Genomic DNA, 72,089 nt, shown 5'->3' on the forward strand with positions numbered 1-72,089 from the left:
TGCGATGTTTGTATCTGAATCGTGTATTTACGGTCAGTATTAGCAACATTATGGTTTAAGAGTATGCCACTATCTAACTTTGGAAAGCTCCCTCAATAGGATATGAAACAGAACAAGGTCTTAAAAAAAAAAAAAAAAAAAAAGATTATTCAGGATGAGTTTGGTACAATGCTCTTGGTGATGTTCCGTTTGTGTTGAGAGAGGAATGTACTCTGAATAATTAGAAGTGATAAGGTGGGCACCTGAAGGAAATAAGGAGACCATCAAGTCAGGAAATCGTTGAACAAAGTAAACTGAGAGGTCTATTCCACCTAAATCCCACCTATTGTGAATGGAATGATTAGGTGTCAAAATCAAATCAATATGTATGTAAAGATGTTGTAACCTCCATGAAAACTGTACAAAATACCTAACTTTTCACTGAAAACATGGAGCTAGTTTGTCCAGTGCAAATCAGCTAGCTCCCCAACATTGCATGAAATAAATACCTTTGCTCCTTAAAGACAAAATTTGCCTCTGAGCAGTTACTCTGTGCCGTTTTGGCATCAGATATGCTAAAATGCTGAAAGACACTATGAGTACCAATATTATCCTTTGTTCGCAGTATATCTACAGTGATTATATGAAAGATTTTTAAAAAATACAATAATCCTGATAAGGATGTTTTGGGAAAAGCATATATCTTCCACAAGGGAGGCAAAAATCAAAACTTCTCAACTTAAAGAAAACATGAAAAATCTGCAACAATTTCAGATCTTACACATAAATAGCAATTAATATACATATAACTCTGGAAAGTTTTAGATAAATCCTCCTAGATCACAAAGGAAACCGTTAACTCTCTTCTCCAAGTAGAATTTTACAGTTACCAAATGTAGAGGAAAACTCACTTGACAGGTTTGACATTAATTTGGTTATAGTCAATACCATTTGCTTTCATCTACAAATACCTATAGATACTCCAAATAGGATCCCTTAAAAACTTTCTGAAGAGTGAGAATGTTGGAATCCATTTTCGGTGAGACAGTTCAGTCCCTTTGAAGTTAATACTAACTACTCTTCCCTTCTCTTAGTGTCTTTCTGAAGAAAGGCTCATCAGAATACACATTACTGAATTTAGCAACATTGGCTCTGCATCTGGGAACCTACTAAAATTTGAAGCCAACCCCGAAAGCAGGGCTAAAATTTGCTGATCTTGCCATTTAATTTGTCACATACAAGTGACAACTAACCTTCAATAGCCTCAGCTGCAAAAAGGACTAAAGACCTTGTGAAGTTAACGTGGGCTAAAAAATCGAGATATATATATATATAAAGTCCTTACTGTCAGTCAAATCAAACTATTGGCAATCTCATAAAAGAATTGCATTATTTCAGTTAGGATACTAATATTCATAGTCCAAATATTGCCAGTACTCAATAAAAACACAGTGAAATCTGATATTCACAGCCTTTCTAATATTTACCATTTCTCTGAGTCTTACACTCATCTTTCATATAAACTACACCTGGAAAAACTGACTGTCTGTTTTCAAAGATTTTTTCACCTTCATTTTGGAAAAAAAATATGACTCTTTTTTTTTTTTTTTTTTTTTTTTTTAAAGCTTTCTCTCCACTTTAAAAGATAAACTTGTTTAATGGTGGTTTTATTTTTCTTCTTGATAATTTCCTGATTGACTTGGCTTACCATAAAGATTTAAGTACTTCATATACAAATTCTTAAATAAAACAATCCCCTTTTCTGAAATAAGGACAAAGATACACATGGTGGTATCTCAGGGAAGTAGGTGCTCAGATCTGGAATGAGACTATAAAAATAATTCTTGTGGTCCCTATCAAGGAGGAAGGACTGAAATAAATAAATTGTGCACATACTGTTCACTCGTCTCAGGTCCTTCAGCAATTTTTTTTCTTCTGATTATGTAGGTTTAAAAGGTAACTTGCACGCTGCAGAAGAGCATTTTGACTTTTAGGCACATTCACGTCTCACAGTCATGATTGATTGCAAATGTCTAATTGTTTTACTGTTCAAGTATCTTGCTCAGTCTTTCTTGTTGTATAAAGATATTGTGTGGTTAGAATATTCTTTGCTGGACAAGAGCTCTCCAAGAATATTTTATAAATGAGTTTATTCTAATCATGTTTCAGGAATAAGGAAAATTGTAATTTCTTGTATAATGAAATAAATAATATTTAACAAATTGAAGATAAAAATGTTGAAAAATGAAATTTACAATAAAAGTATTACATCAGAATCTGTTTTCTTCACATTTTCAGAAAACTGAAAAATTTTGAAGGAAATAGTTGATTTAAATGTCTTCTAAGTGGACTTCTAATTTGACTTTATGACAGTCCATATCAGTTATCTTTAACTTGATGTGTAAAAATGATCATCAAGCAGCTATTATAACCTGTCATATGAAATACACCTAGAATCATAACACAAAGTTATATATGTAGAATAATTTTGTACTCCACCATGTCTTTAATAATAAAGAATAACTTACTTGATTTAAGCTGAATTTAAGATACTACATAAAAAAGAAATCTGTCAACCAGAAAACCCTCACTATTAAAAAATATTTCTATAACTCAAAATTTATATTTCATAGAAGTATAGGTAACTGTGCTGTAAAAGGTTTAGTTGTTCATTACTCTTATGTGGATACATTATTTTAACTTAATAGGGAAATAAAGTATGGCAGTCTTATGGAACTTTACTGGAAACAGGACACTTGCTCCCTAATTTAAAAATAAGGAATTCTTTTTAAAGAATTCAGAACAGCACATGATATTACCTTATCAGCTGGAGATGTGTCCTACATGGAGGCATGAAGATATTATTCAGATGGAGAGAGCCAGGAGCTTGCTTTTTTTTTTTTTTTTTTTTTTTTTTTTTTTTTTAATACCAATATAGACACATACAGATAGTCTTGGAATCAAAAACACTGTTATGATTGCTTTCTCTCATGGATAAAAACCTCCCTAATCTCAATTATATTTGCCATGTATATCCATCACCACGTTGCATCTTGATTTTCCCTTGATTGACTGAATAGACTGAATGTATTAATCCCAGGTGGCAGGGTTACATTTCCAGCAACATAAATTTTTCAGTTCTTTTTTTATTCATACAAACTTCCTGAAGCTTGAACAAAAGACTGATAAAATATTTGAGTTTCAGCATAGCAAGTGCTGTGCATGGAAAGAAGGTCACATCACCGTTTTTGTTCTGCAGCTCCTTTTTGTACATCAAGGGATCACAGCAAACTTGCAAACCACAGGATTGCTCTGTGAGTTCATGTTGAGTTGACTATGATGTTCAGACTCATTGCCTTCCAAAATACTCTCTGTAGTAGGTGTAGCCTGTACTCTTTGTTTGCAAGCCTTAATTTGATTAATTAGATTGTATTGACACTTTTTTTTTTTTTTCCAAATATATTTTTTTACTTTTGGCATGTATTTTCATAAGAAGTAGACTGTGGAACAAAATAGTATGTGTAACATAGAAAACAAAACATTAAAGAAAATGTATAACACTTTAAAGTACTTAATAGAATCATATAATCATTTAGGTTGGAAAAAAGCTTTGAGATCATCAAGTCCAACCATTAACCCAGGACTACCAAGTTCATCACTAAACAATGTTGCTAAGGGCTGCATCTATGTGTTTTTTAAATGCCTCCAGGGTTGGTGATTCCACCACCTCCCTAGGCAGCCTGTTCCAATGATTGACCACTCTTTTTGACAGGATGAGAGACAATGTTACAAAAGTAATATTCTGTGTTTTCTTTCTTTGGTTATATATATCTGGAAGAGGGATATAAATCAAGGAAAGTGGTAAATGTTTTTTTAACCAGTCAACAGTTGAAAGGAAACTTTATAAATGTCTTTATAGAATTTCCCTGAAGTTAATGTTGGCATCATCACTTATTTCAGACGTCTATCTGAAAGATATGCTATTAGTAATACTGAAATGATTCCGGCTGACCCTTGCCTATGTTCACCTTACTGAACAGTCTCCCATCCACCTCCCTTTGTTTCATGTGGAAAAGAGTCTTTCCCACATAATTATTTACCTTGCATGGTCTGACCCTTAAGAGAGATTTTTTTTGTTTTGTTTTATTTTTTATGAAGAGGGAAATGGTACTGCTTTAACTGTGGTTTGAGACTGTCTTCATTCTATGTGAAGCTATTTGATTCTCTGTGAGGATATTTAATGGCAAAAATAAAACATTTCAATGTTCCTTGTCACATAAGATGAAGATCAATGCTATAGTTTGAGAATGAAATACTAGTTCATTCCGATCTTTATTTTTTTCCTATATTTGCATCACATTCAGTGATACTCGTACAACTAGTCATTCCTAACAACTATGTTCCTTGCACCCTTAATGAGTACAAGAATATATTCATTGCCTTCAGTTTTTCCATGTATTTACTTGCAGTACTCCACAGCCTGCATTCTACAATTTTTAACTGAAATTCAGTTATCAAAAGCATTTAAACAAAGGAGGATAGATCTCAAAATCGCAGGAAACAAGGGTTTTCATTATGCGTCTTTATTATCATGGGATGTTTGGCTATTTAAATGTCATGTTTTTTCTTCTTACTCAGTGGACAACTGCAACATTTTACAGAGGAAAAATACTACATTATAAATAGCAAAAAACAAAACCTGATTTTGTTAAAAATATCCAAGACCGTCTAATATCGAAGAATTTCTAAAAATTATTAGTGAAAATTTTTGATGCAACTTTCAGGAAAATTTCCATTAAAAAAGCAAGTAATCACCAAAATATCTACACCACAAACTATTAAGTTACACAAATCTAGTAATTACATAGCTATTTTCATAACTAATTCATAACTAATAACATTAGAAAAAACTTTCTCAGAAAATTAAGTCAACTTTGTAGCACTCATTTTACTGTAGAAAATATGGTCAAAAACTAGTTGAACACATTAAAAAATACTTCTATCTAATTTTAGGGATCTAATAAATTTTACTTTTGCTAATGTTGCTAAGAAAAAGCAGCTATTCAAAACTATCCTATATAATATTCTGTCTAATGTGTTACTGGCATGTAACTGTCCAGTAATCCCTGATTGCAAGTTTATTAGATAAAATTGTGGTTGATTTTTCAGATCTAAGTCAAAACTGCAGGGCTAACGATCATAGAAATCACCCTTTGACTTACAAAGAAAACAGTTGCCTTATGGCAGGCTTTGAGAGAAGGATATGTATGGAACCCCATGATGTCATTGTCATTCACTCACCTTTCAAAGTGAATCAATGACAAAAATTTCTCAAATTGTAATGATCTGAATAATATTTTTGCTTTAGTGCCATATATACAATTACAGAGCTTATCTACTTATACAAGTGATATTTTGTTGCTGTCTCTAAATAAGAATGTATATTAGATTTCGGTGCTTGTCAGTAAGTAACATCCGTTTGTTTCATCATCTTAGAAACAATAATGGAAGATTCCTTATTGTTATTGGAAGAAACAACATGCAAGTCTTGAAAAAGATTACATATAAAAAAAGGAATGCTGTGAATTACTTTGATAATATACTTAAATATTTTGTCAGACCAAGGATTTCTGTGTATTTTCTAAACTGTGTAGCAGGCATTTACAAAGAAAACACTTTCAGTTGCCAGTATTTGGTATATAGAGGTACCTCAGGCACTGCTGTTTTGAACTGTGCTTTCTTCAACATTGGCAGACAGACAGATGGCAGATGGGCAAGCATCTGCTTATTTTAGCTCTTCAGTTAAACAGGCAAATCATTGCCATTTTTGAAATATATTGGTTTAAGCCCAACGTTTTGGACAGTGAAAAGCCCTGAAAATAAACAAATGAACATACTGCTTTATTACAATAACTTTCTTCTACAAATCATTGTGGTTTTCTTTTTTCTTTTATCCCCCTATTGTCCTAATTTCTGTGACAGTCTATTTTAAGGCTATTATGATCCATTGCACTAAGTAGGGCATAATATTTTATCAAGAGCTCCTTGCAAAGAGCTCATAATTCTTACAGAATATCTTTCAGAAATGCATTCTAAATCAATTTACACTATTATTTTGTTTTAAGTCTTTGTCTTGAAACCAGAGACAATTGTAAATTCTTCCTGGGGTTTCTAAATTGCAATTGTTTTAGAGGTAAAAGTAGAAAAAAGTCAGCATCTTCTGATTGCCACTGTTGATACAAACTTTTCCATAAATGATGTCAAATTATTGTGGAATGGATGAAAAACAGGACTTACTTGTGCCTGGGCTTTATTTTGTGTGTCTGTTGCTGGTACTGCTTGAAAAACACCATTGTTGATTTAAGAATAGTCAAAGATTAAGTAATATCATTCTGGAATACTCTGCAGCTTGGTACTTGTAATTTTCTAGAGAAATGGAGACACTAATTTAAATACCTTCAGGTAGAGAAGGCAACTGGACGTACCTTTCTGTCTGTGCAGATGGGTGCTCTAATACAAGATGCTTTACCCTAAAAAACTGAGAGAGTTAATCTGATCCACTTAAAGAGACTGCTTCAGTATCATGCAGCTCTATTAACCAATGCAGGGTAAGACTTGCCTACTTTTACTCTTTTTGTGATATTTGCATAGCAGTGCAATATCAAGAGCATGAGAAGAAACATGAATGTTGAACCCTATGAAGGAGAAAGAAACAAAACAAAGTTGTGAGGACATCAAAATGGAAAAACTGGACTTTTGTGTAGCAGCAGTAAGAGTCTGAATGAAGATTTGATTTTTGTTCTCTATTTGAGCAACAGAAGGTGTTTGCACTTTGAAGAAAGTTGTATGTCCTAATCCCAAACCAAGATATAACCCAAAGATTCTTTGACACATCATTTCTCAGGAGAACCAGAGAAATGTGAAGCAGGCAGCAGACCATCTGAGGAAGGGACAGAATAAACTGTAAAAAATAGAAATGACTGGCATACAGTGATTGCATTTTTGAGGAGAGCTGAATGGTCTGGAAGTTTTTAAATTCATAGAATCATAGAATATCTCAAGTTGGAAGGGAGCCATAAGGATCATTGAGTCCAACAGCTTGCTCCTTGCAGAACTACTTAAAAATAAATTATATGACTAAGAGTGTCATCCAGATGCTCCTTGAACTCTGACTTGCTTGGTGATGTTACCACTTTCATGGGGAGCCTGTTACAATGACTGACCACCCTCACAGTGAAGAAACTGTATGACCTCAGTTCTGTCTAGTGGTGGTCTGTCCCTAGAAAAGTCTTTTTTTGGTCTCCTCTTGAAGAGTATATCAAACTGACATACTAGATATAGGTGGTAGAGAGAACGAGGTTCAAGAACAATCTGAAACCTTAACATAGCAATTGGAGAGAGGACAAATCAGGGAGAGAAGCTACAGGGGAAGATGAAGAATATTTGAAAAGCTTCTTGTTTCTTTTTGGTGACATCCATCTAGGTCTTCCTGAAAGTAAAGGATGTCCTTTTGTTAAGCAGTAAGTGACAGTGAGATGCACAGAAAAGCTCAGACTACATTGGCTAAAACCCCCTCCACATGAAGACAGTTTGCTGGAAGAGATGTTTAATAAAATAGAAACAATAAAAAAAAAAAAAAAAATCATAATGATAGAAGAAAAAAACCCCTGTGTCTCAGGGAGAATAAGGAATCTCTTGGAGCTATGATGCCTTTTCTTGACCTTTATTTCATAGGATGCATTTCCCTCCTAATTTAGCCAAAAGCCTAATTTTAGGTAATCTTAAGCCTTTCATGATTACTAGGCAAGAAATCTGTATTGTTTGCTCTCTGATCTCTAATTTGAGACTAACAGAAAATGTAAAGACTGTATCCTTTCCTTTCATTCTTTCTGTCATTGTTTCAGTATTTTAAGGGTTTTCCAAACGCTATAAATCACTTCTATGAAGACTTTTGATCACATTTACTGCATAGTGTTTCTTTCTGAGTATTTTAGTGAAAATAAATAACCTATAACTGAATATTGGTGAACCTTCCCTCTAAAAATGATGTGTTCATGGAGTATACGTGGTCTGGGGTACTTAAAAGTCATACACATTACTTTTGGTTGTTTTTCTTTTTTGTTTCCCAGGTGCTATTTAAATTTCCCTTTTGATGCGCAAGGAAGACCTCATGATTGTAAACCTCAGGGAACCAGAAATGTTAGATCCAATATTGGAGGCCTCAAGAGTAAGGAGGAAGCGGCCTCTTGCGGCAAATGAAGAGACGGGACATAGCTTGATGCAAGCAAGATGTTGATTTATTGTACACAATCACGAGTTTATATATGTTTTCAGAAGCTGCGGGCTTTAAACAGATTGGTTCTTTAAGCTAAGCATTACATACTAGGCAATCCCTGATTGGTTAAATCTTAAGCGTGAACTACACCGATTGATTATCTTCTAAGACACATAATTTAAACAATAGGTACTGATTAGTCTATCTTATCTTAGCAACAATCTCTATTCTAAGATTAGGGGTTTTTTTTTCCAACTTGACTTTCCTGAATAACAAAGTTCCTCATCAGCACTATCCATTCCCTTATCTTGCTGTATGTCCCTCTTTGTCCTGCTGTATGTCCCTCTTTGTCAACAGCTATGGCTCAAAAGTCCGCTGTTAACTTGTTCCTTTGTTCCCAGGGCTTATGCCCTACAAGTTCTAACAGGTCTCCATCAGGCTAACAGTGCTCAGACTCTTGTCCCTGAGGCCTTGCTCTACAGCCTCTCAAGTTTAACATGTCTTTAAGTGACTTTTTTCTCATTTGAGTTCAGTTTTTTGCCTTCTTTTTATAGGAGTGGTGTTACTGAAATCTGTGTCAAATGTCTGAACATTTTACCTGGCCAATGGAACATTTTTTTGTTAAATAACTCCATGACCTGTCTTCACTTTAATTACTTTAATGAAATGATTTGATGTCACTTGAAATAATTTAATTATATCATGGTGACACATGAAAGGGGGGGCATGGAATCTTCTAAACCCCACGTGTTTGATCTGTCTATCAGCACCCTAGGAAAGATGAGACCCTTGTGCCCGACCAGTCTGTCAGCGTCTCATTACAAGGACCCTTCACTGAACAGTCCCACTGGATCAGAGAGTGACTCGACTGCCTTGTTCAGGGAAACACACCAACAGCATCAGGAGGACCCCTCGGCGGGTCTTCGCACTTTGTTTAATGTGTTACCCACTGTCAGCAACTGCTGGCACCCACAAAGGGCTCTCACACATTCATTATTATAAATAAGGACAAGTTAAGATTCGTGATTGCAGGTGATAGGGACTGTCTGCAAAAACAAGCTTGAAATGATACACAACCAAGCTATATACAACCAAAACCTTAATTACTAATGACAGCTAGAATAAGTGAGTTATTTAGCATGCATAAGTCAAAGTTCTCTCCTAAAAGGCGCCACTGAGGGGGAGAAGACAGGTTTAGCCTGTCACCTGATCCCAGAAGTTATGATGGAGTCTTCCCTAACTTCTCCTCTCACTCATTCACTTTTTATGCTTTTCTTTAAGTTGAGCTTGAGTGACTCTAGTCATACATTCTTTCATTATTAATTGGTGTAAACTTACCTAGCTTTCATTTAAAGACATAGTTGATAAGAAATAGAAAGCACGTTCTCTGTGAGGGTGGTTGTGCCTTGGAGGTCTTTGGGATGGAGGTGTGTGTTAGTATTATAATGAGATTATAATAAGAAAGGTTCATCTAAGGAGAACAGTTTCACCACAGTTGTTGGCCCAGCATTGGACATCTTTTCATATATTTTCCATTTGACAGCCGCTATGCAGCTTATCAGCTGTATGGTACCATCAAGTTCCCAGTCCTGCAGGGAGTACAGCAGAGCCTGTTCACAGTGTCTCCACTCCACTCCACCCTCCACTGCTCCTCTGGGGTAGCAGGTTGTGTTGCCTAGGGAACCATGGTGGAGTAGATGCCATGCATGCCAACCATCCGAAAATGGCAACTGTATTTTTCCATAAAAAGGCTGTTATAATACTACAACTTCTATTAGGTCTCTAATTTCCCCCCTCCAAGCAATTTTCCCACACATGGAGTCTGAAAAGCTGCTCTAAATCTGTACTGCTCAATTGAGGCCTAACCAATTACTTCAATGTACATTTGCATAATTTTTTAAAAGATATGCTAAGCAATGCATTTTTCTCACTTTTGGAAACTTGCCCTGAGGACCATATAATGGCTGGTATGTCAGCTTTTCATTGTTAGTGGAAGGGTGAAATTGACTTTTGCTATATGCAAACTAGATCTGTACTTTTTCTTGACTGATTCTGTTTGCATAACAGAAATAAAGCAGTTCAAGCAATTTCTGAAGTATACCTCCACACACTACGCATGCATATGCACTGTGTGGATGCACAATCAAGCTCAGTTTCCAAAATCTCTTGGGGTGGTTTTTGTTTGTTTGTTTAATTTTTAAAATGGTCTATAGTCCAGTAGCCAAGGAGAGACACATGGCCAACTACTTGGCTGCTTGTCAAAAGGTAGAGATGATTTAAGGTCTTCCTTTGACCAACTGTATTCTTATTTGTTTCTTTAGATTTGTTATGAATTTGGCTGTGGTTCTGATGTTTCCTCATTTCTTTTTCCTTGAAACAGGATATAAACGTTTCAACCAGATATTTTCTGTACACAATCACAGTAAATTGTTATTATTATTTTTTAAAAATTAGTTTAGTAATAACATCTGACCTGGACTACCACATAAATAAGTTTGTAACATGCCTAGAAATGTTCAAATTCCCTTTGTCGAGTATCATTCAAATGCTAGTACTAAGTAACTCAGATAGTTAGCTATGACACTACTTAGTAAGGTTGTAAAACCTAGACTAAGAATGTATGCAAGGTATTTTAAAAATAGGAACATTAATTATTCTATTCAGAAGGGCGTCACATTGAAAATATTAGAAATAAACTAGATCACTTTTAGTACTATATATATTTTATATTTATATAAATATATACATATATATATGAATTTATAAAGTTGGCAGGAAAAAAAAGGACAATATAAACAGATGATAATGCGATATAAACTGCCTGTAAACAGTTTTGAAAAGCTGAATCTCAATCTGTTCTATTGACAGTCACACACCACACAGCTGTGCAAGGAATGAAATAGACTTAAAATGTCACACAATGAACAATTCTATAAGAAAGAAGTACTGATAATAAATGCCAGTTTTTTTCTGCTTTGCTGGGATTAATGTTTTATATGAAATTCACCACAGAGAGAAGCAAATCCCAGTAGCTTTAGTTTCAGCAGGCAGAAACTTGTCTTTAGAGGTGAAGCAAAGTAATGCGGAAGAATTACATCTTGAAGAGTGGGCTTTTAAGAAACATACACACACAAAAGGCAGGAAAAAAGTAAACACAGGAAAAACACACTTCTCTCAGTCACCCTGAAGATTATAGTCTTTGGGAAGAAAGCAGGTTTTCTATGTTGAATTCCTTTCTTCTGAAACATTTTTTTTTTTCTGTCATGCTTTTTCTCCACTGAAGAGACAAGTTATTTATGCAAAATACATATTTTTATGTCTTACCATATTTATTAATCTATATAGATTCTGTACACCTATACTACTTTCTAATTTGATCACATGAGCTGTTGTTAACTTTGTCCTCAAGCAAAGCTATTTTAAAACACTTCCTAGAAGCCTAGAATGTCAGTCCAGACATTTTCTGATTTACATTAATTTGTCAATTAAGATGTCGCAGGTGTCTACTCATCTTCTACTTATCCATTGACAGTTTTACTTCAACTGTTTCAAAATACCTTGTAAAACATAGTTCTCTTCCATTTATGAGTCAATTCTTAGTGTTTAAAAAAGATCGTATACTAGATATCTGCAAATAATTGCATTTATTGAAGATAATAGGATGATAAAAGAACTACTGCAATCATAGGACAGCTTGTAAATGTTGAGTTTTGAATGCCAATCCCTGCAACCAGAAAATGTACCTTTGGTTTGGAACAGGTCTGTGCATACCCACAACATCACTGACATATCACCAAAAAAGTGATCTCAAAGGGAGAAATAAAGAGCAAGAGTTCCTCACTTATTTGTTGTGCATGAATAGGACTACCATATATGCGTACATCTGCCTTGACATGTTCTTTTCTATCCAGGCCTCCCCTTGGGATCTATAGTCTACTATCCATGTACAGACTTGTGGTGTAAGATACATATTTGAAGTTTATACTTTCCAAATGCACTAGCCATGTTTCCCACACTTTGGCACAGACTAGATTCAAAGTTTGTGATTAGGTATGCTTATTTCTGCCCTGTAAATCTAAGAGGAAAAGACAAGAGGTCTGTATATGAGGCAGTACTGGAAGACACTAATAATTACTCAATGGTTTACATTAGAAGAGTTCACACTTGAAGTACCAGGCAAGTGCGAAAATTGGTAGAAACCCACTTTTTTTCAAATTTATTTTTAGGTGCTTCAGCCCTTGCCATCCTGTCCAGAATCTGAGTTCAGGATTTCATATCTTGATGGAAAAATAGAAAAGAGGAATAGACATTGATCAGATTAGAAGAAAACGTTGAAAAATTAGTGAGAGTAGCAGACATTTTCATAATGCTCATGCTGTTTGTCACTCTGGCTAATATTGGCACACCAGGAAGAAGAGACTGTTTGTTCTTTCTGAAGTGTCTTTCATAAAAATAGGTGAGGAGTCAGGCAAATTGTCAGCATTCCTTCATGAGCAAATTAATATTCTCATATTGCGTTAAACAGAGGGGAGTATATGAAGTTAATTACTGATCAGCAGGTGACCAGTAAGACATTTAAAGTTTTCTTTGCCAAATTATACGTTGTAATGTCCTGCAGAGCAGAGAAAAACTCATTCATATTTTCAGTGAAACGCTTAGAAATCTTCAGCTGAAGTAAGCTGCATGGATTTGCTAACTGTTCCTGTTTCAAAATGAAAGGTCATACAAGTAATAAAGCTAATAAACAAGAAAAACTTACCTACTGAATTTTAAAAAGGGCCTTGTTAGTCTTTCAAATACCCCTCTGAAACAATCTTCAGATATGAAGTCTTTTCTTTTTTAACAGATAAAGCTCTGTGAGAGTTTTTTTGCACATGTCCTCTTACCCAATTACAGGGAGATCTGGAGATCCCTGTGGGAAACTGGAGTCTAGCTCTACAGTGTCATTTGTAGATTTGGGGTCATGGACTGAAAAAAACAAAACACCAAAAAGTGGAGTCTGTGCAATGTGAAAAATTTATAGTAAAATAAAAAAAAGATGACAACATTTACAGAAGCTGAATGTTTTCTCTAATTCTGTACAGGACATTTTACCACAAATTGCCACTTTTGAAAAAAATAATGTTGTAGGGTTTTTAGTTTGGGGCATTTTTTCATACTGTAGAAACATATCACAATGTGCAGACATAATAGAAAGTGGTAAAAAAGAATACATTAAGAAAAAAGTAGAAAGCAGAAAGGTCAGGAAGAGTGGCAGTATCAAAAGCAATAAGCTTTATTGAGCTGTAGCACATAAGCAATAAATTTATTTTTTACTTCCTCTTACTCCCTTTTTTAAAAAAAGGTTTGTAACTGTTAAAGAAATGAGTAGGAATTTTCTTGGTGTTGAAGATGTTGGAACTTCATTGCAATAAAGGCATTAATGAGCAGTCTTATTCCTAATCCCAAACTGTGATATTAAAGATAACTGGTAGGGCAGGTGAACAGTTCTATGCTACAACTCGGTACAATTTATTTTTCTTTTTGTCTAGTACTTTGTAGCAGAACATTGTCATCAAGACTGGGAAGTTGCTGGGGAGGCAATTCAGCGGTCCACATTTAGGGTGGTGGGTGGTGGTGGGGTGGGAGTTAGAATACAGATTCACTCATTACTTTTTGCCCCTATCAAAATACGCCAGTTTTTAGGGTTGACTAAGTCTGTAAAGTTGTGTGCAGCTTAGGAATTCAGTGTTCTAATGGGATCTGTTGTTTCATGACTGCGTGAAATCTAAGTAACTCATGCTTGTTTATCTCTTAAAGGAATATCATATACCTCATTCAAAAAAGGGTTAGAAAATTTACACATAATTGCATGAGGTAGACTTGCAGAAGAAGGGGTATCTGATCCGCTGACGTACTTAATGGCTATGTTACACAGTAAGCTATGATATACTGTCTTTGTCACTCTAGGGAAGCCTAAGTAGAACCTTCTACTTGCTAAGCCATTATTTCATCTTTACATTGTCACAAACATGGTTCTTTCCTTGTATTTGGAAATGTTGGACTCAGATGGTAATGGAATGTTGAATTACTTAAAATTAAATACACAAAATTAATTTTTCCCTTAGTACAATGTGGAAACTTACTAGAGGAAAACATTATGACCTTCATTGTGCATGATAACTCGCTAGTTGGACCAGGAGCTGTGTCATAAAAGTTTCTGGTCATGGAATAACTGGTGGGAAAGAACCTCAGGAGGTCTGTAGTCCAAACTCTTACTCAAAGCAGGATCAGCTATGGGATCAGATCTTAGTGTTTACTGTTTCACCTAGCAGATGTTTGCAACAGCTATCTAAATGATCTAAGAACTCTCTAAACGTTGGAGGTTTTTTTCCAATGATGTCTCTGTGCTTTCAGATCTCTGTGCCCCACATGAAGTCACGACTCTGAACACTGGGATTTCAAGAGTCAACTTGTGCAAATCCTTTTCTAAATTCTGCTGTTCTAGGATTTACACATGAGTGAGCTTCAAGTTTCCACTTGTTTTTAGTATGATAAGTAGAGTTCAAAGAAGGGCAGAGGGACTGGTTGAATATGAGCTGAATTTCCCTGAATCAAAATTTTAATATGGGGTGATGAGAAAAATCTATGAACTGTAGGGCAAGCAGTGCCTCTCTCTATTCAAAGGGAATAAGTTTATGTATGCCTTGAACATTATGCCTCATATCAAGAGCAATACCCCTAACTGTTAATTGCTGGCAAGGAGTTTGTTTCTTTGTGTTTAGTGGTACCTAAGTGGAAGTCTAGTGTTACAAGATATCACTTATGAGGGTGAACAAATGTCGACATTTTGGTAAGCTGCATTTTCCATTTTCTGGGAATTTTTAATGTCTTGATCTCAGCATCCTTGGAGGCTGATGATGGCATAGGCTTACTTGCATTGTCTTCACCTGTCATTAAAGAGTTTAACATTCGTATTCAGTAGAGGAGTTGCTTCTTAGCATATGTTCATACAGCATCTAACACAATGGGATACTTGATTTTACTTAAAGCCATTAGTGCTGCCACAAAGCAAATAATTGCAGGTTTATGCTACCACATAAAACCTTATACAGAAATTGAACTGGCAATGAAAATATGAGAAATACTAATGTAAATAACCTATATATAAGGTTTAAATAAGTACATTTACATTGGAATTAAAATCAAATCAATAACACTATTCACTACCTACATAAAAACTTCCTTTTGATGTCAAAAGGTCATGAACAGATTGCATATTGATTTTAATACAATTTAGATGCAGTCTTTTCAGGATATGACTTACCATAAATTTAATCATCTGGTGCAAGTGCAATAAAACTTCTGCCTGTAAATACTATCATACTGTTATAAAATTCTGGATTACAGTATATTCCTTATAAATAGCTTATTTTCATTCCTTGAAACGTTTTACAATTATTTTTTTTGGTACATGACCTCTTACAAAAAAGTCTTACAATATTTCATATGCATGATATCAAATGGGCATTGTTACAGGAAAGTTTTCATAAAGATTTGTAACATTTTAATGAAGTATTTTATTTCTACTGAGAACTTCACTGTTGATCTTTTGTTAAAAACCTAATGTTGCAGTGCAATATTCTATTAATTATGAGATTCTTTTTGTGCTTTTCATTTCTGTCAAAGTAACATTGTTTATTCTTGGATTGTGATCATGATTTGAGAAACAGTGTGCTGCCAGAGAATTGAACTGAATGTACTTAAGGACCAGTCTCTAGCACTGAGAAATTTTTTACAGTGAGGGTGGTGAAACACTGGAACAGATTGCCCACAGAAGTTGTGGATGTCCCATCACTGGAAGTGTTCAAAGTCAGGTTGGATAGGGCTTTGTGCAACCTGATCTAGTGAAAGATGACAGAGAGGTTGGACGAGATGATCTTTGAAGGTCCCTTTCAACCCAAACCATCCTATGATTCTACAATCCTGTGTACATGACCAGAAAGATATGCCCTGAAGGTCCTTAAATTCTGTCAAAACTCCCTGCAAATCTGACCAGACCCATGGTGTCCACATTTATACTGACTAGTATCCATGAATTCTCTCTGCTACTACTTTGTAACTATATCAGGTTTCATGTGTTGACTGCCAAAACATTATATTATGTTATCACAAAATCTTCTGCCTTGTGCTGCACCCAATAGATGAATTTCCACAAAAGTCACCTGGTCATGCCCCCTTCTGCATAGTTAAGTTGCTTTTCAGAAGTCAGTTGAAGAGGAAGTACTTTATTATTTTAACATGCATCTACTTTACACTAAGATTGGAGTCAGTTGAATCACCTTTGTCTTTCCCTTTATTCCTGTCCCTTGCAATTAAATTTAAACTTGTTTACATTCTTGTAAAGAAGAGTAAATAGACATCCATAGTATTTAGAGGGGGAGGGGGAAAGAAGATGAAACTTTCAGTATTTACGAGTGTAGGTAAGTGTACTGCAAAGCAGCCGAGAGCTGCTTTGGACCTTTTCTTAAACAAACTTTAAAAAGTAGAATAATGTAGAAATTCCATTTGAATTTTTTTCAAATTATGCCTGAATTTATTCTGGCTTCTCACCATGAATTCAATTTTCAACATGTCTTGAAGGCTTGAAGGTAAACTTGTAAGCAAATGGAAGGAAATATTCTGAAAGAAAATTCTTTCTTTTGAAGTTGCTTTGCAACCAATTCACTTGAAGATCAAGTGGTTAAACAAATAGAGCATAAAACTGGTAATGATAGGAGTGGCATTAAAGAAAACCATTGTAGTAAAAGCTTGAATTGAAGACTTTAAAGCCAACAAAAGTATTTATAGTGGGAATTCTGGAAAGTTAATGGCTAGTTGCTGTAAATTAAATACATCAACAGTACTAGTTATGCCTGTATTCTAGAGAGATAAGCAATAGGTAGAAGTATTTCTGCTATTTTTTTCAGGAAAAAAAAAAAAAAAAGAAAAAATGTTGCACAGAATTTGTTCCTTCTCTCATTTTCACGTTTCTATTATTTTATATGAATTACTGACTAGAACTTTAACAATTCCACATCTGCACTTTTATGACAAAATAAGCTCAAAGAAACCATGTAAGATATACATTTTGCATTTCTTTGCATTAAGAAATGTTCCCTCTTTCTCATAAAGATGAAGACATTTATAGCAAATATTCCAAAGGAAGTTATGGAAAAGGTGAGCTTTCTCCTCTGCTTGAAATGACTTCAGATGTGCAAGATGCAATTTGGTACTTCTGCAATAAAACAATCTGAGAGGGCAAAGGCCTTAACAAAGTGGAAAAATATTTGCTTGACAGTTTATGAATTGCAGTGCAGACACACTTAGAAAAATATAGTTTCTTTTAAAAACTGTGACTAATCAGGACAAATGGGCCTCACTTCTACAAGTAGATTTTATAATAAGAAAAGTGATGTATAAGTTTTATTTGTTGATTATAGTTATATAATATTGTTCAGCAAACTGAACAATAAGAATCTAGAATCTAACAATCAGATGAACACATGTGCTTTTCTACCAAAGTATTTTTGGAAAGGGTTTGTAAAGTCCTTGGTTTAAAAAACAAACAAAGCCACAAAAGAGGGAAATTATCAGTTTCAGCTGATATTATTTCTGAGCGCACACATTGTTTTTATGTTTAAAAGTGCTCTGGAAACAAGCTGTTGCTGTGGTCTACAAGGAAGTCTAAATTTAACATTGTGGTGCAATCACTATGCTAATTGATACCACTGAATAATTCAACTTCAATAATAATAATTCGCCTTATTATTACTGGAGTTTTGTCTTGAATTTCTACATTAAATATGGTAGTAATTTACTTCTAACGTCTAAGGTAAGCTTTCTTCCTTCCTCCTCCTTAAGAAGATGAAAAGCAGAAAAATCTGTGAGTTGACAATATTCATTATGCCCGAAGAGGAGGAAGATCTGTTGGTGTGTCAGAAGTGAATTAGGCCAGTAAGTGGAAGATTTTTTGGTGGTTCATTATCTTCTCTCATATAGTATCTGGCAAGATTTGCGGAATTGGAATGATCAAAGTCCATTGGGCTGGGACTTTTAATACAGGTGACTAAATGTGAAAAAGCAAAAGGTGTTAACTAAGTAGCCTTTTTTTTTAAAAAAAAAAAAAAAAAAGCAAGCTGTTTTGATTGTATCTATTATTCTTTCCCAACTATTTGTTAGCTACTCATTTAAGAATGCATAAATTTAAACTGTTGCCTGGCTTTTGGAAGATTTCTTTCTTTTTTTACATTTGTTTGTTTTGTTTTCTTCTGGTTGTTTTGGGTTTTTTTGTTTGTTTGTTTTTTCCCTAGCTAGCTGTGAGCAACATGTCATTTAAATTCAATTACAAATTTTCATAGACTATGCAGGCAGACCATGGTATGTATATGTGTATTATTGATCCTTTAGACAATATCCTACAGTCTCATTTCTCCATACTTACTTGAGTGTAAAGGCAATATAGAATAGGCAATGTTTTAAAAACATTGGGGTTTATTCCTCTATTAATGGCTATTAATTATTTTAAAATAAAACCTCTATTTTATATATATAATTATATAAATATATATCAGTGATATATATATCATCAATAATTATATCGGTGATATTATTTTGTGGATTTTAACAGAGTGAATCATTAACTTTAAGGATTTTACATAATCTGAGGATATTTTTTTTTTGCAGGATTTGTTTACTGACAAGAAAACTCACTTTAATGTAGCACTTTAAAACTACTTTAAAGTAGAATTAAGTAGAGAATTATTGGTCTCATGTATAAGAGGAAAAGTATACACCATATATATAAGTATTCATTCCTTTAAATTAAACTAGGAAGACTATATTCTTTCACAAAGAAATGCTGCAAGAAAGAATTCTAAATGAAAAATGTTAGTTTTTTAGTTTTCTAGTTTCACTTTAAATTGGTATGTGCTTGGACAATACTGGTCTAGTATAAGAATTTAAATAGAACATAATAGGCCTGAGTAATCGTAAAACTTTTGGATTTCAACAAAATGCTTGTTACAGAAGACAATGCAGACATTTTTTGTCCTGCAAAAATGATGACAATGAGTTAAAGACACAACTGGAAACATTGCTGATTAGACCATGGATAATTCTGTAAAAAAAAATAATAATTATTCATTAGTTTAATAAAGATTTAGTAATGCAAAACAGGGCAGTAAAAGAGCAAGTGTAAACCATAGTAAAAAGCACAGTGAATAAGGATGATCCATCAAACTTATTATTTTTAAACCAATTAGCTTCTATGAAATTATGTAATTAATCTTTTAGGAGAAAGAAGAAATAGCTGCATTTCCCCCAAATCCAGAGAGCTATAAATTTCTCATTGGCTCTAGTTCAGTTCAAGGATTCATTGCAACCTGATAGGAATTAAAAGGATTAGTGCAAAGCGAGCCAGCCTTCTGTCTTCTCCTTTTGGTATCTTTCCCTAAAAGTTAATGTGATTGAGACTTCATAAGACATGAAACATACCTAATTAAAGAGGAGTGTTATAACAGCCAGCTGTTATCAACACCTCAGTTGCTCAATATTATAAGAAACTGTGTGCTCATAAGAACTCTAGCTGGGCTGCCATTGCCTTTTCAGCTGATGTTAGGTGGAGACCTAAGTTAAAGCATAAGAAAGAAATTGGGCCACAGCACACTTTAAACAGTGGTAGAGAAGGCTCATTTGGTCTTCAGCTGCAGTATTGATGAAGGAGACCTAGGAAAAAAAAAATATATAGAGTATGTATGTGTGTATAAACAACAATATTACTGTTTCCCAGATCTGGGGTGGGTGAGACTATACATTAAAATTTTATTGTTGTTTTTTTTTTTTTTTTTTAATTAATAAAAAGACAATTAGCATTTAGGAAGCTCTAGTGAGTTTTGGTGCGTTAGCAGCTTTGGTAACTGATGTAAATAGAAAGATGCTTGGATGATTTACTACTGATTTAGGAGGTGACTGGATTGTTAATGAGGTATTAAACTTTGCAGTGTGAGATAACTTAGGTCAGGTTAATAAAGTTGCTTTGACAACTACTTTTGATAAGATTCTTTATAAGGATGTCACTTTGACTTTAAAATATCTCGTGTATTTGTAAAGCTGTGTTAGCTTTAAATCTATTCTGGCACTACAATATAAATACAAATGGGGTTATGCTGAATCAGTAAAACATTGTTCTTTAGATTTATTTTTCAACAAATATTTTAACTGACATATTAATGCCCAATATCTGTCATGTTTGTCATGCAGGAAACACAAACATGACAGAACTTCTTTGTTCTATTGTTCATCATGACATTGTATTTTAGCAGTAAAGATAGTTGACTTAGATTTTTCTTCTGGTTTATGTAATTTTTATTTAAGCTTTTGTAGGGATGAAATAAAAAATAATTAAAAACTAGCTCTGATCACTGAAAATTGAGAGGGAACCTAATTTATCAGATCTGATTTTATAGTAACTTTTTTACTGACAATAAATAACAACATCAAAGTTAACATGTTTACCTGTATGTTTTTTAGTTCCAGAAGCTTCCACTACTTAGTAGAGACAGCACTCCTTTTTCCTAAGAAATGTGCATAAGTTAGGCGGCAAAAGACATATAGGATGGGTCACTTAACTGAAAAAACCTAGCAACAACACTACTGACAAAGCAACATTAACAACAAAATTGAGACAGAATTCACATTATTAATGTGTGTACTCAACACCTTTTCTTCCACCTTTGCTATCAGTAACTTTGCTGTTCCTTCATTATAATTACTCAGTAAACTTACTATGTTCCTTCTGTCCCAAACCATTTTTGCTAATTAAAGAATTCCATAACTTGATCTGAGACCTACAGGAAAACTAATTTTGGAGTATAGCAGGCTCAGCTCTATGAATTTGAAGCTAGGGTATATGGAGGAAGATTCAAACCAAGAAAATGAGACATCAGACTTTGTTCCTTAAAAAAAAGGGACTAAACAGTACAACAGCATGGCTGAGGCTACTAAAACAACAGCAAAAGAAGTATACTAACAGCCAGCTTTATTTCCCTCCTGGTTCCATAGTGTTTCTCCAGGTTATTTGTTCTTCCAGTAATTCCATTGGAAACCTGAAGGACACTGGGAGCTGAATTAACCAATAAATTCTATAAAAGTCACTCTATTTTAGCCATACATTTTTAGCATTTGAACTTCAGTGCGAGTGTACATTGCTTTTAACCTATAAGTGCCACATATGTGCTCTCCACCTTTTTTCTATTACATGTATTTTCAGAACCTTGTTAATATCTTTTGCATCTTTTCTAGTCCTAATGTCTTCCCTTTTCTGCTGAAAGGGAATTTGATACGTCCCATCATGGCAGAAGACTGAAAGAACAGGCTGATAGCGCTCCTTGGGACAGGGTATTCTTTTTGCTTTCTACACTTTCATTTTTGCAAAATCACCTGATAAATGATTGACTGTGAATGCTACACCACCCTTTGCAGCTGGACTAGCTTCTTCCCTCCTTCATCTTCCAGCTGAAGTACAGGTCAAGCACAATGGGAGACATAGCCTTTACTTGGGAGGGAGGGAAGGGAAATAAATGGAAAGAACTGTCACCTAGTGGGCAAATAGTGGCAAAGAAGGAAAAAAGAATTAGGTGAAAGGTAGATGAGTGATTTAATGTCATTGAGATGCAGATAGGATAACAAGAAAGGCAACAGTATGAAATGTATAGCTGGGATGATAAAATAGAATTGGCAACTTTCAATTGCATATGGTGCAGTGAAAAAAACACTAAAATATAGAGCAGCTTTAGATTCCTCCAGCTGGTCTCTGTACTCTGTCATTTATACTTTAATGGTGTTAAATGGGTGGGAGAAAGGGAAGTTCTGTGCTTATTTTGTGTCTCTCCTCTTCATTTAATTGATTTTTTTTTCCCTCCTGACAGTGTGATAGACAGGGTCTTAGACTTGCCATGTGCCTCGTGTCTCACACAGCAGAGTACGTTAGCTCTTTTGAGTTAGTTTGCACTTGTAGTTTGCCAGGGAGGCTGGACTTTCATCTTTTGCCCCAAAGATCTTTCTAGTCTCTCCTTAGGTAAGAGACTGTTTAGCCCAGAGGTCCTCAAACTACGGCCTGCGGGCTGGATACAACCCCCCAGGGTCCTCAATCCGACCCCTGGTATTTACAGAAGCCCCCTGCCCCACCCACACCCCCACCCACCCACACCCCCCTGCCGGGGGTTGGGGGGGAAACCAAGCAGCCGCAGATGACTGCCTGCCACTTCATCCGCACGCTGGCCCCCTGTTTAAAAAGTTTTAGGACCCCTGGTTTAGCCATTTACTTACTTAGTGGAAAGGTTATTTACCTTCCATAACAACATAGATATCTTTTTTATACTAAGAATCATCTCCATGCATTTGTCCAGTAAATAAATCTTGGCTATAAGGTGTAAAGCTCCTGCCCATACAGTTTTGGTGATTACATAAAAGTCTTCCATGCATAATGCTGTCTTCCACTGGATCATATGTAGTAGAGGGAGTTGATTAAAGTCTCAAGGCTGAGGCCAACCATGACAGTTAATAACTTCCTTGAGGTGACAGTTAATAACTCCTCTGAGGTGACTAAAAGTCAATTTCTTTCTCATAGTCACTCTGCAAGAGATTGCCTTTGTTTCAGGTCTACAATAGGTTCATGATAGTTGACTAGGGTGACCAAGACGTGCCAATAATAAGAAATATTTAATACTGTTTAAATGTCCATATTGTAATGTTCTTCTCAGACAGATGTGGCATTTCTATACAAAGGGAAGAAAGGCACAGCAGTATTTAGATAATAACATTATCCAGGGTGTCAGAAATAATTTTGGGGACCTAATAGTGTCACATGAGGATTTCAATAACTTGGTCAACCAGCCACAGAACATGTAACTCAAAACCAACCAACCAAACCCCCCAAAAGACCAACAGACCACCCCACCCCCCCAACAACAAATTGCTAACTATATGAGCACTAGTATGTTTAGTGCATCTTGCTGAGAGGATAAAAAGAGAATTATCATAGACAGTTTGGGTTGGAACCCACATTTAAGGATCATTTTATTCAACCCCCCTGCCATGGACAGGGATATCTTTTAGTAGATCAGGTTGCTCAAAGCCCCATCCAAGCTGGCCTTGAACACTTCCAGTGATGAGGTATCCACAGCTTCCCTGGGCAACCTGTTCCAGTGTCTTACCATACTCATCATTAAAAAAAAAATAAAAAATTCTTCCTTATCTCCAATCTAAATCTACCCTCTTTTAGTTTTAAACCATTATCTCTTGACCTGTCACTACAGAACTTAGTAAAAAGTCTTTCTCAATCTTACAAGTTTCCTTCAAGTTTTGAAAGGTTGCAATCAGGTCTTCTCAGAGCTTTCTCTACTCCAGGCTGAAAAACCCCAACTCTCTGTCTTTCTTCACAGCGCAGACACTCCAGCCTTCTGATCATTTTTGTAGCCCTCCTCTGGACCTGCCCTAACAGGTCGATGTCTTTTTTTTTGTGCTGGGTACCTTAGAACTGGACATAATGTTCCAAGTAGACTCTCACAAGAACAGAGTAAAGGGGGAGAATCACCCCTATTGACTTTCTGGCCACGCTTTTGATTCTTTTGGCTTTATGGGCTGCAAGTGCACGTTGCCAGCTCATGTCCAGCTTTTCATCCACCAGTATCCCCAAGTCCTTCTTCTAAGGGCTGCTTTCAGTCCATTCACGCCCAATCTACATTGATACTATGGACTGCCCTGACACAGGTGCAGGACCTTGTACATGGCCTTGTTGTACTTCCTGAGGTTCACATGAACCCACTCCTCAAGCCTGTCAAGGTCCCTCTGGATGGCATCCTGTCCCTCTGGAATGATTAACTGCACTGCTCAGCTTGAAGTCATCCTCAGAATTGTGGAGGGTGCACTTAATCCCACTGTGTATGTTACCGACAAGGATATTATACAGTATTGGATCCCTGAGAGGCACCATTCACTTCTGGTTTCCACTTGGACATTGAGCCATTGATTGTAAGTGTTTGGACATGGCCATCCAGCCAATTCCTTATCCAACAGCCCATCCATCAAACCCATATCTCTCAATTTAGTGGCAAGAATGTTGTGGGGGTTGATATCAAAGTCCTTGGAGAGGTTCAGGTAGATGACATCTGTACCTCTTCCCTTGTCTACTGATGCATTCAGTCCATCATAGAAAGCCACTAATGCCACTATTATTTGGTGGTAATAGTTCACCTAGGCACTATTTACCTTATGTAATTATATTTACTATACTAAAAATATAAAAGACATCTTCAAGTTTCTATTACAATGATATATTTTAAGCTTAAAGTGATAACATCAGAAATGTTTGCATGACTTTAGCATTACTTTCAGAAGTTTTATGAATTTGATGTTTAGACAGTTTCAATCAGAAAGCTAACAATGTTTTTATTTCTAGTCCAGTTGAGAAGACAAAGTTTAGTTCTCTTTGGGTTAGTAAAACATAAATATTGCTTAACAAGTTTTCTATGCAATAGTTGAACTCCCTGCATTGTCCAGTTATTTTTGTTGGTCTTCTCTTAAGCAAACAGTTTAATGTTTTGGGATACCTTTTTATAATCAGTGCTAAAAATGTTCAGTTATTAAAATTTATATTCCAGAAATCCTAATATACAAAGTTAAAGTATTTATAAATCCAGATGAAATTCTTTTATATCTGTCTGTGCTTTCTAATACTGTGTAAAGCATTCTTCATGTTCTGGTCTGTCTGTAGAAGGGCAGCCACAAATTTTGCTGGACAAATAAAGACAATTATTTAGAAAATGTTCTGGAAACTGAATCTCAGTTATGAAACAGGTGGTAAAGGAAATGGCCAAAGAAGCAAATGAACAGTCTGGTGATCATTCTTGGATAAACATCAGGGGATGGGGGTTGGACTTCCTGTTGATGTACAAAGGCTTCTTTAGAGTTTGGTTTTGTTTTTTTTGGTTTTTTTTTTTTTTTTCCATTTCATATTTGTGAACTGTAGATGTGCTAATATTTCCTCATAGAAAGTCTTACAATGTAATACCAGACAGAATACAGTGATCTCACTGATCTGCAAAACACATAGTATGAGATTCTTCTAAATGTCTGCATATGCTTCAGTAATTTCAGTCAAATGAATCTTCAAAAATATCCAGTCTGGATTTTAAAAAAGTCAACATGGCATAATCTTTCATAAATTCCAAAGTAAATTCTAATAAGTGTGTCATATGTACCCCAACCTTTATGATAATTCCCATATATTTTTTTATTTCAACATAGTATTCTTTAAGCCTGTTTGCCTGCATAAAAAACACAAAGTGATTCTAACATACTCCTATATTTGTTATCTATATCACAAGGGTAATATCAAATCTTTATTATTCATTTTAATGTAGTCAAACTTACTAACAAAAGTAAAAAACTGCAATGATTCTCTGAAATCTATGTACTGAAAGGATTTTAACCAGGTCAACTAATTGGTTTCAAGGTTTACTAATCACTGGGGTTTTTTAATTCACTTGATATATGGTAAATCATGTAGTACCGAGACAGAGTCTGAAAAGCATTGTCTGGAAAGATGGAAGCCTAAGTCATATTGCTCTTACCTGTTTAACCAATAATAATTTTTTGGGGGTTTTGCCCTAATTTCAAATTAAGTTAATCTGACAAGTGTAGACTTAGTTAAATGACATGCATCCTTCTTCAGTTCTCAACTAAGGATTTGTGCCAGACTGACATATCGTAACTGTTCAGAAATATTATTTACCCCTTTCAAAAAGACAGCACTATACTGGGGGGTGGTGGTGGTGTTATCTTCTTTTTTCTTCCTTCCCACCCCCCCATCCCTCTCATACTACTTCAGGTATCTACTGTTACAGAAAACTACAACTAATGGTCCATGACAATGTTATATGCAGTTAACCATGTGGACTAACCTGAAAAACTTGGTTAAAGGATTACTCTTTCTCCAGCTAAGAAGTTGCCTTATCAATTTATACTACTTATTGTCAGAAAGTTAAAGAAAGCAAGTGGAGTAAATAAAATATGTAGAACTGAAAAAGACTGTGCAACAATGTTATGTTGTTTCAATGCAGGAAAGCAATTTTTTCAATAAGATTGAGGACTGAGCTCATCAGAGGAAGAAACAGAGTCATCATTAATCCTGATTTGATATCAAAACTTGATTTTGATTTAATATTTACCACTTAAAGTTTTAAAAATATTTTAAATTTACCACTTTAAAGTGGTAAATAAGCTGTTCCTTAAATAATTCACTGTGCATCAATACATCAATAAACCTGTTGATTTTTCCAGTAATTATTTATACTTCACTATTGTTAATAGCTGCTTCACTAATTATTAAAATATTTATAATTCATAAAAGTGTTGCAATTCTTATATTGTGGTACAAATGACCTATTTGTGCAGACTCTGCTTTCTCAGTTGATCAGTCCATCTGTTAAAATAACACTAATTTTTATACACAATGTGTAAGGCAAGGCAGAGGTTACTAGAATTTTGTCAATGAGGCATGCTCTCTCATACCCCCAAGGTCCTTAACAAAAGCACTAGCAATATGGTATATAGCAAAGCAATCTGCAATGACTTAAGATATTGGCTTCATCACTGGCTCTCAGAAAGTTTATTCTACTTGACTGAAAATGAATATCATTAGATTCAAGCCTCAGTATTTTCTTCCAGGTGGCATGGACAGCTGGTATTTGCAGTGATTAAGAATCTTCTGACCTGTGGTTAGGACAGGCTGCAGAAATGTTTTTAGTTTGGCTACTCCATTATTAGTGAATGCTTTGAACTGATACTTCACTTGTTAACAAAGATGACTCCTTTTTCAACAGTGCTATCGATTATGTTAATTTATCTAATGTATCTGCTATTACACTGATATTCAATGTCAGTAACTAAAGCGCTGTTGGAAACCAAAAATATTCTTAGCCACCTACTTACTTACTATATATGGGTTAAGCGGGGAGAAAAAGCAGCTTCAAAAAACAGATTGGTTGTGTAATCAAAGCAGAAAGAAGCAAAAGCTAAAAAGAGTGGTCTAACTCTTTCTAACTGTAGAGGACTATTATTGAATAAAATACGTGGTATGAGTGTAGTGACTGACACTACTGTAAGTTCCAAAAGATGTAACCAAATATTCTGTAGCAGTTTGAACATTTAAACCTGCTATTCAGTTCCACTCATAAGGAAGAAACTTCTATCTCCAACAACAGTAATGATGATTAAACCTATAAAAATCATGTTTTGTAGAACTTCTGATAGAACACAAAATCTATCTTGACATATTTTCAATGTGCATTGACTGAACTCTTCTTTTTAAACAACATGTAATGATTATTAACTATGATGTAGTAGTTGAACTGCTTTGCCATTTTTGCAGAAGTAAAAACTCAATTGGCACCGGTCACATGATGATTAGATTAAATGTATCTAATAACTGTGTCAAAGGTGTCTGATACTGTATAAGAAAATGTGTTCAGTTGCTCAGACCTTTGTCAAACATTATTTATAATTATCTGTTAGATGCTTCTCTTAGAGAAATCTTTTTGTATGCATAGTATTTGCTCTTTATCAGTAAACTTCAGCCATATGTGAAAGAAAAGCTGAGAAAATATGCTTTTTGTCAAAATTATAAACTTTCAGAAATTTCCACTGAATGGCGCTAACATCTATGTCCTTTGGGGCATGGAATTATCCTTTGTGACAGATTTGGCTTGTAGACATCTATGGAAATGTCTGACCATATGGTGCCAAGTTCTACTTTTTGAACAATTCCAATCTGCATACTTCAGCAGTAGTTTCTTAGTGTTGTATATTCCTTTAAGACCCTGTCCATGCCTCATGCGCACCAGATCCTGACCTGAGTGAGATCCAGCTACCAGAAGAAATATTGTTTCTGTATTTGATACTAAGAATTACTGAAATACAAAGCTTTAAGAACTAAATTTAAGGTGTACTGGAGCTGGGGATGTTTTTTTATTCTTGACTTATATGGGCCACAAAAAAATGAAATAAAGAACCTTCATTCAGAGACTTTGGAAATGTCTGATTAACTTGTGCCTTCATACTACAAGGGATTTGACAGAACTTTGGGAATTTTCTGGGCAAAAGACTAATAGGTGAGCAAGTGTGTTTGGGCCTGTAGGACATGGGAAGAACTATTTATTGACTTGGCCAGAAGTACAGGGAATGTGGGGCTGGGCGTTATGAAGGAACCGGAAATCATTTGCCAAGAAAGTAGAAAGCGTGTCCAACACTTTTTTTGTCTCTTTTTGCTCTTATGTCCTGGTTTTCTCTTGGTCATACTGCATGAATTGCTCACTTCTCAAGAAAATTCACTAGTTCCTTCCCAGACACAAGGGGGATATCTTTGTTCTAGGATCTACTCTGAACACTGTGTCAGAATTATGCTGTGACAAGTCTAGTCTTCCAACATAAATCCAGCTTGTCCTGCACTCTAAAATATATCCATGTGCCCTTAAGTTTTGCTTGAGAACATGAAACAAATACCCAGACCCATGCTAAAAAAGAACATGCAGCATCATAGCTGCATTACTATTCAGGTCCGCCAGATTGAAAATCCACAATTATTTTTAAAAACCAAGACCATAAGGGTAGCGCATAAGACAAAGAGTATCTGACTGTATCTGAGCAGCTGATTGCTATGTACCATGAAAGTTCTAGTCAGCCCAAGTTGTTCTGAACCTGAACCAGCTTGCAATGACTAAACTGAACATTCTGCTGTGCAGTCCTCAGATACATAGTATAAGAGCCAGCTGATGAGCTGCGTTATGGAGAAAGCAAGGACAATGTCTGGATTTTGGCAAGTAGGAAGATCAGACAATCCAGAACCCAAAGGAGTTCTTTCCCAGAATACTAGGTTTCAATCATCTGTTACTAGTAGGTATTTATACAGAACTTCTTTACTTTCCTCACTTATAAGTCCTTGGGGCCTCACTGGTTGCACCTAAAAGTGCTGTGAGACCTGGATGATGTCACTCTATGGCCATTCACAATTATCTTTGAAAGGTTATGGTGACTGGGAGAGGTTCCTTAAGACTGGAATAGAGCAAATACCACTGTTGTCTTCAAGAAGGGCAAGAAGGAAGATCCAGTGAACTACAGGCCAGTCAGCTTTACCTGTGTTCCGGGGAAGGTGATGGAGAAAATCCTCCTGGAAACCATTTCCAAAGATGTGCAGGAGAAGAAGGTGATTGGGAGTAGTCAGCATGGATTTGTCAAAGGGAAAATATGTTAGTCCAACCTGAGAACCTTCTGTCTTCTGTAATAAGGTGAGTGCCTTGGTGTAAGAGGGGAAAACAGTGACATAGTTTAGCTTCCACAGTTTACCATAGTTAAGATTTTTAACACTGTGTCTCATAACATCTTTGTAGCCAAGCCGCCAATGTAGAGTTTACATAAATGGACAGTAAGGTAAGTTGAAAACTGGCTGAACAGCTGTCTGTAGAGGATTGTGATTGTGGCATAAAGCCTAGCTGGAGGCCAATCACTAGTGGTGTACTCCAGGTGTTCCTACTGTAACCAATACTGTTTAACATCTTAATTAATGACTTAAACACTAGGACAAATTCCATCCTTAGCAAGTTCGCAGATGGTACAAAACTGGGAGGAGTGGCTGGTACACCAGAGGGTTGTGCTGCCATTCACAGGGACCTCAAAATTCTGGAGAATTGGTCTGAGATGAATCTCATAAATTTCAACAAAGTGAAGTGCAAAGTCCTGCAACTGGGGAGGAATTGCCCCAGGTACCAGTACATGCCGGAGGCCAACCAACTGTAAAGCAGCTTTGCAGAAAATGACCTTGGGTCCTGGTGGGCAACAAGCTGACCATGAGAGAGCAATGCACCTTCAGGGCAAAGAAGGCTAACAGCACCATCCTGAGTTTGGTTGCTGCGTGCTAATGGACATTACCAGCAGGTCAAGGGAGTGATCCTTCACTCTACTTAGAATTGTTAAGGCCACAGCTGGAGTGCTGTGTTCAGTTCTGGTCTACCCAATACAAGAAAGATATGGGCTTACTGGAATGAGTTTAGCACAGGAGCACAAAAATTATTGAAGAGTCTGAAGCATCTTTCATATGAGGGAAGGTTGAGACAGTTGACACTTTTCAGCCTAGAAAATAGAAGGCTCAGGAAGACCTTATCGATGTATGGGAGGGAATCAAGAATGGGACAGCCAGATGCTTCTCAGTAGTGCCTGCTGGCAGGAAAAATGGTAATGGCCAGGAATGAAATCACATGAAATTCCACTTGAACACAAGAAAACACTTTTGGTTTTTTTTTTGGTTTTGTTTTTTTGTTTATTTATTTATTTATTTATTTATTTTATGTGGTCAAATACTGAAGGCATATTGTCTAGAGAGTCTGTGAATGATCCATATGCGGGGATTTTTAACCCCACTGAATGTGGTCCTGTGCTCTAGCTAATGCTGTCTGAATGAGGGAGTTGGACTACATTATCTCAAGAGGTCCCTTCTGGACTAAACGACTCTGTGATTCTGTGATTCTTTCATCTATCTTTGCATCCCAGTTTGCACCAACTAGCATAGCAAAGCTTTCCAAGCTCAGAAAGTGTTGGATTTGAGACCTTTCTGCAACCATTCAGCTTCTTGTATATGTACTTTAGTTATAACCTTAAATCCGTTATCATGTATTCAGTGTAAAGAATAGGCATGCTCTAGATATGAACAGAGACTATGTAATAAAACTGCTGGTTTTAGGTATTCTGCTTTGCTTATTCAGAAAGTTCTAAACAGAATGATGAAATGCAGAGGTGGAAGACAGAAAGAACAGTCTTACAAATAGTCATTTAAATGACGCTATATGGCAATGGGCTGTCCTTCTTTATGACACTGAAACCTATGGTTCTGTGAAGGTCATGTTGATCAAAACTTCTTATGGGTCACCAAACTATCCATCCATCATGTTCAGAGAGTCTTAGGATTTGAAAAGTCTGGTAGTAAAGAGCAAATGTATTCAGAGCTTTTTACTCAATAGATAAAATAGAATATATTGTCACATGATATAAAAATTCATGCCACAACAGGAACTCCAAATTAATAGGTGCGTCTGATCTTCTATGCTTTCCTGTATAGAGGAAAATGACATTCTATTTTCCAAGGGTACTGTAAAAATCAAGTGATTTGTTTGTGCCACAGTGTAATATCAGTGATAAATACTGTAGAAAAGTCTACAAACAAATTAGTTCTGCCTTCAAGGCAGAGTTTGAATAATATTCAGCAAATAAGGCATATGGCCACACAGTGAATAATGAAGATAAAGATGTTGTGTAAAAACAGTACAGAGTATGAAAGGTACTCTGAGACAAGGATACTCAGAAAGTTGTATGAAAGTACAACATAATTACACAATGTATATGTATAAAGGGGCTAAATTAGGACAAAAGCAGTGTTCTTTCTGGTAACTTCTGACTTCTGTTTGCCTTTACACAGTAGCATTCTTAGCATAAATTTGTCAATGTTACATATGTAGAGTGTATGTGTTGCAGGATTTTTAGCGCTACCTGCTGTTCGTGTCCAAATTAAAATTACAGTGTATCTGGCAATATACATTTGCTCCTTGGGCTGCTCACATATACTGCTGATTGTCCTCAGGCTAAGGCTTGTAATGAGGCAACCCCAGGCAGAGAGGTATTATCCCACTGCTCAAGTCCTGTTGTTGAGGTCATAGATGGGCATGATTGTCATGCTGATCCATGGATCCCTTTCTGAGAACTGTTGAGCACCAAAAAAAATTGCAATTGAAACTCGGCAGGTACAGGATTGGGTCCACAGCAGTCTTTATCTACTTGCAAAATAGCAGTAGTTAGATAGTCACTATTTCTTCATTCATAGCCACACTGAGCTAAAATCACTATAAAAGATAATAACTGTTTGAACTCTGGCAGCAGAGTGACTTTTTTCAATTGCTTATAGCCCTCATATTATATCGAAGAGAACCAGATCTGAGCAGTGTGCCAGAATGAAAAAACAGGCAGTTCAAATGGCAGAAAAATGAATCTGCAGTTACAGCCAATTATTTCAGCATGCTGTCTAAGTGGCAATTAAGGCACAACTCTCATGAGCTTGGTGTCAAAACTAGTAATGGCATACTGGTTCTCATATACATTCTTTAATCTTTATAATATACCTCTTTCTTATTAGTGCTTCATTACAGTCTTTTAGGTTTTCATTTGGGAAATGCATTGTTCATTTATTTAACAATTCCTCTATTGAATCACACTTTTCACTAGTACATTCATAAGAACATGAAAGAAGCTATACTTTATCAGAAAAAAGATCTTTTGTCCCCATCAAAATTACATGGCTAGGGAATATTATAAAAGCAAGAACACAGCAACATGTCTCCAGAAGACTTGTACCCACCACCATTTCTAAGCTCCCCAGAGTCACAGAGGGTTTGGGGATGGGGGAGGGGAAGAGGAAGGGGTGTTGTGGGTGGAATAGTCTATAATATAATTTCCTTCTATAAATTTGACCTCATCTGCTAAGTCTGATCTCAGAGTTGACCCTGCTTTGGGTAGGAGTTTGGACTAAAGACCTCCTGATCTCCCTTCCAGCCTGAACAGTCCTATGAGCCTGTGAACCTGCAGCAAGAAATTTCACAGCTTCATAACACTCACTGAGGACACAAAGTTATTCTGTTTTGAACCTGCCACTTCCTAGCTTTACCCATTGTATTACAGGAGACAATGAATAATCATTTGTTGTTCAGTTTCTGTACATTTGATTTATTTTATAGATACCTATCATTATCTGTTCAGTCACTTATTTTTCAGACTGAAGAATCTGCTCTGTTTAATCATTCTTCATGTGAAACTTTTCTACAGGTGTAATTGTCCTTGTGTAACTTTACAACATGCTTTTTCGAGACGGGAGTGGTCTGGAACAAATCTGCTGATAGCATTCAAAATGTCACTGCACTGTAGATTCATTAAGTGGCAGGATGATGCTTCCTGTGTTCTTTTATTTTTATTCTTTCTAAAAAAAAAATTTTCTATTTCCTTTCTTGGAAAATATGTACCTCTTCTTGTTGAATTTAATTTAGTCTTTTGTCACTCAGTATTGTGATGGTCTTCTGCAGTACTTCACAGCTAGCCCTTGTCTTTACTATCCTGAGAAATTTGGTATCAAATGGGAACTTTATCACTTCATTCCCTTTCTCTCGCCTAATCATTTGTCAATATATTACATCTAGCTGATTCCACTAGGTTCCCTGTGAGTCTTCTCTGATCATATCCACACTATCTGCAACCTGGCCATTCTTTCCTACTCTGTATTCTCTCCTCACACCTTCTTAATCCATGTGAATATCCCTTTTCTTATCCCATAGTATTTTCCTTTCTTTAAAAACATTTGATGAGAGATTTTGTTGCAAACTTTTCTTAACTATATCTGCAGGTTCATATCTGTCTATGAGGCTTGATTTTTCAGTTGAAGGGGATACCAAATCAATCAACCAACTAAAATTATAGGGGTTTTTAAGGTTGGAAACACTTAAGGCTAGATTTGTTATGTGTTTGGCTGGCTACAAACAGCTGAAGAACACAACTGATAATTACAAATGTCAGGATTTTTATTTCTTTTAATTCAAAATTTCCTAAAGCTCATACTAAATATGTATTTATTATCATCACTAATATGGTATTACCTTTCTGGAATTTAGGACTACAACTGCACATGGTTTATAGCTCAAGACCTGTTATTATAGGGAAATAACAAGTATTTGTCATGGTCAAAACTGCAGTTATTCTTTCTCTACAGGGAATAAACTGAAACTTGCAATTCTCCTAACTTAATTGTGCAACTGTGGGTTGTTTAGTTACCTCAGGCTTAGGTGTAAATGATAACATTTTTTATATTAAAATGAGAAGTAGATATATGTAATATGAACTTAAATAACAGTATACTTATTATTTAATGAATTCAATGAACCTTTAGGAGATTCTTCCTTTTATTTTGTTTCAGATCTCAAGATACTCTGTACTTCATAAGGGCAGTTAAAACACTTCAGCTCCATCATTTAGTTACTCCTGTTTCCCCCTTCATACACTGTATTTTTCCTCTAAAGATATTGCATGATTTGCAGTTGTGTTGGGATCTTAGTATTTGATTGAACACTTCTTAAAATTTGGAACAAAAGAAGTAGTTTAAAAATATTTTCTACTTAAATTATTACTTTTTTAGGAATAAATTTAGAATAATATTTTTATACAGACAAATTAGATATTTACAGCTATTTGATTGTGATTTCTGAGTATATATTATGAAACTGTAATTTAAAGTTAGTGTTTATAAAGTTGTAAAAGGTGTGCTTAATACATGGGCATCAAAGCATGTACAAGGAAGAAAATTACAAATTATATCTAAAAACAAGTATTGATTTTACATAGCAAGGTGCTGGCAGCAGGGGCTGCAGGGGCAGCCTCTGTGAGGCGAGGCTGGTGCTGCCCCATGCCAAACACAACCAGTTCCAGGTGGCTCCAACAGACCCACTAGCACAGGGCACAGCTGAGCCCAGCAGCCAAGATGGTGACACCTTGGGGAAAGCATATTGAAGAAAGAGTGAAAAACACTCGGCAGAAGCTGTGAGAGAGGAGTGAGAAAAATGTGAGAAAAACAGCCTTGCAGGCACCAAGGTGCGAGAAGGAGAGGAGGAGGTGCTCCAGGTGTCGGAATAGATTCCCCTGCACCCCATGGAGATGATTGTGGTGAAACAGGTTGTTCCCCTGCAGCCCATGGAGGACCATGATGGAGCAGGTACCTGCACTGCAGCCTGTGAAGGAACCCATGCCAGAGCAGGTGGACATGTCCTGAAAAGAGCTGCAGCCCATGTACAGCCTGTAAAGGATCAGTCTCCTGACAGAATCTGTGGCAGTGGAGAAGAGCCCACAGAAGAGCAGGTTTTCCGGAAGGACCTGTGGCCCCTGGGGAATCAGTACTGGGGGAGTCTGTTCCTGATGAACTATACCACATGGAGATGACCCATGCTGGAACAGTTCTTGATGAAATACAGCCCATAGGAAGGAACCAACCCAGAGCAGCTCATGAAGGACTGTATCCTGTGGGAAAGATCCCAAGCTTGGGCAAGGGAACAGCTTGAGGAGGAAGGAGCAGCAAAGGGGAGCTGTTGTGGACTGATCAGGACTCCCATTCCCCATCACCCTGCACTACTTGGGGTGGGGAGGAGGCAGAAGAATTAGGAATGAATGAGTGGAGCTGAGCCTGGGATGAAAGGAGGAGTAGGGAAAAAGTGTTTGATTTTTTGTTTTTGTTTCTCACCATATGAATAATTTTAATTCAGAATAAATTAAATTAATTTTCAACTAGTTGAGTCCATTTTGCCTGTGATGGTACTTGGTAAAGGATTTCCCTATCTTTACATTGACCCCCCCAACTTTTTCATATTTTCTCCCCTGTTCTGTTAAGGAGGGGGAGTGACAGTGCAGCTCTATGGGCACCTGGAAACCAGCCAAGGTTATCCACCACAACACAATATACCCAGATTTTAAGAACTGGATAAATTTGTGCCCCCAAAAAGGCAATTTCTATTCAATTGCTCTTCTTAACCCTGAAAAACTGTCATAAATTGTTCAAAAGATGTCTTTGTTATTCATATTATAATGATAAAAATAATGAAGGCATGTTTACATTTGGATATGACTAATTTTTTATATTTTAGAAGTGGCAGTATTGTCATTTCACAACTTACACTAATAACATGCAGTCTTGCCAGTCTGGGAATTGCAGTTTTGAGGTTGTTTTTTGGAAGGGTCAGAAATTAGTTTGACTAAGTATAGCTCATCTAGATTAATTAAAAAGTCTCACACAGCCCTATTTGAAGAATTGTTAGCGTGCAACTTACATTTCAAAGAACAAAGTCGTATCATTATCAAAGCATATATACAAAACAACCAAATGCAAAAAACCTGCCACTTGAAGTCAATTTCATGAAAAGTCCGATTTCTTTGCATTTTCACAGATCTAGATTCCAATCCTACAATGAGCTTTGCTTTAAAACTCATTGAAGTTATGGGATGCCATGAAGATGCAGGATTTTGTTTCTACTCTGCATGATTCCCGGGGGGGTGGGGGGGTGGTGGAAGTTTAAAAAATACCACATACAATAAGGAAAAAAATTGTGTTCTTGAATTCCTGCTTGGCTTGACTTTTATGACTTTTAAAAGGAGGTAGCCTGAACTAAAAGACTATACTTGGCTTTTCTGAGGGAATGAAATTATATTGAGACATGTTTGACTAAGTCGACATCAGTAACATTAAGCCATGAAAAACAGTAAAATCTAAGTGTAGGCTCTCCAACATAACACCTTTAATGCCTGGTTAATCTACAGGCCTGACTTAGCTGTGAAGTAAATTCCATTACTCAAAAATCATTTAGAAACATAGAATCACAGAGTCATTTAGGTTGGAAAAGATCTTTAAGATCCTTGAGTCCAACTGTTAACCTAGCACTGCCAAGTCCACCACTAAACCATGCCCCTAAATGCCACTTCTACGCATCTTTTAAATACCTCCAGGGATGTTGACTCCACCACTTCCCTAGGCAGTCTGTTGCAATGCTTGACCACCTTTTTGATAAAGAAATTTTTCCTAATATCCAATCTAAACCTCTCCTGTTGCAACTTGAGGCCATTTCCTCTTGTCCTATTGCTTGTTACTTGGGAGAAGAGACCCTCACTTCACCCTCCTTTCAGACAGCTGTAGAGAGCTATGAGGTTCCCCTGAGCCTCCTTTTCTCCAGGCTAAACAACCCCAGTTCCCTCAACTGCTCTTCATAAGACTTGTGCTCCAGACCCTTCACCAGCTTCATTGCCCTTCTCTGGACATGCTCCAGCACCTCAGTGTCTGTCTTGCAGTGAGGAGCCCAAAATCAAACACAGAATTCAAGGTGCAGCCTTAAGAGTGCTGAGTGCAAGCGGGACAAACAATTCTCTTGTATGGCTGGACACACCATTTCAGATACAAGCCAGTGGCCAGGTGTTGATCTGCTGGCTATCCCTGTTTCTTCCCTCATCATTCCCTGCAACTGGAAGGACAGGGGAGAACACTACTTGTGCTCCTGATCCCTTAACCAGTCATCCCAAGGCCCTGAAATCTCTCTTCATTGCCCTTGGACTTCCTGTTACAACTTCACCGCTGCCTGCCTGAAAAATCAATAATGGATAATAATCCGAGGGCTGTACGAGGGTAGGAGGTTTTCTCGTCACATCTTTAACCTGGGCCCCAGGGAGGCAGCAGACTTCCCTAACAAGTGGGCCTGCTCTCCATATTGGGCCTTCTGTTCCCTTCACAAGGGATTCTCCTGTGACAATGACCCGCCTGTTTTTTCTTCATGGAAGCAGTTTTGATGCAGAGTGTGGGATGACTTAACCTTGGCAAGACCTTCAGGCTGTATGAACCGTCGTCCTTGTTACTGTTTGGTTGCACTTGCAGAGCCTCACACCTGTTACGCACGGGCAGCGGGGCAGGTGGTGCAGTCATGGAGGAGACACACACTGGGCTGGGCAGGAACCTGTCGCCATTGCCCCCTGTCCCTTAAGGGGCTGTGTTCAGCCTGTCGTAGAGAGGATAGGGAATCCTCCCTATCATGTGTCCTGTCTGCCTGTTGGCCCTGTCTCAGGGAAGGTAGGGCATGGTTCCAGCAGTCTCCCTCTCTCCCTGGTACTCCCCAACCCACCCACCTCCTCCCAGAGCTCTGTCACTGGGCCTCTGCCCAGTTCCTCTGCCTGGGTTCACCTCCCACAGAAGCGCTCGCTGTTGCTGGACGGTACTGGCATAACAGCAGGGCACAGCTGGCAGGTGTCACCTGGGTGGCAGTGTATTCCCACCGGAGCTCTGCCTGGGCGGCTGTGTCAGTCATGGTGGGTGCAGAGCTCAGAGAGGCCATGGCTTTCTTCTGGGTGGGTAACATTGCTCCCTGGTCAGGCTGGCAGGGCTTCAGCACCCTTCCTGCACGCTCCCCTGCACAAACTGCTGCACCATGGCCAGGTCGCTTGTGCTCCCCAAGGGCTTCCTTTATATGTGGGGAGGCCTGACTGCCATTCCTCCTGGCCCTGCCCGAGTCCCATCAGCTGCTGTGGCACAAGCCGGGGGCTCCTGGCACCTCTTTTGGCTCCCCTGAGGTTCCCCTGGTTCAGGAACCCCCTGTACACCATGCTGGGATGCCTCGCTGCTGGTTGCACTGGCCGCAGAGCCACTCACCTTGGTGTCTGAGTGCTAGTTTTGCTTACACCATGTTTAAAAATTTGATTAACTGAAATGTACTGCAAGGAAATAGGAAATCTGCTATTGCAGCTCAGCTAACCAACAAGTAACTCATTAACCATGAAAGCTTTGGTCTGTTCACACCTTGAATCACTAGCATTCTGGTTAGAAAGGGCTGTCAGAGGACTGTAGTCTAAATTTCTACACCAATGTAAATATGATGCCTTATAATTAAAAATTTGAATTTATTTATTCTTACTTATCCAATTTGGCTTTTTTTGAGCTGTGTCAGACAAATGATACCACACATACGGACTACAAAAATTGATGCTCATGACTAAAGTCTGAGTTCATTATTATAGAATGATGTTACTCACCTGGTACCAATTAAAAAAACCCAATGATTCAATAACAAAAATGGCAGCTAAAACCATAATTATGATGGGAATCAAGTACTTCTTGTGTACTCAAGGAGTGTATAAATATGTTTACATTTCAAAGTGGTCAGTTTCCTATTCTTTGCTCTTAGCCACTCATTTCAATTTATTTCCTAATTTAGAAGCATACCTCAGGTGAGTTAATTATGACAAACATAATTAACATCAGTTCACAAATGCTTCTGATTACATTTAGTCAAACCTGTTTTTACAAACAGAACTGAGCCAGAGGGTTAATGGTAGCACACAGTGAATCTGTCATCATATTGCTGAATGTTGGATTATACTCAAGCTTGATAGAAGATACCAGTCACAAGAGATAAGCTATTAAAGATAGATACTATAGGATGTTCTGTAAATAGTCTTGGAAGAAGTAAGTACTGTCTGGCTAGCTGAATATGATTCACAACCCTTACTCTGCCATACTTAGACTTATAAAACTGTGGTGATTTGTGACTTCTTTATCAGGGACACTCTGACTCAAACCTAAGTCTTAAGGATTAATGAACGTCCATGTCTCTCAGTGTTGATGGGATATTGCCAGGAAAGGAAGCTTAAAACTGGTTTGGTTATTCCTCTGTTGGTATAGATTAGCGGAAGTATTACATTTGAATGGAATACAGCTTTACAGAGAACAACATGGCAATTTTAGAGTCAGAGGTGAGTAACTAATTCTAGTATCTACCTGTAGGAAGCTACTGACAAAGCAGATTAAACAAAATATGAATACAGTGCACGGACTGAATGTATTCTAGGTGTAGCCAAGCATGAATGAAGCACACATGTTGCCTGAAGTTAACAGTGGTGGACACAGTTCTGCCTGTTACTGTCAGCAGAGGGCTGGGACACAGGCAAATCCAGAAGTAATCACCTGTTTCTTTCCAGCAGGGTAGGAACAGATAGAACTGGTATCTTAAATAAAAATGATCTATCCATCATCCAGTCTTGTGTCATCACTTTGGGGAACTAAACCAAGGAAACAGTACACTGCTGACAATCAGCTAAATATAAATCTAGTCCTATGACTGTAAGTGCTATTTGAGATTAGTACTTGGCCATTTAACTTCTTTGAAACATATGGTTTCTATCCATGGAGTCAAACATGTCTACTCTTTTAACCAATGTGATGCATTGTATATGTATGTCTAGGAACAGGGCATGCATGCGTGTTTTCAGGGAATCATATTCATGGTAATTGACCACAATAAAAATGAGGACATTTAGCTTCATCAAGAGCAGGATGAGATTTGATTTTATGGACTCAGTTCAACATTTACTCTGTATGAACTACACGCTTACATTTAATCATTCATTTATTCATGAACAACCAGTAGATAAGACCCTTAGTCTGTGTTTCAATTAAAATAAATAAGTGACCATATAATGTGTGTCCTAGAAAACTGAAGACAAATTGCTGTTCTTCAGAAAGAAACTTTGAAGGGTAATGGAGATTACAAAATTGTACTATTGTGTTTAGAGGACGTACTTGTACCAGGCCTCTGAAACTATGCATACTTTCAGAAATGGATTTAATAGAATCTTTCATTGTTCTGATATATTAGTGGGCTGACACTGCAAAATGGTATCTCCTCTATTATTTGTATTCACCTTGGCAAGAATCCCATTGTGCAATTATATAGGGAAGGAATGCATTCCCTTCTCATTCCTTTCTGACATTCTGCCTCCTCCAGGTATTACCTTAGAATGTGTGTGGTTAAAGCAGACTAGGCAGGTATGCAAGCTGATTGACTGGGTGAATGAATCTAAATTAGAAGGAGAAGATATAAAAATAATAGGATAAGGTCAGAGAAAGAGACAGGACGCTATAGTGTATAGAGATTGCTATATATAAAAATGCTATATGTCTATTAAGTTCTCTCTGATGATGGCTACAATGAGCTGCAGCAGCCAATCTCACAAAAATGCTTTCTATCTGCAGCATTTCCAGAAATGTGCTTTTTCTTCTAGGCTTTGAAAGATGATATGCAAAGATTACAATTGCAACAATAGAAGTTGAGATCAGATTGCAAAACAAGAAGCAGTATTTTCGTTGATTTCTATCTCCAGCATATGTTCATAAACCAAGAAATAGAAATTATTTAAAATTCCACTTATGTGGAATTTATTGTTTTCATAAAGATGTATAAAAGGTGTGATTATTCCTGCTGCTCTATTAGGTGGAAAATGCCACCTTAATAAGGATTATTTTTCATTGTCTGCCTTCTACTGAGATAGAAAGAGTCCAGTGGAACTTGCAGGCTGTTTTGAATGCATGGATTGTAGGGACTACTCCTAGAGAAAGTTCTGTGCTACGTGACACACATCATATTTTTTCCTTATTTTTTTCTGTAAGCCCTATAAAAAATGAACTCATTTTCCTTCTGTTCAGATAAAGGGCAGCAAAGCAAAAGAGTGGAAATTCCTGTTTTAAGTGTTCTGTCACAGCAAAAATTTGCAGCAGAGGGCATGCCAAAGTACTTTGCTTGGCCACAGTAAAAGGGGTTGTATGCTACCTCTGAACACAGAAGTTACAGTATGTGGAGCAGCGCTGGTATGGCTGGCAACAGACAAGGAATGCAGCACAGTGAGAGAGGGAATCATGAATGCTCAAGATGAGGTTCCCAGCCAGCCATATCTTTGGATGATAGAGGAGCTGGTGTCCCAGCACAGAGCTGCAGTTAGTGTGTGTATCTCTGTCTGAGAGCTGTCCAGAGTTCCTGGGCATCCAGGTGGCCTCAGGACAATCGGGACTTTGTGAAGAAAAATATGTATATTTTGAAAAGGGAGAAAAGTGTAAGCAGGAAAAAGATCTATTTGTGAATCTTGCTATCCTCTGAATCACACAACCACCTGAGAGATAGTCAAGCTGTTTTCCCTACTCTGATGTCCTTGCATATTGAATTTTTAAATATATTTTCTTTCTAGCCACTCACAGATACAAAAGATGTTTATGTGCACACAGCCTCTTCTCTTTTTTAAAAGCCTTGCTACTCTCTTTCAGTGTTAGACATTGTAATCCATTTTTCTGCTTCACAGTGGGTTGATACGTAAACGAAATTAAGAACAGTATTAGAGTGTAGACTTGAGCTGAAAAGTTACCCCTTATTTCCCATGTCAGCTGTTGTCTTACCATATAATCTTAGGCAAATAATTTAACTTCTTCATGCTTCAATTCTCCAGAGATATATTGGCAATACTACACAGCTCAAATTGATTTGAAATGGAAAAACATCACATCCCCTCTCTCCTAATTTTCTAAATAAAATAGATGTTTCTAACCCAAAACATAATTATCCCCGACAAAAATATGACTTTTTTTCTGTATGACATTCAAACTCTCACCAGAAATTACAGACCTAAGGTATTCTAAATCTGTTACTTTAAACTTTAGTAGCGTGCTTTTCATTCACTAACTTCTTTGTATTTGGTGTCTGTTGCCACTAAACAGTAAATTATTTGGAAGGTAAGTATGTTGTGTTGCCTAGCATGTTAAAAGTACTAATCCTGGATTTTCACATACAATTATATATATTCATAACCCTGGTTAAAACTCATCTGGATGGAGAGACAATATGCACTCTTGATGGTAATTTCTTGAAACCAATTTTGAAATGGCTATCTGAGGGTATGGTTTATTTGTGTATTTATTTACAAGAAGCAGTAATATTAGAGGTGTGCAGGATTTGTAGCAGGTAGATTATATTTGTGAAGATACTTTACTGAGATTGTGAGTTGAAATGTCATCTAAGAGCTTGGTAAAAATACACAAGTTACAAGTCATAATCTGTCTGTAAATGCTTCAGAGAAGACAACTTCTACATGACTTTTTTTTACTTGCAATTAAGTTAAAAAAAATAAAAAGAAAATCTATAAAAGCAGAATACTTTTCTCCAAACAGAATAATTTAAAGTCTTTTATGAGATTATCCTGCTTCTTAATGATTGGAAAACATGTAGTATTTAAACAGAATAAAATTATATGCACATATGGTTAAGTGAATTTATCTGGCCATAACAGTATAGTCTTATTTTGTAAATGTAAATGTGCACATTTAGACGAGAATGATGTCTCTTTTAGTGCAAGGGGAGTATTCCAAAAGGAATTCTATTCCCGGCGTAAGGCTGCTGCAGAGGAGGCAGCCAAAATTCTGCAAATCCAATAATGGTATTGTAACCATTCACACAAACCCTCCTGGAGAGTGATCCACAAGGTTTTAATACTTATGTTGATTGTGTTCATGTCTTTTATCTCCTTCTGTTGGTAAACCACCATTTAAAACATAATTCTCTCAAAATTATGTCTTTCCTATCTGTAATATGTAACATCTAAGCTTACATCTCAAACCTGCAAATTATCTTTTGTCAACAGGAACAAAACAAATTTGGGGCTTCAGTCAACAGAAAAAAAATAAAATAGATATTTTCTAAATTTTCTCCAGATGATAGAGCAGGATAATACAGTTTACAAGATATACAAGTAACAGTTCTCATCATCATTAGATCCCCACTCATGTACAATTCCTGAAAAAAAAAACAACACCTTTTTTTTATACTGCACATTAATTATGACTCTAGAAAGTTAATTTAAATTAGGAAATATGTTTCAGATTTGTAGGGGAAACTAGAGGGGGAAAATTCTTTTTTCAGTTTTAGTTGGAAAGTTTTATAATCGGCAATCAACAGGGACTCTGATTTTCAGTGGTGGTCTTCACTTTCTATATGTTGCCACTAAGAAGCAGAATTTTCTTAATTTTTCCAATTTGTTTTTTTTTGTTCTTTGCTTGTTTGTTTTGTTTTATTTTGTTTGGAGGGTGTTGAGTATGTGCAGGAACATTATTATCATATATACTCTGAAAGATATTTAAGTTAATACTGAAAACAATTATCTTCCAAACAATCTATTAAAAGCAATAATAATTTTTAAACTTTTATTTTAAAATGTAATTTGTGTTTAAATACAGTGGGAAAATATTAATTCAAAGAAAAGGACTTTGACTATGAATGTGAACAGTGTGGTGTCCTGCAAACTTCAGGATTTATTGGTCTGGAGAATAATAAAATAAGGTTTTTGGGTATGAAGGAGAGAGATGAGAGAGAAATGAGAACAATGATAAAAAGCACAGGGTAGAAGAGAAACATTTAATACAGGCAGTGTAAAGGGGTCCTGAAAAGATTTGAAGGAAAATATTATCCAAGAGAAAGGTAAGTGGGAGTCTTACTTATCCTTAAAGAAAATATTTTCAAGTGGTAGTAAATTGTTTCCCATCTCTTCACTATTCTGTTACATCACACTAATTCTCCTTTTCTCAGTCAGTACCTGCCAGAATAGTTGAATTTTTTTCATGAGACTTTACTGGGTTTAGTTATTCTGAATTATTTTTAAGCCTAGCAATTCCAAAATATACAAAGGAAGTATAAACTAAACCCTGTCACTTTAAATTTTAAGTTTACGCAGTCATACTTCTGTGATCATTATGCCATAATTGTGCTTCACTATACAGTGAGTTTCGATTGAAACCTTATAATTCATAAAGCCTTACTAGAAGTACAAATCTAGATATTTACATACTTACTTTCTCTGGAGAAAAATAATTAGTGAAACATAAGGATAAGGACAGTGGAAAGTTAGATCTTGTTGCAGATCGTGTTGCTAGATGAATTTTATTTCAATTATCTTACTTATGCTATTCTAAGATTGTTAAATACAGATCTAATATATGAACACTGATCATGTCACTTCCATGATTCTCATCTTGCTCAGCTATCATTATTAACTTTCTGAGAGAGGTGAGTAGATTAAGTATTCACCTTGGTAAACTCTTTGTAGGACTAATTTATATTGTTTAACTTTTTTTTGTCTGGAAACATGTAACATTGATGTGATTGAAAATGCAGCCCTAAACACGTATAGAAAGGCACAGGATTTATTTAGTTATATAAAATAAACTAGTTTTCAGAACAGGAAATTGCTTTATGAAACAGTTTACAACTATGTTATTTATACTCCCCTTTTATCATTTATTTGCATTGCTGTCAGTGGCCTTTTTTCAATTGATACCATTCACCTAATTCATGGAGCTACTGCAGAACTTATGCTTAAGAGTTGCAAACATAAAGTACTGCATAATGGTACTTATATTTTATGTCTGTTATAAAACTTTAAACTCACAAATGGATCCAATAAGCTCTACTGGACAGCTTTGGTGTATGTCCAATAAGTTTTACTGTTACATTAAAAGTCTCGTGTCAAAGTTCTTCAGTTATTTTTCTCCTACGTTTCTCATCTGGGTTGCATTACAATAATATATTTTCATCATATTTTCACATGATCCTGCCTACTTCAGAGCTGAGACTTAGATCTGTTATTCTTAAACCTTTGAATAACATTTTCTGATGGTCTTTTAGTAAATATTTACAGCTACTGCCTTTGAAACACATTCCACAGCTGCCAGCTCTTACACATGATAAATGGATATTGAGATGTTAAGCGCTTACTTAAAAGCTATAGACCTAAGGGCCAATGTACCTGGCTTTCATTAAAAGCTGCATTACTAGACTTTCTAGTTTAAAATGTCCAGCTTATAGTTACTGTGGTTTCATGGGGAGGAAAACGGAAATTTCAAATGACAGAAAGAATCATTAAATGATCATCATTGTAAACATGTCAACGATTGCAGCTATGTTGTTATTACTGGTGAGAAGAAATGACAAGAAGAAATGGAGGAGGGGGAAAGAATAATAATTTGGAGTAAAAATCACAGCAGTTCAGATAAATATTGACCATAAAACAATTAGCAACTAGCCAGCTCTATGAGAAAATGGAATTTCTTTTAATGATGCATCAATATAAGTTTAATAGGAAATTAAAGCCTACAATCACCATGTATTCAGTTTTATTATTTGGGGGGTTTGTTTGTTTGTTTGTTTTGGAAAGCCAAACCCCTCTAACTAAATATCAGAAGCTAATCTTGGTTATTTTGGTAATATATAGACAAAAATATCTGAATATTTGATTTTCTCTTCATTTTCCCAACAACTCTTCATCTGACAGGTTTAAAAGCAGGTATTTTGGGGCCTGGATCCATTGCTTTGAAGATAAGACTTTATTACAATAAACCAGGAAACCTGAACAGTTGATTCTGGGTAGGAACTGAATTTATTTTTCTTGTCTGTTCTTCCTCAGTGTGTAGAGGAATTATTCCTACTCCAGTCAAATAAGCAAAGACCATAAGGACTGATTGTGCCTCTGAACAAGGCATTTTTGGTGATTGGATATGTGGGAAAATGGGGTGCATTGATATGTCACAAGTCTTTTTGAGCCAGATTTCTCTTTCATTATCATGGATTTTGAGATACAGAATGATTACTTGGATTGTAAGATTCTCATCTCAGGATTTATCATGTATGTGCAATACTTTTCACCTAAAAATCTGTTTGTGACTGGGATATGTACACACTATTCCAGATCACACAATTGTCACAGTAAGTTTGAACATAGCAGAATAAGCATTTTAAAACCATTAGGACTTTTCCCCCCAGTTGAAAGAAGAAATTTCAGTTTATGTCCAAAGAATTATTAGTGAATGTGTGCTTCAATTTGAAGAGCAGAGGTAACATCTAGATGTATCTTTGCTAAAAGACTCTAAACATTTATTCTTATTTTTACAATTCCTAATTAATAATGTATAAATTTGTGTTTTGTAAATAAATATTTCTATATAGGAAATTTTATAAAATACTTTGAAGTTAAAGATGCATGGCATTATATAAAAAAGCACTATTGTAAAAATCTTTTCCCAGAATATGGCCAGACAAATAAGAGATGTTATCTATCTATCTATCTATCTATCTATCTATCTATCTATCTATCTATCTATATCTCCATACATGAAACTATACAGAATGTAATGAAAGGACAACACCATGGATTTTAGTCCCTGTGATCAATTTCCCCGCCCCCCCCCCCAAAAAAAAAAAAAAAAAAAAAGAACAGCAGCTTAATTAACCAGGGGCATGAAGTGCTTAATTAGTTATTTTGGATAGACCCATTCTTATCTAGAATCTTCCTGTAAAAAAATATCCAACGAATAAATCTGTTTTGAAAAAAAAATTCTGATTGAAAAATTCCTGATTTGTGCCAGTTGATGCTTTTTAGTATCTTGGAATGACAAATGAAGCTCTGAGGTTTTGCTTCTGAAAGCAGTAAAAGTTACACAATAGGCCCCATAGTTCTGGAAGTAAAATAGATTTGAGTAGATTGTCACTGCATGAACTCACCAGACTGTTCCCAGACCCAAACTAGTTTGTGCTGAATTTGTACAAGTGTGCTAGTGTTCACACTTGATATTGCTCGCAGCTAAGGTAGCTTAAGGTATCTCTGATTAAATCGGCTTATGTCAATACGGACGACAGCTAGACTGTTAGTGTCTAACAGCCAGAGACCATCTGTATAGCATATTGTTTTAGATTCCTGGGAAGTAGAATGATCTGGGTTTTTCTGGGAGGGAAGAACTGCTTATATAAAAAAAAGGATATGATCTGTAATCAAATCATGCTGTTACAGCTGACGCAGTTCCTATGTGCTGATTTGGATCCCACCTGAATATTTAAAAACCCAACTGTCACTGCAGTGTGAATTGCCATTTACCTGACTCTGTGTAATTTCAGATCTGCACACCATATGGAAAGCTGAGATTTTAGAAATTGGAAGGAATCAGAAAATTGCGGTTTATCTCGGGGATTTGTTAAATTCATAGAAGCTACATAATGGCAAATTTAGGACAGAAAAAGTCAGCATATTTCCCAAACAAAGAAAATATCTGTACAGCTCTAAAAAGTTTTATCAGGGAAAAGAAAATCAAAAGAAAAGTAAATGTAAAAAAACCCAAACAACCACTATTGTTGTCAAAATCCTTATTGTTATGATTATGAATTATTTTAAAATCGAATTATAAATAGTCTTCAAAACTAAGGTTTTATAAAAGGTTCAGTTCAATGTAGACTTTTTACACAACAATATCTCTGTTGGCAATATAATCCATTTGTGTAATTTGGAAATCCACCCATGCTGAACTACTATATCAGTCCTGTGTGACTGAGACATCATCAGGATATGCACAGGTACTTTGATTTGTCTGCTGAATAAAGATATAATCAAAAGCCTTCTGGAGAATAGCTGTTTCTGTAATCTTGTGATTGCCTTTCCAGAAATTAAGTATTTGAATGTAGCACAACTGAATACCTCCTGTGTTTGTTTAGTAGGTAAAATAAAAAATCTGACATCTAAAAAACAATTTATAAACATTTAGAATAAATTATTGTTGAATGCACCCTTTTTCTTTTTAAGCCTGCATGAGATGCATGTTTTGCATTGACTTTTTCACTGTCAGCCAGTTTTTAAGAAAGTGCAAACACAGGTAACTCTTTTGGAGGGATTTTCCAAATCAAAGTATGTGATAGGAAAACATTTCACTCCACAATAGTAGATTTCCTGTTTGTCACTCTTCCTTTCTAATCAAACACCAGCAAGTTCTTCAACCTTTACATGCCTTTGAGAATTAACTGTGGATCTTACAGATTTTGTCATTGGACTTTGGGGAAAAATTATTTATGACTACCAGGACTGGAAAAATGAACATCTGTTGGCAAAATTAACAGCTGCCTGGCTGAGTTGCATGATGAGTAATCTGCTACTAAGCGTTTTCCTCACAAGTAGGTTTCATTGCAATTAATATATTCTACTATGTAGTGTTCTTTAGAGTCTTAAGAATTTAAACTAAAAATAAAAAAAATAAAAACAAAGCCAAAACAAAACAGACATGTCTTTTTCACTACTTGAGTCCTGTATGTCAGTCTTTCATTGTAAAAATCAAATGTATCTTTTTGCACTCCTTATTTAGCATTCTTGATGTTCTGCTTATTTTCAGAAATTTATTTCGTTCCTCATCCCTTGAATGTTGACAGCAAATGGGTTTATTTATTTTATGCATGCTTCTCAAACTTCCATTGCAAGAAAGGATGCTTTTTCTCCTTCAGGCTAACAACATAATGAATGACATTTGAGTAAGACAAACATGTGTCTTTAGGTGAACTCTGGAGCTATATGTCAACTTCTGAATTCCCCCAGCAAGAAAAGTTATTCTTTCACCATCTTTCTGTAGCCTCTGGTGTAGAGGGCATCTTGCTGCAAACAAGAAGTACTGATATTCTCCAGAATCATTATCTGTTTTTTAAGTTAGAACAACTTAAAAGTTAAGACAGGACCAAAGAACAAATCCACATGCCACTTTCAGTGGTTTATTAAAAATCAGCTAGTTCCCCCAAATTGTCAAGAAAAGAATAGTGGTCTGTTTTTTTGTGGCATCCATATAGTTGGTAAGTTCGTAATTGTGAGGGGAGGAAAGGGTGGTAGATTACTTATATGAAAAAGAATTCTGTGCACTATTATATTGTGCCATAAAATGATAGCTTGGACTGCAGCTTAGACTTGAAGTATTACTTTAAGGAAAGAGAACAGAGCTTCTACAAGGGGATGTTTTACTGTCAGCACCAGGCTTGATGGCCAGCCAACACAAGGACATCTGATGTGGTTTCTCACATTGTAGGAAATAATTTCCAGTCTCCGGTCACCAGACTAGGCTGGGTCTCCCTCAGAGTCTGTCTCACTTGCCAGCTTTGGGAAAATGTGCTGCACATTGTAGGGCACTTCGAATGTCAGCAAAGGCCTCTGATCGGACAACAGACCTGTGTCCATGATAATGAGTTTAGCAGTTAGAAATGTGTGCTTATTGGGCTGGTTTTGGTTTCCATTAACATGGAATAAAGCCAAAGATCACATAAAGTAAATTGGTTATATGCTCTTGACAGCAAATTTGTTGGGATTTTTCTCTTAGAAAACAGATTATATATAGCAACTGATTTACTTTTCAGTGATGATAAAGCTTCTATGCAGGTAGTCCCCTGCTTTGCTATGTTTTGGTATTTATAATGTTTATATCACCTTTTAGTGACAGTGCTCTTATGTTCTGTTATCCAAAGCATTTAGTACTAGTGTCTTGATAACTTTAAATTTTAATTATAGTAGAACACCGATTTCCATATTTTTGTAGTGGCTGCTGTAAAAGAAAGAAAGAAACAAATAAACCCCACAAAAATCCCCCAAGCAACATCAACAAAAGCCCCAAGCTGTTCTTTGCAGAGCATTCAAGCATAAAAATTCTTGGTTTTGATTGAGTGATTGAGTATTACTGAGATAAAAGGAGACTTATGTTGACAATAACATCTCATGAGGTGGAAGTCAAAAGATGTTAGAGTAGCTAAACTGGATGCCTTTATAGTGCCACTGCTTGCATTACTCTTCCTTTTCTTCACCTTTTATACTTCCTTTTAAGTACCTCTCCCTTATCTATAGTATTACCGGGTTTACTTTCATCCCTTTTCTCAATTTCAAGATTTCCGTAAATTCACTGATTACTTTCCCATAGGAATGTGTACAAAAACCACTGTGCTTTACTACATGAAAGTGAAAAAATTGTCATTTTCCCAGACATACTGGCAAAATGATTCTACTTTGTATATAAAGGATATAGAAAAGTACATGGAACATTGAGCAGTTCTGTTGAGAATATTTTGCTCAATCAAGATATTATTACCATTACCTAATGAAATATATACTGAAATATACTATAAATTCTAAAGTAAAGCAGCAAAATGCTACAGCACAAAATGGAGAACTGGTTTCACAGCTGCTTGTGAATGGTGTTCTGGAACTGTAGAGATGAACACATCCATTTTGGAAGACAAGGAACAGGCTGTGTCACATCTAAGGTGACAGACATGCACTTTGAAATGTTGTTAGAAACTCTCAGGTGGTGTTACACCATCCATTGGTGTAACATTTCCTGGTGAACCCTGCCCTGCACAATCTGGAGCTGAACTCCAATAGCTGTGAGAAAAAAGAAAAGCTCACGTATTATTTTCCTAGCCCTTTATTTTATAACTAAGCAAGCATAGTACTTGGGTAACCCAAGAATGGTCCCTGTAGAAAAGGAGTTACACAGATGAATAGGATGAAAATACTGGGTACGTGACATTTATCAACTGCAGTTACTGTTACATCCATATATGGCTGTATATCCATTTGAGAAGACAGGAAGGAAAAAAAGTTGAAAGAAGCAAGAAGATTTATTTTGAAAATAAGTCTAAACCTGTGCCAGAAGTTTTATAGAATTAGACTTAGTTATATAATTCAACCACTCTGTTTCCCTAAAAACTAAGTATTCATCTTTATTTAGACTCATGAATTTTCAAGATGATTGGCTGCTTTAGGAATATTGAGGCAATTGTTCGAGTGTCCCCTCATTTAAAGTGAAGTAAATCAAATGGTTCTGAAAAGGATTTTAAGGAAATCTTCAGGTATCCCCATGAAAAAACTGTGATATTTTTAATGCTTAACTGCCTATCTGTCTGGAAGGTAAAAGAGTCCTCTTCTTATATTAACAGTGTAAAATTTCTAAAACATCTATTTTTCTTTCTGTGGATGTTCTATGTATGCTTGGTTTTCTACAGACTCTTTTGGTAAAAATTAGTTGAACATAAGACCAGCCACAACTATATTGAGATTAAGCTCTTTTTTCCAGATCTCAACACAACAAAACTAGATACCTTTAGTGAATCTGGGGAAGAGATGATTTAAATATTTCCCTTTACATTGTATATAAAATGTTATATTTTATTTCAGCCCGCAGCTACTGACATTAGCTCTTCTTATTTTTTTTCACCCCTTGACTATCTTTGCTATGTATTAAAAGAAGAATTCTTACAGTACTCTATTTTGACAGGGGAGAACAAACTATTAAAATCATAGTTGCTTTTCCATCTTTCTCTTTTATTCAGTGCATAGTAGAGAACAGCTTCTATTATGCTGTGCATGGCATTGCCTGAGATGTTTATTTGCTTTCAGAACCTGAAGCAGAATTTGTCATTTGCAGCTGTTTTTCATGGAAACTTACACTGCATAATTAACAGTTTCACATCCCTTTAATCATCAAAGTGCTAAATTATTGGGAACTCTGTGATTCAGCTTTGTCCTGTTTATTGGCATTTGCTAATCTCAAAGTGAATGTACAAAGTTTCATTCTCAGGAAATTATGAACATAACCTGGTGTAATAATAGTGACCAAAAAAGTCAGCTCCTTGAAACTGTTCTAACAATTTAGTTTGTAAAGCTGAAAATATTCAAGTAATGTTTCCTAAGGCAAAGTTTACCATTTATTTTTATGCTGAAGAAAGTGGGTGCCCTATAAGTGGGATACGAAAATATATACAGACCAAAATATGCATGTCAGATGGTAGGGCCCTGAGGCTGTCTAGCAACCTGTGTAACTCTGGAAGAATTAACATCTGTTTCAAGTACTATTGCTAAAGCTGAATAAAGTCAACCAAATCCCAAGGGATTTTGAGAGCATTCAGATAAGGAACTGTTGCATTGCTTATGCCTATTGCAAGTATTTTGACATCACTATCAGATGAATGAAGTACATTATAATACAGAAGAATCACAGGTATGCAAATATTTACACATTTCATGGGGATTAATAATGCCTTCTCAAATGTTAACTCTTAAAATATTACTGCAGGTTTTAGGGCATACTTGAACATTAACAGTTATGGTACTTTATTCTCAAAAAGATGAATTCAGTCCCTGTTTCAACTCTTTATTGCTCTTGAGTTATCAGGAACTGTTGCCAAAATGAGTATTTTTCTGAAGTTCTAATGTGGTCACTTTTCTCATGACTGGATAGTATGTTTTCAGGTATGGTTTAAAAATATTGACTTCATTTGTCTCAATTCTACAGAAATTTACATCTTGTGTGATCAATTCTACCTCTTTAAATATTTTAATATAAAACAAACCCTCTTTTTTTCTCATCTGTTGGAAGTACAGGGTAACGGAGAACTAGACTTTGTGCTTTTCCTTTACCACATGAAAAGTGACATATCCCTGCTGAAATTATTTTTATAGATGATAAGCAGTGGATATTGCCCTATTCTGAAAGGTAGCAGAACATATTCAGCTAATAGGAACATTACTTTGAACTGGATCCTAAACAGCAACTGACAGCAGCAAATAACAGTTTCTACTAAAACTCGCATACTTTTAAATCACTGCCAGGAACAGAACAAATGGAGTTGATCAAAACCCAGAAAACAAAACCAAGAAAAACTGATCATAAATCTGAAAGAACTCAGGAGTTTAATGTCTTGGCTGAGAAACTTGTTTTGAATTTTAAAAAATCTGTGAAAGTCTGTTTTACCTTTAAAAAATTCCACAGTAAAAAAACATTTTATCTGAAAATAGTCTTCAGATTTTTACAGAAAGTGAATAAAATAGTGGAATTAGAATAGCATTAAGGCCTAATAACAGAACAATTGTGAGATGATGTTGATTCTTATTGAGTGCTGACAATAGAAACACTTCTGTGAATTCTACAAAATTTCCCGAAAAAAATCCTGAGTGTTGTGGTAAGTGGTAACCTGCAAAATCTGAGCAGGACAGCCAGGGTAAAGAAGGTCAGAGTCCACAATAATTCATTCTTGTGAACAGAGGACAGCAAGCTCAGTCTGAGACACTGGTTTGCAAATCTTGAACTGCAAATCAGCATGGTCATTCTTATAAAATCATAGAATCATTTAAGTTGGAAAAGAGCTTTAATATCATCAAGTTCAACTGTTAACCCAGGACTGCCAAGCCCATCACTGAACCATGTCCCTAAGCATTGCATCTGCGTGTTTTCTAAATGCTTCCAGGGATGGTGATTCCACCACCTCCCTGGGCAGCCTGTTCCAATGCCTGACCACCTTTTCAATGAATAATTTTTTCCTAATATCCAATCTAAACTTCCCCTTCTGTAACTTGAGACCATTTCCTCTTGTCCTATTGCTTGTTATCTGGGAGAAGAGACCTTCCACCACTTGTCTACAACCTCCTTTCAGGTAGTTGTAAAGAGCAATAAGGTTCCCCCCGAGCCTCCTTTTCTCCAGGATAAACAATTCCAGTTCCATCAGATGCTTCTTATAATACTTGTGCTCCAGACCCTTCGTCAGTTTTGTTGCCCTTCTTTGGATGTGCTCCAGCAACACTAGGTGGGTCATTTTGTCAGAGAAGAACATCAGGTTCATCAAGCAGGACCTGCCTTTCATAGCCCCATGCTGGCTAGGCCTGATCCCTCAGTTGTCCTGCATTTGCCACATGATGTCACTTAGCATGATCTGCTCCATAACCTTTCTCACCACTGAAGTCAGGCTGACAGGCCTGTGGTTTCCCAAATCCTCCTTCCAGCTTCCAGCCCTTCTTGTAGATGGGCATCACAAATGGCTAACCTCCAGTCTTCTGGGACCTCCCGGTTAGCTGGTCTGTGTATAAATGATGGAGAGTGGCTTGGCAAACTCTTCTGCCAGCTCTCTTGGTACCCTTGGGTGGATCCCATCCTGCCCCATAGACTTGTGTGTGCCTCTAAGTGGAGCAGCAGGTCACTAACTGTTTCCTCCTGGATTGTTGGGACTTTATTCTGCTCCTGATCCCTGTCTTCCAGCTCCGGGGTCTGGGTACCCGGAGGGAAGGTGGTCTTACTGTTAAAGACTGAGTCAAAGAAAGCATTAAGTACCTCACCCTTTTCCTCACCCTTTGTGGCAATGTTTCCACCGCATGCAACAAAGGATATAGATTATCCTTGGCCCTCCTTTTGTTCCTAGTATATTTGTAAAGATGTGTTTTTTGTTTTTTGTTTGTTTGTTGTTTTTGTTTTTGTTTTTATCTTTTACAGCAGTGGCAACCTATCAGCTTTTGCCTTTCCAATTTTCTCCCTGCATAATCTTGTGACAACCTTAAAGTCCTCCAGAGTTGCCTACCCCTTTTTCCAAAGGCTGTAAACTCCTTTTTTCCCCACGTGCCAGCCAAAGCTCTCTGTTCAGCCAGGCCAGTCTTCGCCCCCATTGGCTTGTCTTTCTGCACATGTGACGGCCTGCCTCTGAACCTCTGAGTTCCTTCTTGAAGAATGTCCAACCTTCCTGGACCCCATGGCCCTTCAGAGCTATCTCCCAAGGGACTCTGTCGACCAGGCTTTTAAACAGGCCAAAGTCTGCCCTCTGGAAGTCTAAGGTAACAGTTCTGCTGACACTCCTCCTTACTTCTCTGACAATTGAAGTCTCTATCATCTCATGATTGCTATGCCTAAGATGGCCTCCAACCACCACATCACCCATCAGTCCTTCTCTATTTGTAAACAGCAGGTCCAGAGGGGCTTCTCACCAGCTGCATCAGGAAGTCATCTTTCACACACTGTTGAAACAGTCCTCAACAGAGCACTGTTTCCTCTCTGCTGTGTTTTATTTCCAGTGGACCTCTGGTAAGTTCAAGTCCTGCATGAGAACAAAGGGTAGAAATCATGAGACGTCTCTCAGCTGACTGCATAATTTTTTTCTTTGCTCTCTCTTCATCCTGGTTGGGTGATCCAATACAGACTCCCACCAGCTTATCAACCTTGTTGGCCTTCCCCCCAATCCTTACCCATAAACGTCTGCCCTTATTACAATCATTAAGCTTAAGGTAGTTGAAAGGCTCTTTAACATATAGGGCTACTCCACCACCTCTCCTTCCTTGCCTATCCCTTCTGAGGAGTATATAGCCATCCACTGCAGCACTGCAGTCCTGCAAGTCATTTTACCACGTTTCTGTGATGGTGACCATGTTATAGTTTCCTTGCTGCACGATGGCTTCCAGCTGTTCCTGTTTTTTGCCCATACTGCATGTATTGGTGCAGATCCACATCAGCTGGGTTATCAGTCTCACCTCCAATACTGGCATGCGGCCCCCAGGTTCATCACTTGACCCTGGTTTTATCACCTTCCCCCTTTAAATGTACTTCAAAGCTGTTTCAATGAGCCCTACTGACTCCTGACCTAGAATCCTTTTCCTCCTTTGAGACAGGTAAACCCTCTGTCTTGCCAGCAGGTCTGCTGCCCTGTAAACTGACCCATGTTAAAAAAAAAAAAAAAAAAAAAAAAAGTAATTCAGCCAGTGATATCAGGGCTGGAGCCAGGTATTGATCTGTGTGACCTTCTGATTACATGCACCATCGTTCCCTGCAACTGGCAGGACAGAATAAAACACTACCTGAGCTCCTGATCCCTCAACCAGTCATCCCAGGACCACAAGGTCTCTCTTGATTGCCCTCAAACTTGTTGTTTGGACTTCATTGCAGCCCACCTGGAAAAATAGTAATGGGTAATAATCAGAGGGCCGTACCAGACAAAAGAGTTTTCTGTTAACGTTCCTTACGCAGGCCCCAGGGAGGCAGCAGACTTCCCTGTGAGTTGTGTCTGGTCAGCATATTGGGTCCTCTGCTCCTCTCAGTGTGGAGTCACTAAATCTTTTCTTCTTAGCAGAAGCAGTCATGATGTATGGGGTTGACTCACTCTCCCTAGGCAACTCCTCCAAACTGGATGGGCCTTCGTCCTCATCATTATTTTCCTGGCCCTCAAGTTCCAGAGTCTCACTCCTATTGTATAGGGGTATTTTGGAAAGTGAAATTGTTCTTTGAACATACGGACAGTATACAAGAACTATTTCCTTACATGAAAACCCTTATGACAATTTATTCATATAACATAGCCTCAGTACAAAACATCATGTTTGTATTTTGTTTTTCTCATACTTTGCTTGTGTGCAATCTGTAAACAAATTTTATGTCTTCACATCCTAACCAATACTGTCTCTTACCCTCATTGCCTATTTTGGAGTTCTCAGAGGAGGAAGAGGCAACTCAAAATTTTCTGCTTTCAAAGTCTAGACATACCTATTCCTTATCTAGTATACTTATACTGCTTGTACTAACTACAGTATATTTAATAGATATTTTACATGATATCCCTATTTTAGTTGAAACATTACCTCTATGTAATCTTGTTCTGAGTCCATGAAATTATAACTTATTTCCTGAAGGAGTTAAAGATATCACATTCCTGTGTGTCTGACTTAAGAGATAACATGGAATTTTTCCTCAGGACAGCTGATTTACTTTAGATTTTTTTTTAATGTAGGTGAATCAACAATAAATGGAATCTCATCATTCCACTTATCCATCAGAATGTACAGTGTATTTCCGCTGTTAGACTTTCTTTAACCCTCTTATCTTGTCTTGTTTTCTGTTCTTCTTCTAATGCTTACTTGATAGTGACACATCATAAAACACTAACAGAAATGAAAATTAAATTGAATCAGAACTGAAGAATAAAAATCCAAACCAAATACACAGGATTGTCAAACCTGTGATGATTCACCTCAGGTCTTATTCCTCACACTTGATAGGGATTTATGCATCCATGTCTTTTCATTACTGTAATTTGTTTAAAGGTATTTCTGATATCTCACAGAATACCTTGCAATACATCCACAACACTTCCACAATTAGTGATAGAAAAATTTATAGTGTATTTGCAATCAAATAAATTAACGTTCAGTAGGAAGAAAAAAGGGGTAACAATGTGAGGTGTACTTTAAAAAGGTATAACATTGTATTAATGTAGTGCACCCCACATGTAAAAAGAAATACCTTATTTCACTGCAGAGTGAAAACAGGTAAATTTTTCAGTAGATCCATTAAAAAAAAAAGTATGTCAAACCATCTACCTTAAAATTAAATTATGTTAAAATGAGCTCATTATATGTAAGAAAAGAGTTTCCCAAAAGAATGAAAAAAAATATTTTAGAAACAAGAAATTTTTTCCCCTAAAATTATTTCCCACCAAAGCTTCATTTGCATTGAAAAGCCTTTTGCTCATACACAAATAAATTCTAAGTTGTGTAGATTAAGTTTCTGAACTACTTAAAGTAGCTTCGTGAGCTTTTAGAATAAGTTATTAAAGTTTCTACAGGAATACTTAATAGTTTTGTGTTTCTAGGAAAAAAAAGTGAATTTACTAATTTATAACAAAGAATAAAATTTTAATAGGTTAAGCATGATCAATTACATTTTCCAAAATATGAAATGATAGCTGACAATTTTTATTTTTAGCAGGTCAGTTGCTAAAGCAAAGCAAGTGAAACTGATGAAGAATCTTTTGATAAAGCAGCTGGGTGTCATGGCTATAATTGTTTTCTTCAATTTTATTAAAGGTACATGGCTACAGAGAATTTTTAATATTTTTCTTTTAGCTCATATAAGTATTGGTCTTCAGAAAAGACATATTGATATTCTACTGACTTGTTTTGCTGTGGTTATATCTCACTTCTTATTTAGCATAGGTCTGGAGAAAAAGCCTTTGAAATTGCTATTTTCAGGCCATAGTCTGGTTTGTATTTGCAGCTCTGTCAGCATGCTATCCAGTTCAGGTAAAAAAGAAAAGATTGAATATAAAGACTTCCTGTAAAAATTCTGAAAGTATATTCAATTTGCAAACCAATTATTTAATCTGAGTATGACATTTCTATATTGCTTCATTATTTGTATATATTCATTAAGCGGCTGTGCAAACTCTCTTCAATGTGTGAATTCTTTACATATTCTGGAACACCTATGAAATTATTTTTGCTCCAATATAAATCTTGTGCTAAGAAATCAACTGGAAGCACTGTACATTTCTGATTCTTTATTCTCAGTACTTGTGATTTCTACTTGAAGGCCATGACTGGGATCACATCCTGTTTTTATTTTGGAAATCAATTGATATCACTAACTTTTTTTTAGCTCTTACTATCATTTATTCCTATTAAGGAAAAGAATTATGGAATAGAAATTTCACATACTTTAGAATTTTTTCAACTTTAATTCTGCCAGTGTCCAATAACGGAACATAGATCTCATCCTTCTTTACTTACCTGTTACTGAAACCATTTCTTCCATATTTTCCTTATTGTATAACACACTAACTGAGAGGTGGACTGTTTGGAGCCAATTAAAGGACAAGGGTCTAAGGACAGACCTATCTCCCTTGTCAGCCTTCAAGGATGTGAGACACAATTAATCATTTGTCTTCAGTAATATGTCAGCTATAATCATATGAACAACAAGCTTTTTCTAGGTGGCAATTTCTCTGTTGCATTGTTCTCTCCCATGATAATTTTTTTTGGCTTTTTGCTTTCCTTTAGATATTTTGATAACTTCTATTCTAACGCAGTCCTAATGAAATCAACATTTTTTTTCTGAGGGAAAAAAATTGCCAAAAGCCTGATTTTTAAATTTAAAATCTCTTCCTTGAAGCATTTTGCCACTGGCCCTGCTAGAAAGTGTATTTTTAATATCAACCAGAAAGAGCACAGTAGAGAACAAAATCTATGCATTGGAGTGAAATATATACATGGAAAAGAATTCTATATTTTATTTTCATTTCTGTATGAATGTCAAAGCTCTGATCTTTTGTTGAGCTGTCTAAATTGTACAATGGAAATTTGATTATCATAAATTGATTATCCTTGTCAATTACCATTTCTTTTACCAGAAAGAAGGTGGTGGGTATTTACATTATTTTCTAAGTTACTTTTTCCATCTCACTGAATGAATTGTATATCTACTGAAATGAGAAGATCAAATAAGAGATACAAAATTTTTGTCATCTTCAATTTCCTATCTATCACAATCCTTCATACTCATATATATGCTGTTGTTGTACAGGCTTTGTTATGGTGAGATGTATTTAATTAACATTTCACCAATACTTCAGATACCATTGTTTTATTAAAAACTGAGAAGTAGAGCACCGCATGAGTTACCCCTCTAAAATTCTTCCAATGTTCTTTTGATATATATTTTAACCTTCCCCCCCCCCCCCCCCCCTTTTTAAAGGATTATTGAAGTTGCATCTGTTTTCTCACAGTATTCCTGAGGCAAATACAATGCTGCCTGTGGGTTTATTTTTAGGCTATGTTGTAATAGACTGTTTGAGATTTATTGGAAGTCATTTTTCCATATTAATCTCTGCATATATATCTGTAAAACAGATTTTTATGTAGTTCCCAAAACCAAGTTCCCAAGCTTTTTTTTTCCTTATATAAATAAATTGCATAGATTTCTTCTATGTAACAACTGGTCTCTTCACCTGAAAAAGGAAAGTGAAAGGGAAGTGCAAAGTTATTTTAAAACTGAAATTCCATTAGTTTCTCCAGTAAATGAAATATCTCTATAAATGACCTGTGTAATTCACTAAATACGTTCTACTGAATTTAAAATGCTTCTCTGTCCAATTAAGAAATGGCAGGGAAAAGTATGCAGTTTTAATATTATGAAAAAAATGCTATTTGAAAGCTATTATTTTTTCTTTACTTTTCCTGATTCCTTCTGTTTATGTAAACTTGAGCTAATGGCATTGGGAGAATTGTCAGCTTTTGAGTAGATACTTTCTCTGCGTGCTCTAGAAATCTATGGAAACTCTTTTGATGCAATCCTTCAATATTCAAAAATACAGAATGCTAAAGGGTGAGAAAAAAGCCAACCTCCATGAAAAGAAAGTGTTTTGAATCTTAGGATGTTTCCTTGTTTTTTTGCACAGGCGTGTCTGTTGTCTTGAAGAAAAGGGAGTGCACAGGAAAAAAAAAAAAAAAAAAAAAAAAAAGTAAAGGTTTTTGGATTGAAGGAGTGTGTACAACTGATAGCAAGGAGACAAATCTGATTGGGTTGCAGGAGGCATTAGCTGTGGCTAATGAATTTTAAACACCAAGAATATATCCAAAACCTTCCCACAGCAAAAGCAAATTTCATTCAACACTTTAAAAATGTATTTTATTAAATACCTGCGTAAATGTTTTCATTTAAATATGTGCCATCATTTCATCTCAGATATGTCACAAAATTCTATGACTAGAAATTTTGAACTAAAGAGCTCTATTTTTTTCCAGCATTTTAGCAATCAGAGCTTAGTTTGGTCGCTTAACATGCTAATACATTATTAGGAAAACAAGACCAGGGATTCCATATCACTCCCATACTAAACTTCAGTGTAAATGAATTCATAAAACAACTCCTATTTTTAAAAATAGGAACTCTCACATTTGGCTACTTCTTTTGATAGTATCTTAAGATCCACAGCTGGAGCTTTGATGAGTTACTTCTCTGTAAGTGTTGTGGCCTAACCCTGGCCAGCCACCAAGCACCACACAGCTGCTTGCTCGCTCAGAGGGATGGGGAGGAGAATTGGAAAGGAATGAAAGACTCTAAGGTCAAGATAAGAACAAATTAATAAGTAAAGCAAAAGCCGTGCATGCAAGCAAAGCAAACCAAGAAATTCATTCACCACTTCCCATGGGCAGGCAGGTGTTCAGCCATCCCCAGGCTGTGTCCCCTCCCAATTTCCCATGCCCCTCCAGCCCTCTTGCTGTCAGGGCCTGAGGAATGGAAAAGTCCTTGACTTAGTACAGCGACAACTGAAAACATCAGTGTGCTATCAGCATTGTTCTCACCAAATCCAAAACACAGCGCTGCACCTGCTACTAAGAAGAAAACAAACTTTATCCCAGCTGAAACCAGGACAGTAATGCAGACTTGTAAAGAGAAATTAGAGCTCTAAAGCTGTTGCACATAGATGGCTCCATAACAGAAACTTGTGCCAAGGCTGATATGTGACTACAAGGCAGGAAGGTATGTTTTGGAAAAGAGTGTAGAAAATACTCCAAGATATATAGCTTTAGGTTCTGAATGTAGAAATATACTTCAACTCATAAAAATTAGGTCTTTTTTTAACATTACAAAGCTCTGAGCATCTTTGAACAACCATCAATCTATTTTCTTTGGTTTTCTTTGTATTTCAGGCAACCTTAAGCTTCCAAGTAAGGAATTGTTAATAACTGGGAAAAAAAAATAAAAATCTATGTTTCAGGGTACACTTCTAAACAAATGTAAGACTATAAGATATTGAAACTAGAAAACAGGAAAGACTTATTTTCAAAAGAATGTGCATTATTCACCTCTAACAGTGAAATGTTGGAAGTCAGAGCATTTATATTTCAATATCCTCCATAGGCTACAAATTTTTGTTCATGTGCTTTTATTCTTATGTATTTTTCCTTTTTATTCTCATGCAGCAGACAGTTTTAGATGTGGAAGATTTGAGAAATACAGTTCCTCCAAAAAGTCTCTGAACTTGTATTTAAAAGTAGCTGCTCTTCAGGGTAAGATAACAAGATCAATTATAATGATTTGATTTGACATGGAGCATTAGTTGAGATTTCCAAATAAGTTTAAAAGATTTAGGAGCTCATTTATTTTGAAATTCCTTTGTCAGTTCTAGATTTTTATCAGTTGATTTCATTTTCGTGCTCAAATCAATAATTTATTTTTTTTAGTTTTGTAAATTTTTGTCCCAGAGCAACCATTATGATCATCTAGGCTGACTTCCTGCATAATATGGACCATAAAATTTAATTCAGCAATTTCATATCTCTCCATGCATTATTTCAATGACCATTTAAAACTGCATGTTACAGATAGACTTAACAGCCTTATCAAATGTCCTCACACCTCTTTCAGGACTAAAACATACATGACATATAGATATATAAGCACCAGTTACTGATTGTATGTAGACTGGATCCATCATGCTGTATGTAAATTGCTTGTTAATACAAATTTCTATTTATCTTTTAGTTGCTTTCTTTCTTATTCCTGTGGTTTACCATTAAAAGGTGTTATCTTTTGTTGATACTATTTACAGTTTAGTATGAGATCTGAAGATGCCATTTTCTGTAAATAATGGACCTCATTTTTTCAGGCTATAATAACAGAAAAAAAATATCTTTTTCCCGTTCCCTCTCTCCCTCGCTCTCTCCCTTGCTCTCTCTCCTTTCTTTTCCTTCCTTCCTCCCTCCCTTCCTTTTCTCCTCTCTATTTCATAGCATGGAATAATATAAAAATAGCTATGAGCCATCTGATCACTGCTTAAAAATGCAATTCTCTAAGAGTCTGAGTATGATACCCATTTCTCTCCAAAGTAATGCTGCAGTATATAAACTTTTATAAAACTTGAAATAAAATAAAAAATATATATAGTGTACACAAGGAATAAAAATCAGAATCAGAAGAACAAAGCTATGGCAAATGTGGAAATCTGCTGTAAAAACATGGATTGGAATTGTGCTAGAAAAAAAGGTAATCTTGACAACCTGGACAGTGGAATAGTGTTAAAGTCATATGTTATAACAGGTAGAATATGGAGGGAATAGATTACTGAGAACATGAGTTAATGGCTGCAGTAGGTAAAAATCATGTTTCTGGTTGGAAATAATGTTATCCCAAGAGATAGTTTCAAAAAATTAAAATACAAAGAATCCTTTGAAATACAGTTTAGTGGGTTTTATGCAAAAGGCAATGACAATTTCAGAATTGTGGGATTTTTTCCTTTTTCCCATTTTTTAAAAATTTTCTTTTTTGCCTTTTTTGTGGTCAAGAGAAAGAGCAAGACTGCAAAGTTACTGAAGACTCTTGTATTATGTTTGATATTTTATATAAACCATCTCCCACTGGTAGGTAAAAAATGCTAGAGGACCTTTCTTCCTGCTCTCCTTTCCCTATAATAAGGAAGAGAAAAGATTTTACTTTTTGAAGAATCCTTCTCTTCTGGGTTACATCTGCAGACAAGGAGCTCTCTTGCCTAAAAAAACCCAACCTGTAACTAAAGCGCACTTGTGTTGACAGTTGTCCTGACAGTACTTATGAATATGTATTGTACTGCACCTTTACAATTTTGTAACAAACTAAGTAGTCTTAGTAATTCATGTTCCTAGTTTATTATTCTCTTTTGCTTGTGTCAACCCTTGTACTAAACTATGATAAACATATCTGATTTAGGAAAACAATTTGTTTTTATTTGAATCAAAAAGTGATATTTACAGAAATCAGTGATTAAATCAACAGGAAGCCAAGTGCCTTGGCAAAGTACAAGAGAAAAACTTTGGTAGCACAACTGTTATTATTCTATTTGAGGAAATAATGCATCTGTAATAAGAAAGCAGGTGCATAAAATTAAGTCCAAGTGATTAACTTCAAGTGGGCGGCAAAAGGCTTAAAAGCATCACATGAGCAGGCTGAAAGCATGCTGAAAGTTTGTTAAAAGAAGTTTATTAAAGAGTGCTGAATATAATATTGTTACTATGAAGAGCCCATTCTTGCAGCAATTAGAGAACAGCCAGTGAAAGGTAAGTATCTTCACACAGCTGGAGAGGAAGTATGTCTTCATCCTCTGGCATCCTTCCAGCCTCTTCCTCATCTTTCTGCACTATCAGATATTTTTCTAGAGATAGACTTTGCCTTCCTGTATACAGGATGCTTAGAAGGGTACCATGAATCCAGAGGAAGAATATGAACACAACAGAGGTTGTGAATCGAAAGAAAAAAGAACAACTTAGTGGAGCTCTTGGGGATTTATTTTCAATCTTTTACTTTCTTATTGATAGACCTTGGACTACTGTAATGCTCATTCAGGCTCACCTGAGCGGACACCTGACATCTATAAGCAAGCAATTTATGGATTTTGGTAAGTTTGAAGAAAAGATTCAACTCTGAGATAGACAGGGCTATTTGATTAAAGGCTTTTAACATCTATAAGGATCAGTGATGTGAACCCTCATAGTGCAGACTATAGAATTCTAGTCTGATTTCTGATTTTGATATTTGGCTATCAATAGGTGATTTTTTTCATGTGACTTTTCTGGGGCTTTCTTTTTTTCAAACTTTTTATTCTTAATATCAATTAAACATGTGACATTACCAATGCCAGGAAGCAGTATATGTGTGAACATCTATCCTGTCATTAAAAAGTATATTGGTTACTTGGTGGTTAGCTATATGGAAAAAGATTTTTTTTTTCCCTGTGATCATAGTAGTGTGGATCAATTATCAAAGAAAAAACATGCTAGGCAATAGCAGTCAGGATTCCCAAACGAGGAACAGTTCACGACGGATTTGCAAAAGTGCTGTTATTTGATCCATTTAAAATGTGGTGAACATTGGCTCCCAACTATCCTAGAGGGAAAAGGATCTTCATATAAAAAGGACTTTTATTGTTCAGTCATCTTATACTGAAATAAAGGACAAAGACAATTGAAGTTAATGAAAGTATATAGTACTTAAATTCTTTTGTCTCTTTAGAGAATTTACAAGGTAATGTATAGATATTTTTTTTGTTTACTTTCAACAGACCTTATTGATATGTTTATGTCCCAAATGCCTCTGATTTATTTTTTAATTAAAAATATTGCTTTACAAGAATGTGGATAAAAATTGATTTTTAATCTAGCAGTTATATTGCCAGATGGTGAAATGCCATTCTTCAGGTAAAGGGCAACCCTGTTTGACTGTCATGTACTTACTCGGTAAAACAAAATGAAAAAAAAAATATAGACTTTTTGCAATACTTTTTCTCAGTTATTGCAACCCCTTTGTTGGGGGAAGGGTTTGACAAATATCTGTTTAATCTTAGCTATTAGTATGTTTATCTTTTTTAGCAGTAAGTCTTTCATTCCTTTAAAATTAAAGAGATTCTTATGATCACAACAACTGGGAATTCTGCTTCGTATTGAAAAGGTGTACTGGTGGAAAATTTTGGGTTTGATACCTTTACCTTGGGATACTGTGTGGTGGAGTTGACACACTGGAGGGAAGGAATGTCATTCAGGGGGACCTTGACAGGCTTAAGAGGTGGGCCCATGTGAACCTCATAAAGTTCAACAAGGCCAAGTGCAAGGTCATGCATGTGTGTTGGGGCAACCTCAAGCACAAACAGGTTGGAGAGAATGGCTTGAAAGCAGCCCTGAGGAGAAAGACTTGGGGGTGTTGGTGGATGAGAAGCTCAACATGACCCAGCAATGTGCACTTGCAGCTCAGAAAGTCAACTATATCCAGGGCTGCATCAAAAGAAGTGAGACTGACAGGTAGAGGGAGGTGATTGTCCGCCTCTACTCTACCCTTGTGACACCCCACCTGGAGTACCACATGCAGCTCTGGAGCTCCCAACAGAAGAAGGATGTGGACCTATTCAAGTGAGACCAGGGGAGGGCCACCAAGATGATCAAAGGGCTGGAACACTTCTCCTCTGAAGACAGGCTGAGGGAGTTGGGGTTGTTCAGCCTGGAGAAGAGGTAGGACAAGGGGGAATGGCTTTAAACCAAAAGAGGGTAGATTTAGGTTAGATATAAGGAAGAAATTCTTCACTATGAGGGTGGTGAGGCCCTGGAACAGGTTGTCCAGGGAAGCTATGTATGCCCCATCCCTCGAAGTGTTCAAGGCTAGACTGGATGGGGCTTTGAGCTGCGTGAAGGGACAGAGTGTACCCTCAGCAAGTTTGCTGATGATACAAAACTGGGAGGAGTGGCTGATACACCAGAAGGCTGCACTGCCATTTAATGAGACCTGGACAAGCTAAAGAGTTGAGTGGAGAGGAGCATGACGGTTTCTAGCTCCTCCTGTTTCTTGCCCATGCTTCAAGCACTGGTGTAGATGCACTTCAGCTGTGCCATCAATCTCACCTCCAACTTTGTGACACCACCTCCAGGCTTACATCTAACAAGCTTGGTTTTATTCAAGGGGCTATGGGCACAAACTGCAACACAGGAATTTCCACCTGAATATGAGGAAAAACTTCTTTACTTTGAGGGTGACAGAGCCCTGGAACAGGCTGCCCAGAGAGGCTGTGGAGTCTCATTCTCTGAACATATTCAAAACCCACCTAGACAGAATTCTGTGCAGCCTGCCGTAGGTGAATGTGCTTTAGTAGTGGGGGTTGGACTAGCTGATCTCCAGAGGTCCCTTCCAACCCTGACCATTCTGTGATTATGTGGTCTAGTGAAAGGTGCCCCTGCCTATGGCAGGGGGCTTTGATCTAGATAATCTTTATGGTCCCTTCTAACCTAAACTGCTCTATTCTATAAAACACGATCTTTGAAAGAAAGAGGAAACTGATATACCATTTCACCTGTCTATTTCTACAAGTAATTATTGAAAGACTGTTTATTGTTTGAAAAGACTTTTTGCTGTTTAGGTGTTTTTTAAGGTCTGATAAAATGCATAATTGTTATAAATGACAGCTGATGGAGAATAGTGTAGTTAACACAAAATGTTTGACATGGTAAGTTCTTGATGCTGGTGGCCCCAAAACTACTTTCATTACACAGTTCTAGAACTAGTCCTAGATTCTAATTAGTAACAAAATGGTGTTGGCTATTAACTCCAGCAGTCAACACAAAGTGCTTGAAATACTGAAGTAATTCTATATCCTATGAAACAAATACCTTTACATTGGAGTTTCTTTCCTTCTGTTATTTACAAACAATGGTGAATTTAAACATGTTTAATAGGTACTGCTATTGTGGAAAATGCTTGGCCTTACCATAGTATTTTTAATTTTTTTTTTTTTTTTTTTTTTTTTGTTCCAGAGTATCTCAAATTACTTTCTTAATGAATACATACTTTGTTTTCCTCTCATTTTCCAGGTATCTTGAGAATACCATAATGCATTAAACCCACCTTTCAATGTTAGCACAGCACCATTATTCTGGAAAGCATGTATTTATTGGAATATTTGTATTTTCTTTTGTAATCTTAGGTACAGTTACATGTAAAGCACCCACACCTACTACTGAAGGATACATCTACTATTTGCAGTTATCTAGTTTTTTTTAGAGTGCAATTGATACAGATCCATTTGAGGAAAAATGTACACATTAGTAAAATGCTCTGTTCACAATCTTATTCAGTGGTTGAACTGCTTGTGATGTTATAGGTCACAGAAAGGTAAAAATTTGTGACTGTATAAAGCAATTCAAGGAAATAAATACAGTATTTTGTCAAAATATTGCATTAGAATGCTGATTTATTTAGGCATGAAACAATCTGTACTAATGATTTTTTGGGGGGTAAAAAGTCTATTTGTAATATCTCAAATTTTTGAACTTTATTCTGTGTGACAATGATGATTCTTGCAACCATAGAATGAAAATAGGACATAAATACACTTTTTCTTAATGATAACATATTTTCTGTTTGTCAAGGTAAAAAGTCAATTCAGTGTGTCACAATGGTCAAATAAACAGTATTATCTCTGTTTACTATATAATATCTATGTAAAGAGCTATAATTTAATATGGGTAGTAATCCTACCCCTAGTTTTTAAACATTCCTCACCATTTAATTCTCAGTTTTGTAAAGTTTGGTTCTACCTTGTCCCCATATCCACAGACTTCAGATAAGTTTGAGCCAAGATCCAGATGAAAACTTTGAAATATATCACCAAAAATTAACATATACACTGTTGGTGATAAATTCTGAAGAAGCAATATGTTGTTCCGTTACTGATCCAAGAGGAGGAATTTTTCCCTTGGGATTAATGATGCCCTTGAAGAACATCCTCATATCTTTAGAGTGTAGAGCTCTGGTTTCTAATCTGATTTTCTACTTCTACCAAGTTTGTAGTTGAGTTCTACTATTTAACACTTTACATGACAATCGACACTGTGCAGTAAAGAAACAAACCAATCAGTGAACCAACCACTGTAATACAGGCTACATTAACTGCTCAGCGGGTCAAAACCTGGGAGGAACATCTATGGACTAAGGACTACAGGTACCAACATGCTCTTTCCAGAAACGCTCTACTTCTCTTCAAATTCTCCTACTATACCACAGATTCTGTAGTCAGTTGAAATGTCTTTCTGTTACTGCAGATAAAGAGAAGTTAAAAGAGTAGTTTCCCTTACTATCCTAGACATGACAAAACTGACTGCTTACAACCATGCTGATAATTCAGTAAAGGTGAGATAATCTTGTTAGCCAGAGAGAGGTGTTACTTCTCTTTGAATGTCTGTGGTCAGAGATGTAGTGTTCACTCTTATACTTCAACACTTGAAAAGAGGATAGATAACTTTAGCACAAATTGAGCACTGATGATAATCAGCCTTCATTGTTTCTTTCTCCTGCGTTAACATGTTTGCACTGTTCAGTTTAATCAGGTGTACTCTAAGAAATGGTCTCTTAATTTAGAGAAGCATCTGAGGAACATCTGTTTGAAATTTAGACAGCTATGCAAGACTTTGAGTCATTGACTAGTCTTGATGCAGCACATGAGAACTAAAAATATTGCCAGTGGTTGCTCACAATGTTGAATAAATTTCAGTTACTCGCTGGCTAATTAACCAAGTGACATCCCTACCAAGTTAAGACCATTATTACATAATTTATTAAATAACTAACAAACTGTCCTAATTAAAGAAATGGACATTATAATAGCAAAGCACCACTATTTTGGCACTTCTTGTGGAAAGTAATAGCCATAAAAATTAAAGACAGAAATTTACAATTCCTTTGTTAACCTTCTTATCCCACTTATTTCTTGTAATCACACAACATAGCATGGCTGTCCCAGCTTTCCAAATGAATATTTCAGGATCTATTACTTACTCTGAACTCTGCTAGGTTGGAAAGGCTGGAAAATTCCTGTATTTTTGGTGTTGAAAAAGTGAAAGTTCTATAACAATTTAATATTATACAGGTGACCCTTGTTTGGGACCCCCTGGTTGGGTGGTGTATAGCAGCTTTTATCTAACAGAAGTTTCTTTCTGATTTCCAGGTAGCATTCTTGAGCCATCTCATTCAGTAAAAGCTCAAGCAAATAAAGCTCCCAGTTTCATTAGAACTGTCTGTTTATTCACTGGTATTAATTTAACAAGGATTTAGGTTTGATCAGTATATATATAGTATATATATAACAATCTGTAGTAACACATAAGCAAGACAGGTTTAATGGTTTGCTAAGTTGTTATCCCATTTCTTAAAATATGGAGTGCAACATGCTTTTTATACAAAGTTTCAGTGTCATAATCTATAGCAGTGCAGCAACAAATAGTCTAATCACATATGGTAATTTTCAATGCAAATTAGACTACAATTTTTGGTCTGACTTTGACAAGTATACTGAATTTTTAAATGTCAAACCTTAAGTGACTGTTAGCACTATTAATGTTCTCCAGTATGGAGGTCTGAACCTGGCTGGCAGCTGAGCCCTCACCCAGGTGTTTGCTCATTCTCTGCTTCAGCATGATGGTGAAGAGAATTGGAAAAGCAAAAGCTAAAAACTTGGGGATCTGGAAAAAGTTTAATAAGTGAAATAAAGCTGCATGCATGTAGAGGAATAAAGCTGGGTTAATTAATGTTGATAATATACAGCTGTGGGCTGGCTTCAGGGGCAGTGGATTGGCTGATGTGGATAATGTGCAGCTGTGGCTGGTTCCTGCTTAGTAGTTAAATAGCTCTAAGGGATATGGAAGAGGAGGCCTGGGTGGAGAAAGACCCAGAAGAAGCAGGGGGGAGTGAGAGCATGCCCCAGATATAGGATAGATAAGAAGAGGCCTGGGGGAAACAGAGAGAAGAAGGGAGCCTGGATGAGGAGAGGTTGGCTGGAAGAGGAGCACAGAAAAAGAAGAATCTGGACACAGCAGAGGCAAGAAGTAAGGTGGACTGGTCTGAAGACAATGAAGAAACAGCATGGACAGTAGATGAGCTTTTGAAAACTTATATGGAATTGGTGGCTGTGCCAGAGCAAGGTGTGGGAACTGCTTATTGAAGTTAACTTGGTATGGGATGGTAAAAGCCTTGTTACAGCCAGCTAGTTTTGATAGTGCTGTAGCACATGCTACGTGCACAAGCAAAGCAGAACAAGGAACTTATTCAGTACTTCTTTTGAGCAGGCAATTCTGTCCCCATACCCACAGACTTCAGAAAAGTTTGGGCCAAGGCCCTGATGCAAGCTTTCAAACATATCATAAAAATCAGTATACAGTCATTGAATTTCTGAAGAACTGATATTTCCAGGGAAGCAGGTCCTCAGTGCTCATAAAAGTTACCTGGGAAGACAAACACCATAACCATATCTCTCATACTTTCCCTGAGGTTTTATCGCTGAGCCCAATGTTATATGGTACCACCTTTGCCCAGTTCATGTCAACTGTCACAGCTGTGTCCTCTCCCAGCTTCTTGTGTTCCCTGGTCTACTAGCTGCAGGGTAGAATAGGAAAAAGAGAAAGGCCTGACACTAAGCGCTGCTCAGCAATAGCCAAAAAATCAGTGTGTTATCAACACGGTTTTAGTTACAAATCCAGAACACAACACTGTGGGCTGCTATGGAGAAAATTAGCGCAATCTCAGGCAAACCCAGTACATCCAGTTCTTTGGGTTGGTTTGTTTGCTTAAAACTTTTTTTTTTTTCCTAGTAAAAGTATGCTCCACAGAAGTAAACAGGAGGGGAATGAGGTGCACACAACACAGTGCAATGAGCAGGTTATTCGGGGACATACTTAGGTATTAAACTAGTTCATAGATTACCAGGTTATGCTCTTAGCAAAGAGTCAGACAAAGGCGGTGCAACCCAATGATTAGTAGCAATAGCAACTGTCAAGTAAGGCATCAATGTTCAGCCAAAAGGGTGAAGCAGAACTTCCTTAAACACAATTAATGCAGAATAGGCCAGTGTTCTCATATGTATGTGTCACTGTTGTCTGCTATATTCTGGTAAATATTCTAGATTATATTGTGAAATTCTAATTATCTATGGATGTATTTACTAAAATAAAAATTTACCATATGATTATTACTTTGCAGTTCTAACCAGTGCAACAGATACAGCATGATGAAAGAACAAACATGTTCTTCAATAAGAAAATAAACATTAGTCAGGAGAACAAAATGAAATGAGTTTACTTTTTTTTTTTCTTTCCCCTTAACAAGGACATATGGCAGTACAGGGAAACCAAAACTTCTTTAAACTCAGTTAACATCGAAACCCTTCTGAAACTTGTTAATGTGGTTTCCAAGCATTCAGGAACATCAGGCATTACAGAATTGGGTTGTATGTCCTTGGGGAAGGAAATTAATGGACATAAAAGACTCTCTATCTTAATCTATATATTTATAATATGTACATAGTTCTTGTCATTGCTTTAAGCACTAATGAATATTAAACAGCAGTGAAATTACAATTTACAGAACCAGCCTTCTGGGACTTTATTAAGTAGTCGTGAATTAAAGCAAGACCAC

At 36.4% G+C, this 72,089-nt stretch overlaps 1 long non-coding RNA gene across 1 annotated transcript; it reads right to left on the minus strand.

Annotated features, from left to right (window-relative positions):
• Nucleotides 1-8,078: 8,078 nt before the first annotated feature.
• On the minus strand, nucleotides 8,079-46,960 carry LOC308061344. Its single transcript, XR_013927181.1, has 2 exons — nucleotides 46,912-46,960; nucleotides 8,079-46,881 (listed from the first exon to the last, which is right to left on the minus strand). It is a non-coding gene; the product is annotated as an uncharacterized lncRNA (long non-coding RNA).
• Between the last annotated feature and the right edge of the window lie 25,129 nt (nucleotides 46,961-72,089).

The sequence above is a fragment of the Falco punctatus genome (genome assembly GCF_963210335.1).
Source record: "Falco punctatus genome assembly, chromosome: 3".
Lineage (NCBI taxonomy): Eukaryota > Metazoa > Chordata > Aves > Falconiformes > Falconidae > Falco > Falco punctatus.